General features: G+C 45.0%; 1 long non-coding RNA gene across 1 annotated transcript; it reads right to left on the bottom strand.

Moving 5' to 3' along the window:
* Positions 1–44966: 44966 nt before the first annotated feature.
* LOC117310135 (uncharacterized) lies at positions 44967–71438 on the bottom strand. The gene is made up of 3 exons (XR_004524380.2): positions 67928–71438; positions 57377–57569; positions 44967–54382 (listed from the first exon to the last, which is right to left on the bottom strand). It is a non-coding gene; the product is annotated as an uncharacterized lncRNA (long non-coding RNA).
* Between the last annotated feature and the right edge of the window lie 651 nt (positions 71439–72089).

Raw genomic sequence — 72089 nt, 5'->3', positions numbered from 1 at the left:
CTCCACCTCCACCCAAACCTCAAACCACATAGCTGGAACCAGCCTCTAACACTGTTGAATGCTTTGCAGCTTACACCCTGAACCACTTTCATTGACCCGGCATGTTCACTGCTTCACAACCTGTTGTTCATTTTCTTCGCATCAAACTTGTGATTTGTTTCCCACCCTCCTCCCATCTCCCATGTTATCTTATGGCCTAGTCCAATCCCCAGATAAAATATTACATTCAACTCCACCTCTCTAGACTATACTTTTACGTCTTTGACCACAACTAGAACTTTCTGTGGCTACGGTGCCATTGACTGGTCTGGAAAGCAGTAATCCTGGGGTTCCATCCTGGCTCAGGCTTTCAGGAGCAGTGATCTAGGCAGGTTTGCAGAAGCCTCACAAGTAGGAAGGACCCCAGACCACCAGATAAAGTAGCATATCTTGGTCATCCTAGCAGTGCTAGGAGTGTTCCACCAAGTCATAACCAGCATCCTGCATGTACTTTGAAACTATGATGTTGAGATATATTTGGGCAGCATGCTTATTTACACCTTAGCCCAGATAGTTTGGGTGATCTGCAGAGCAACCATCTTTGGCCACCCCAGAGTAAATTTCCCTGGGACCATCTTCTTTCCTCAGAGCATTTGGATAATGCTGACAAAGATGACTGTGGTCTTGGAGCAGGAGCTCGTTTAGAGCCTTGTAATTAAAAGATTTCTTAGCTACATAAGCTACTATTACCTTCTATCTACAGTAGTTTGACTTGTCTCCATCTCCAGTGCTACCGCTGATCCAAACTGTCACCATCTGTCTCTTGGACCACTGTGGTAGCTTAACCAATCTCTTCACTGCCACCCTTGAACACCTACAATCTGTTCTCCATAAGTAGCCAGAGTGATCTTTTAAATAGTAATCATACCATACCACTCCATTGTATAAATCCCACCAATGTTTGTGGTTATATTAAAAAAATAGAGTCCTCATCTTTTAAGTTATATATAAAGTATTTATGGAATGAACAGGTATGCTGTCTGGATTATGCTTATTAATTCAATGTGTATGGGAGGAGTAGAGGGTACAGGTGAAATGAGATTGGTCATATGTTAATTCTTGAAGCTGCGTGGTAGGTACGTGAAGGTTCATCATGTGATTCTTTTTAATTTGTTATATGCTTGAACAATTCCATGATTAGAAGCAAAATAAAACAAAACAACAAAAACAGCAAGCAGCAACAGCAACAAAACCCTCTGAAGACTTCCTACTATACTTAGAACAAAATCAACCCATAACCATGGCCTACAAGGCCCTACTTAATCTTGCTGATAACCACCTCTCTGACTTTATCTCCCATCACTTCCCGTGTCTGTCTACTTTCCTTTAGCCATATGGGCCTTCTTGCTTTACCTCAAACACCTCAAGATCCACCTCAAGACATGTTCTTTCTACCTGGAATGCCTACCCCCATAGCTACATGGTTTGTTCCTTTTCATTATTCAGCTTCTCTGATCCAATATCCCTTCCTTAGAGAAGCCTTCTCTGAATACCTTTTATTATAGTGAGACACATAGACAGTGAGACACATAGGTATACTATCTATAGCCCCCTGTAGATATAGACAGATCTCTTCATATAGATAGTCTTACCTGACTATCCTATCTAAAGTAGCTCCCACCCACTTGTCACTCTAAAGTAGTCTATTCTATTTTCTTATAGAACTTACCACTACCTGAAAACTTAATATTTTTTCTTATTTATTATCTGCCTTCCTGACTAAAATGTAAGCTCCAAGAGGGCAGAAACTAATACATATACACTGAGATGCACAATGAATTTTGGTTAACTGAAAAAATGAATGACTCCCCATATGGAGACTGGTGGATCACCTAGCATGCTTGGGAAGATGAGTGCTCACTTTTGCTGCTATGTCCATGTAGAAGAGAGAGATGCCTCCAATACTGGCCAGGGAGTAGTCTTGCCCAGTGTAACTCACAGATACATTGTGCTTACTCTCTGTTCAAATTGATGGCAATGAGGTGTATAAAATGGGAAGTTCTTTGAATAGTGCCTGGCACATAGTAAGTAAGCTCTCAATAAAGGTTAGCTATTATTATCTGAATTAGAAAGAGCCCAGATTTTGAGTTTGCTTATTTATACCCTGCCTCATTCCAGAAAGGGCCTGAGACAGTTGGCTTTGAAGTAAATTAGAACTGGGCTTTAATCTTGGCAAAGTCAGTTAAAGTCACCAAGTCACTAATGTCGTACTTAAGTGTGTGACCTTGAACTAAACACTTCACCTCTCTGAGCCTTCTTCCTTCTTTTCAAATGTTTAGGTTCAAATTGGTAGAGAAAATAATGGGAAAAGAAAATGTTTTCTTCAGTTCAGAAAAAAACAAAGCGAATCAATATAAACAGAAAACACAAAATAAGGCAGATTTAAGTCCAAACACATCAGTAGTAAAAATATATGTGAAGAGGTTAAATTCACCTGTTAAATCACAAAGGTTCTAGCTAGAGTATAAAAGAAAAATAATAGCTAAAATAAAATGACACAGGAAGGTTGAAAATATAAAGGGATAGAAAATGATATGCCAGACAAATAACTAATAGAAAGTAAGCATTATTATTAGCAGATGAAATAGCATTAAAAGGGACAAAGAGGGAAACTTCATATTGATTAAAAGAACCATTCTCCAGGAAGATATAATAGAGGCAGAAAATAATAATATGCACCTAAAAAGTAGTTCTAAAATATATGACAAAAATTACAAAGAAAAGTTGACAATTCCATAATCAAAGCAGGAGACTTTAACACACAACTTTCAAAAATGGAAAGATAACTAGATTAAAAAAATTAAGGATAGAGAGGTGTTGACTAACAATATTAACAAGCTCAATGATGTAAATAGTGGGTATAGACATAAAACTTTGCACCTAGCAGTTAAAAGATACACATTCTTTTCAGAAGCATGTGGAATGTTTATACAAATTGACTGTCTTGATAATTTTCTTAATTTTTTGTTATACTGACCATATATACTGATTTCAGTGCAATAAAATAAAAAGATCAATAATAAAAAAGATAAATATTCATATATTATGATATTAAAATATTCTAAATAATTAATCAGTTAAGGAGAAAGTGAAAATTGCAAATTATTTGGAAGTCAATGGTAATGAAAACATCAAAATCTGTGGGAAGCAGCCAAAGCTGTACTCAGAAAAAAGTTATAGCCATAAAGACATTTATCAGTAAACAGGAAGGTTTAAAAATGGGTAGACTAAGCATACAAGTCAAGTAACTAGAAAAACTTGAGTTTTCAGCTTGAAGTGAAATATCATGGGTAAATCATTACTCTTCCAAATCTGGATATCAGTTCTTTAATTTATGTTCTTAGCAGTGCTAAATTGAATGTTATTGGGTGGCTGCCTTAGCAGTATTCATTATCAATTGGATAAGTAACAGAGATGTAGGGACTCTTTCCTATAAAGCCCACAAGCAATTGATAAAAAAAGGAGGGGGGGCTCTCTTTCTCTCTCTGAACAAGAAGGGCATGACTTCAAGCCTAAGTTACTCTTGTAACCTGTGTCAAGAACAGTTATGAATTCTGTTGATTTAAGTGAATTTCACTTTCTTTGATGGAGAAGGGACACATTTTAGTGGTATGATTTGGAGCTTCAGGCTGTAAAGGAAGTGTAAGAATAAGCCCCTCTGGTGCGGAATGTGAAGGCTGCCTCCCAAAGCATGAGTGTTAGGAAAGGCACAGAGTGTCCCTAATGAGTAGAATATTGCATAAGATGCTACAATGCCCCTGAACATGCCATAGAGGTGGGTGGAATGACCTCAGAAATATGACCCTATGGTACGTGGGCAATGTGTAACACTGAACAATTTGGGGAAGGAATGGATATAGAGCTAATTAAGTTTCTTTGGTCCAAAATAACTGAGGAAGTTCAGGCAAAATGTGACAACTGAATCTCAAGTATTCCGTAAAATCATTGCCCATGCAAGTAACCTATAAGAAAATAAATTAGCTACCAAATCCCTAGAATGAATTGATATTTTCCCTTAGAATAAGATAGACATAGCCTGGGCAACATATTGATGTCTTGCCCTGGTGAGCCTTACCTGGAATCAGAGAGCATCCATGATGGCACAGTGTGCTGGGAGGCATATTTGCTTGGATGCCTTCTGCCCATGAGAGAGTTTGAGAGTTGGTTGTTATGGAAACTATTTCAATTGGCAGGAATCAAAAAGTGAGAGGTACTCCCGTCATTATCTAAAGAATACCTTAATTGAAATTTAAAGAACTTTAATAAACATAGAGGGGTCCCTCTGGCTAAAACAGAAGCAGGTAGAATGAGTATGTGGGCCTTTGAGTCCATACATAAAATGCTATGAGGGGGTTGCCCCCAGTTTCCCACTTACCTTCCTAATATTTGGAAGGGAGCCCTATCTGACCATTGGCATCTGTTTGGGATTAGTGGCAAGAGCCCAGATGGGTAGATAAGGGCCTTGTTCCCAGATAAGCTAAGAAGCTCGTCCGCATCTGCCGATGGGCAGGTGATGGTGGCAACACATTACCCCAGACATAAAGGAAAAACACTGTGACACTTGTGTAAGGCACCCAAATGACTGTTCAGAGATCAGGTTTTGCTACAACATGTGAAAGCTAGTGTATTGCTGGACAGCAATTCTGTATTGAGTAGTGAACTGGTTAGAATGCTTACCACTTTACAAAGTGCAGCTGGAAGGGGGAACGGAAGCTGTACTCATTATGCAATGATTTTCAAAACTCAAGTGGCATCAGCATTGCTTGGAGGAATTGTAAACACAGATGGCTAAGGCCCACTCCAGAATTTCTGATTGAGTAGGACTGGGGTGAGGCCAATAATTTGAATTTCCAGCAAGTTTCCAGGTGAATGCTGATGCTGCTGGCCTAGGGACACACTTTGAGAATCACTGACATAATGCATCATAACAAGCTTTACCCATCAAAGAAGTAGTTAGGATAGGGGATACTCCCAACTCAGAGCAATAATGGTGATGATCAGATTAGCTGTTTATTCTCAAAGCCGCTCAAAAAAACAGAACATGGGGATAGATAGTGGGGGTGTGTGTGACAAATTTTGAGGAAGATCTTCAGGCTTTGATAAGAGTGGGCAACTCTTTCCAAAGCACCAGGGATTAGCAAGCCTCCTCCCACAAAACATTGTCCAGTCACCTCAGAGTATGAGCCTTTGGAACTGGAAGATGTTTCTATGGCAAGAATGTAGCTAGCATTCTTCAGAAGAGGATGGTGTTTGTGTCTAACTGGAGAATCCAGGGATAGTTCTCCTCGGAGCAATGTTGGGGAATCCAACATGATGACTAACCTGAAGTTAGCTGAGAATGCCCAAGATCCATCTCATGTGACTAGCTGCTGCCTGGTGTGCAGAGACTCCTGATGCCCACCCCTGCCCCAGACTCTCCTAACTCACTGAAGCAGGTGGCAGTACTCTTCTTTGCAAGGGTGCAAAGTGTTCCACTAAGATGCTTGTTCCTCATCATCCTTACTCCTGGTGAGAAAAGAGGGGGTCTTTTCACATCATATGTCACCAACTATTCCTCCCCATCTTCATCTCAGATGAGGAGGAGGCCATTTATCACAATAATGTATTGACATTTTTACAGGAGAGAGAATGGACAGCAATAGAGAGACTTGTTGGTCTGGAGGTACTTCATATGAAGAATGAGAAGTTCCCCTCTTCTCCCAGAGCCAAGAGGCTTTCCTGCTGAACTTGGCCACAAGGAGGCAATAGATCTTGCCATCTTTGACCACAACAATTGGTAGCAGAATAGGGCCAGGCCATGGGGGTGGAAGTGGGGGAAAAGGAGTAACAGAGGAAAGAAAGAGAGGCACCAAGGGACGAAAGCCTTCCAGGCACCCACCTGAGGCAAACTCTATGGACTAAATGAGCATTAATTGGCAACAGTGGAGAAATGGTTTACATCATTTTCTAGATTTCAAATGTGTTTGGGTTGGCCATAAGTAAAAGATTTCTTTTTTAATCCTTTAATTAATTCTGCTCTTGCAAGCCATGATGGATCATAATTGCAGTGTTACATAGATAAAGTGCCAAGTACAGGACCTGGCACAAAACAAGTAACAGAAACTACCACTTATTAGACACTGACTTTGTGCCAGGCTCAGTACTAAGCACCTTGTTTGCATTATCTCATTTCATCCTTCCAACAATCCTCTGTGGTAGGCTCTAGCATTTTACAAATGAGGAACTAAGGCTCTGAGAGATAAAATGACTTGCCCAGGATGACACAGCAAGAAAATTGGCAGTGTTTGGATGGGAAAAAGAAGAGCAAACTAAACCTAAAACAAGGAGAAGGAAGGGAATAATAAAGATTAGAATGGAAATAAATAAAACAGAAAGTAGAAAAACTATAGTGGAAAGCAATGAAACCAAAAGTTGGTTCTTTGAAAAGATAAATAAAATTGACAAACTTTTGGCTAGGTTGATTAAAAAATAAGCAGAGAGGACTCAAATTACTAAAATCATGAAAGAAAGAGGGGAAATCACTGACCTTTTAGATATACAAGAATTATAAGGAAATACTACAGATAACTGTATGCCAACAAATAAGACAACTTAGATGAAATGGACAAATTCCTAGAAAGATACAAACTACCAAAATAGACCTAGGAAGAAGTTGATAATCTGAACAGAGCTATAACAAGTGAAGAGAATGAATTAATAACAATAACAACAACAACTACCCACAAAGAAAAGCCTAGGCCCAGATGGCTTCACTGCTGAATTCTACCACATGTCTAAAGAAGAAATAACATCAATCCTTTGCAAACTTTTCCAAAAAATAGAATACAGAACACTTCCCAACTCATTCTATGACAACAGTATTGCCTTGATAACAAAGCCAGACAAAGGCATTAGAACAAAAGAATACTACAGACCAATATCTTTCAATGAATATAATTATAAAAATTTTCAACAAAATAATAACGAATCTAATTTGGCAGCATTTAAAATGGACTATCCACAATGACCCAGTGGGACTTATGTCAAGAGTTCAAGGTTGGTTCAACACATGAAAACTGATCAATGTAATATACCATATAAATATAATAAAGAAGAAGAATTCACATGATTATTACATAGATGCAGGAATAGCATTTGACAAAAATCCAACACCCTTTCATGATAAAACCATGAAACAAACTAGGAATAGGAGGGAACTTCCTCAACCTGATAAAGGGTATATATGAAAAACCCACATCAAAAGATCTTCTCCTAAGATCAGGAACAAAACAAGGATGTCTACTTTCACCACTTCTGTTCAACATTGTACTGGAAGTTGAAGCCAGGGAAATAATCCAATAAAATAAAATAAAAGGCATCCAAATTAGAAAAATGAAGTAAAACAATCTTTATTTACAGATGACATGACCTTGTTTATAAGAAATCTTATGAAATACACACACAGACAGACAGACAGACAGACACACAAGCCTATCAGAGTTAACAAACAAGTTCGGCAATGTTGCAGGATACAAGGTCAATATACAAAAATTAATTGTATTTCTATACAATTGTAATCTGAAGTGAAATTAAGAAAATTCTGATAACAACAGTATAAATACTTAGGTATAAATTTAACAAAAGAAGTATAAGACTTGTACGCTGAAAACTGTAAAACATTGTGGAAACGAATGGAAGAAGACCTAAATAAATGGAATGACATCCCATGTTCAAGAATTGGAAATCTTAATATTATGATAACAATACTTCCAAATTAATCCCAATCCCTACCAAAATCTCAACTATATATATATTTTTTGCAGAATGAAACAAGCTCATCCTTACAATCATATGGAAATGCAAGGGACCCAGAACAGTGAAAACAATCTTAAATGAGAAGAAAAAAGTTGGAGGACTCACACTTCCTGATTTCAAAACTTACAACAAAGCTACAATAATCATGGCAGTGTTATACAAACATAAGAATAGACATTGAGATCAATGGGATAGAATGAGAGTCCAGAAATAAACCCTTGCATTTATGGTCAATCAATTTTCAACAAGAGTGCCAAGGCTATTCAATGGGGGAAAGAAAGTTTCTAACAAATAACGCTGGAACAACTGGAAATCCACATGCAAAAGAATGAAGTTGAATCCCTACCTCACAACATATGCACAAATTAACTCCAAATGCATCATAGACCTGAATGTAAAAGCAAAAAGTATAAAACTGGTAGAAGAAAACCTAAGAGTTAATCTCCATAGCCTTAGATATGATACCAAAAGCACAAGTGACAAAATAACATAGATAGGTTGGACTTCATAAAAATTAAAAACTGTTTTGATTCAAAGTGTAACAGCAAGAAAGTGAAAGGATAGCACACAGAATGGGAGAAAATATTTGCAAATCTGATAAGGGATTTGTATCTAGAATATATAATGAACTCTTACAACATAATAATAAAAAATTAAATAACCCAATTAAAAATTTGGCAAAGGAATTGAATAAACATTTCTCCAAAGAAGAGTCACAAATGGTCAATAAGCACATGAAAAGATGTTCAACATGTTAGCCATTATGGAAATGAAAATCAAAAGCACAATGAGAGGGCTCCCCTGGTGGCGCAGTGGTTGAGAGTCCACCTGCCAATGCAGGGGATGCGGGTTCGTGCCCCGGCCCGGGAAGATCCCACATGCCGCGGAGCGACTGGGCCCGTGAGCCATGGCCACTGGGCCTGCGTGTCTGGAGCCTGTGCTCCTCAACGGGAGAGGCCAGAGCAGTAAGAGGCCAGAGCAGTGAGAGGCCCGCGTACTGCAAAAAAAAAAAAAAAAAAAAAAAAAAAGCACAATGAGATACCACTTCATACCCACTAGGATTGCTATAATCAAAAAGACAAATAATAACAAGTGTCGGTGAAGATGTGGAGAAATTGGAATCCTCATCCACTGCTGGTTGGAATGTAAAATGGTGCCACCACTGTGGGAAACAGTCTGGTGGTCTCTCAAATAGTTTAAATTACCATATAACTCAGGAATTCCATACTATATAACCCAGCAATTCCATTCCTAGCAAATGAAAACATGTCCACAGAAAAATTGTACACAAATGTTCATACAGCAGTATTTGTAATAGACAAAAGTGGAAACAATCAAAATGCCCAATAACTGTTGGATAGATACATAAAATATAGAATATCCATATAATAGAATATTATTTTGCGATCAAAAGAAATAAAATACTGATAGATGCTACAACATGGATGAACCTGGTAAACATTAAGCTAAGTGAAAGAAGCCAGACACAAAAGGCCACATATTGTATGATTCCATCTATATGAAATTTCCGGAATAGGCAAATCTATAGAGACAGAACACAGATAGGTGGTTGCCAGGAGCTGGAGGGGTGACAAGGACTTTCTCCTTGACCACACTTTAGTCAGGCTCCTTTAAGCCCTTTTCTTGACTAGATCTTATCCTTGGGCCTTGCTCTCAGGCCTGCATAGCTCAGTTTTAGCAAGAATCCCCCACTCTCAAAATCTGATCACCCTCGATATCAAATTCCTCAGCTCCCATTATCCCCCAGGTGATATCTGATTACCCTTGCCTGCCTTCAACAAGAATCCTGTTAGATCAGTTTAGCAAGAATCCTCTTATCCCTGACATCTCCTTTTAGTAATTTTCCATTCATCAGCCCCCCTCTGCAACTTGTTCCTTGGCTATAAACCCCCACTTGTCCTTGCTATATTTGGAATTGAGCCCAGTTCTATACTGAGATCTGGTTTCCCTTATTGCAATAATTCCTGAATAAAATCTGTTTTTACCACTTTAACTACTGTCTGGTCTGGTGTTCTTTCACAGGGGTTGGGGAATGAGGACTGGTTGCTTATAGGTATGGAGTTTCTTTTTGAAGTGATAAAAATGTTCTAAAATTGTTTGTTGCACAATTCTACATACAGACTAAAAAACATTTCATTGTATATTTTAACAGATGAATTGCATGGTATGTGAATTATATCTCAATAAAGATGTTAAAAAGATTGTCAGTATCTGGATTGGAATCCAGGTCTAGCTAACTCTAAAGCTCACCCTCTTCACAAGGCTGTTCTGCCTCCCCAGGATGTGCTCCATAAATGCACTGCTGTCATTAGGGCTACTGTTCTGATGACTCAGCAGAGGGAAGAGTTCATGACTGAGAAGGCCACCTTGGCACGGCTTTGGAAGTCTGTGGACTTGAGCAGTAACTAGCACAGCCCAGAGCAGTTGTGGACTGCCCAAGAGCAGTCCTGCATTCCCAGGGATTCTACCATCAGATTCTAACGATGAGGGGAAGCCAGAACTGCTGACTGACAACCATCAGCCTGGGAGCACAGAGCCCTCCAGTGACTTCCCATTTCAGGACCTGAGAAACGTCACTGGGCTGGGGCCTGCCTGTAGTTTACAAGCCTCCCAGCCCCAGATGCAGGCCAGCCCCTATTCTCACTGGGCACTGACAGAGTTCCAGGACCAGCCACCACAGTCCTAGAAGTGACTGAAGGCAGAAGGGGTCTTAGGCATCACCTGAACACCACTGCATGGCCCCTGGCAAGACTGTAGCCAGCACCTCCACCCATGCCACCACACCAGCTTGGTGGATGCCTGAGGTCTGTTCATCCTGGCTTGTCAGGACATCAGGCAAGATGCCTATAGCATGGCACTCTCTTATCACAGGCATGAGGCCAAGGGAAAGAACAAAGCTGTGCCTGGGCAGCCAGAGGGACCACTACAGATAGCCCCAAGCCCCAAATTCCTGCAGGGACAGAGGCCACACAAAGAACCCTGACCCATTCCCCTCAGGCCATTATGCCACACTTGCCAGACAATCTCTCTGAAAAAATGGTCCTTCCGTTCCCCACTACAGGCTCCCTTGTAACAGCAGCTACTACTGATTGGGTGCTTACTATGTACCAGCCACCGTACTAAGTTCTTATGCCTATTATCTCATCTAATCCTCCACAACGTCACCCTAAATAGGTGGCCCCATTTTGCAGACAAGGAATCTGAGACACAGAGAGGTTAAGCACCTCACCCAAGTTTGCAGAGCTAAGGAAGCCATAGAACTAGGTTCTAATTCTGGCGGTCTGGACTCAAAGCCCTTTTGCTCTCAGCCACTTCTCTAACATCTACATCTCTGATAGGGTACCACTTACATGGTGGCCCCATTTGGGAAGAAGCTTCAAAAAAGGTGCAAATGCCCTTTTGTACTGCTCACTAAGTCCAAGTGTGAAGACAGCCAGAGGGTGTAACAGGACACCGGAGGCAACCTCAGGGATTCCACTACCCACAAGGAGGACCAGCGACCCACCCACCTTCCCACAGATTATTGACTCAGAGCAGCCCATTCCACAGCCCATATCTGCTATAATTATGACCGTCTGCCTCTGCCACTGGCCCATCCCACCTGGCTCCGCTGTGAAGCCAGCTGCAGTGGGTCAGAGCTCAGAGGGAACTCAGAGGGATATCACATGCCAGTCCTCTAGCCCAGAGCATCACCTAGCAACAAGCACACCGGTCTGCAGATTTTAGTTTTCCTCACCCCTGGGGGCCCGGCAGCCCACCAGAGGGCACCCAATTATTTAATTGAGTGATGTACTAGCGGTAGGGGGTGTCTCCAGAGGTTTTAGCCCACCTCAAGCTAACTTCACTAGGCAAACCCAGAGAAATTCTGTCTTTTGTCCCCTGCCCCTCCCCCACACCCACAGGTGAGCACCTGAGGACTCCAGGCCCAGGATAACTCTTTTTAGTAGCTGCCTTATTCTGTTATATTGGCAAGCACAGGTGTGCAAGATATAGCCAATTCTTTATTTTCATTAAATCAACCCAAATCTGACTTTTATTCTCACCTCCTGGACTCTTGGGAAATTTAATCTCAGTTATTACCAGATATTTTCCCCCACCACAGAGTTAGGCAAATCTTGGGGTCAAAAGTGGAGCAAAAGCTTTGGTGAGACTCCTCCTCTCACCAGTCATTGGTTCAGTTTACAGCCAGCCCCTGTTCTGATTGGTCATTGCCTCATTCTGACTGGTTGGACAGTGTGCCCTTTGTTCAATATTTGACCACTGCCCTGGGGCTATAGGAAGCAGGTGAAATTCCAGCTTCCTTAGTTTGGTCCCAAGATTTTCCTGATCCTGCTTCCTGTCAGTATTCCCAGCCTCATCTCTTGCCATACCCCCCTCCCCGGCACTTTATGTTCCAGAACACTACACTACGCAGAGCTGCTTGGCTGTGGCACGCTGCTCTCACCCCGCCTCACCCCCATTTTTGCCCTAGCTGTTACCTCTGCCCGGATGGCCTCAGCTCAGGGACACCCCTCTTCTGGGAAGTTTTCTGTCTGCCAGTCTGCTCAAGGGGATCCTTCTCCATGTCCCCACTCCTCTTTGCTTCCTTCTATCATTACACCAATTGAGGAATATTGTACTTGTCCGTTTCCATTGTATGTCTCTCCCACAGGTCTGAGAGCTCTGTTCTATTTGCCTCTGTAACCTCAGCACCTGGCTTAGGACCTGGCACGATGAGTTTTGAGAACTAAATGAATGAATGATTGAATGGAATAAATCAGGGTGATGGGACAGAGTTGAAGTCTGAAGAAGTTGAGGAGAAACCCATAGTAATATGCCATGAATGAAGTTGTTCAATGCGGCCAGGAGGAATTTTTCTCCCTGCACGCTTCCTGGGCCCTGAACACACCAGGCTGGGATAACCAGAGGGGACATTTTGTGATGCAACCCAAGGGGGAGAAGATCAATACAAGATTCTTTTAGCAGCATTACACACAGAGGGCAAGCTAAGAGGCGGTCACTCTTATCAGTGTGAAAGGCCCGATTGTCTTGTAATTTCTTGACCCTGAAGCTGGACCAGTGAGGAATGCTTTCCTTCATTTCCCTTCCTACCTGCAAGGGCCCAAAGCCCTTTCTAGCTCCACTCAGGGGCAAGCTAGATACAACAGTATGGGTGACACCCCAAGCCTAAGGCAAAGGAGGAGAAGAGATGGGGTCTTGAGAGGACAGGGAGTTAAAAAGGCCAAGGAGCCTGGGTTGGGGGGTGGGAAGAGCGGGGGTCCCAGAAGAGAGGTTCCTTGAGACACCAAGAGAGGGCAACTCTGTGGGTGGCCCTGAAAGGGGAGAACAAAGGCCTGCTGAGGCCATTGATTCAAATGGAGGAGCTAATCCCAGAGCAGGGAGGAGGGGGGACTCTCCAGATTGCAATAGGCAACAGAGCTGTGAGTAAAGACCTATTTTTCACATTGTTCTGGATTCTGTGAATGTGATGGAGCAGGTAATAGTAAGACTCCACCCCCATTAAAGGGCTATACTAGCCCACCCTTCTGATGTTAAAGAGTATAATAATGGGGTTACATGGTGTGTGTCACGGAGTCAGGGGATGGGCCCCATCCAGGATTGTTGAAGTGTGACACAGAGTCTAGCTGCCCCCCAGAACAAAGCATACTGAAGAACTGAATCCAGGAGTGGCCCCTAAATTGTTAGTAGAATGGTCTGGGGGCTGAGGAGACAAAGTGGACCCAGACCAGGTAGGAATGGTGCTGGGGAGCCCCTTCCAGTAGGAGAGGGATGTGGTGGAGACAGCTGTGACCTTGCACTAAAATCTTTGAAGGAGGGTCACATTTGGGAATGGTTGCTTCACTAAGGATCTGGGAGTCTATTTGTGTTGGGAATTTTTCTAGGCTGGTTCAAGCCTAAGATTTCCCTCAGGACGTCGGACATAGACACAATTTTTAGAGGCAATCGGTTTACTCCTGGAGAGATGAGTCCCTCCATATTCCTCGAGTAATATGGTACAATTGGTTGGAAGAGCCAAGCAGACATTGGAGCCAGTAGGATACAGGGGCCTGAGATAGATGATAGAGCAAGGGATGCAGCCTGTGGTGGATACTACCAGGTACCAAAAGCTCTGAAGTTGGTTGGCCTTTTGTGGGGTGGGTGTGCTGTAGGGGGCAGGGGGCAGCAGACCACCTCACGAGGAAAGAGTTTTGAGGAGTGGCTTAGACATGCTAGAGAATTCATATTTTTAAAAAGAAATGTCTTGGGGCTTCCCTGGTGGCGCAGTGGTTGAGAGTCCGCCTGCCGATGCAGGGGACGCAGGTTCATGCCCCGGTTCGGGGGGATCCCATGTGCCGTGGAGTGGCTGGGCCCGTGAGCCATGGCCGCTGAGCCTGCGCGTCCGGAGCCCGTGCTCCGCAACGCGAGAGGCCACAACCGTGAGAGGCCCACATACCGCAAAAAATAAAATAAAATAAAATAAAAAAAAGAAATGTCTTGTACAGAGAAAGACAAATATCATATGATATCATTTATATGTGGAATCTTAAAAAATGATACAAATGAACTTATTTGTAAAACAGAAACAGACTCACAGACATAGAAAACAAACTTATGGTTACCAAAGGGGAAAGGGGGGGGTGGGATGAATTAGGAATTCGGGATTAACTGATACACACTACTATATATAAAATAGATATACAACAAAGACCTACTATATAGCACAGGGAACTATATTCAATATCTTGTAATAACATATAATGGAAAAGAATATGAAAACGAATATATATATACACACACGTATAACTGAATCACTTTGCTATACACCTGAAACATTGTATTTACTTATTGTGGTTGCACTGCAGCTTGTGGGATCTTGGTTCCCTGACCAGGGATCAAACCTGGGCCCATGGCAGTGAAAATGCCAAGTATACACCTGAAACATTGTAAATCAACTATACTTCAATAAAAAAAATTTAATTTAATTTAATTTAAAAAGAGATATCTTGAAGACTATGCCAAGGAGGCACATTAGAAAGCTTACAGGGTCTCATCCTTATGAGAGTACATGGATTGAAAGTACGAAATCCTTCAGCCATGGTTCGTGGTTGATTTTAGTGTAAGTCCTTTGGAAAAGAGAAAGTGCTGGGGAAGCACATGTCAAGTTCTTGGCCAAAGAGGATCCAAAGTTCTATTTTTTGGACAAGATTAAACTCCTATTTATATAAGGCAGTAGGAAAGGGAGCCTAAAAGCCCTGCAAAGAATCAAGCATGGATCAAAACTGCCGACCAGAGCCTCTCAAAGCCAGTCTTCAGGAGATAATCTTGGGGTTGCACAACTGGCTTAAGGTATTTGACCACTGCAACACCAACTCTGAAATCTCAGAGGCTTAACATAATGGAAGTGTACTGCTAGCTCACATCAGTCCAATGCGGTCTGCAGAGGTAGGGGTGCTCTTCTCCCTGTTGTCATTCAGAGATCCATGTAGTCCCTGGCTGGGCAGTTGGTTCCCAGCAAAAACTTTATACTGTGGAAGGGAAGCGCAAATCTTTGATGGACAGCTGGCTGTCTCACAAGCCACTGGAATTATTCCTGTCGATACAGTTACTTGACCTTGTGAGACTGAAGTAGAGGTTATTATGAGTGATTAGATGTAGGCCGGAGCAACTGAGCCTACTTTTTTGGCCCAAACTCAAGTTTTGGTGGTTGATGCAGAAGTAGCTATAGGGAGGAGTATGGAATTGTTGGCAGCTACACGAAGAACAGTGAGGGTTAGAAACCCCCCAAGCCTTACCTTAGATAGGGAGAAAGCTCCCAGCCAATCTGAAGAGGCCCCAGGCTGGGTAGCACAGGACTCGCTCCTGTGTGAATTATCCAAGACACTCTGGAATAGGTTTCCAGCAAATTCAGGCCCTATTCCCCAAGGCAGTGAGGCTGCAGATAAAGGTGAAAATAAAGACAGAGCCATGACAATCATTTCATGGGCAATATCTGACCCAAGTAGAGTGGCCACTGTTGGCCATCTACCCAACATCCCTTCCTCCACCACATGTCCTTCCTAACAGGTCTGGTGCTCTGGTAGTGGAAGTGGGAATATACTCTGGGGGAGAGGCTGGTTCATGTCAGGGATGGAGCCGTGCTACTGGAGTTGGAGGCTCCCTTGATCTGGTGTGTGTGACATGGGATGTTACCAAAGGCAGCCTGCAACAATGTTGCTGGGATAGAGTCAGGATTGTTGAGAGGTCACAGGTTGGAAAATAAGAAGAAGTATTAGAGCCAAAAGATGAGGTGAAGTTGGAAACAGGAGGGTAAACAATGAAGACTTTAGCTTGGAGAGTTGAAGGTAGGACAAGGTAGGGGATGAGGCCTGGGTGAAGGTAGGTCATTACAAACTGAGGCTGAGCAGGGATGATACGTTCCAGTGCCCCACTTAGGGGTTTCTCTGAGATGCCTCACTGTGAAGCAAGTTTGAGGGGCTCACCACAGCAGTGTGGCATGTAACAGTAGTGTAGACAGACTAGAGGCTGAGAGGACTCTGAAAAATCTCTGTAAACACCTAAACTGACTCCAGCCCACAACTATTGAATAACTGCTGTGGCACTAGGCGGGAGTTGGCTGTGGTGACTGACCAGTTTCTAAACATCCTGCCTGTTTGGCAGGGGTGGGGCGGGGGTGGGGGGAGTACTGTCGAGATAGTTGGGAAGCAGTCCAGAAGCCAAAGAGCGTTCCCTTTCCAGCTCCCTCACAGATATAGGCACAGTCACGTGACCTAAACACGGCCAGTCAGATAATTCTACCAACGGCAAGAGATTATTTGTGTTGACTACAGCAGAACTGAGAATCTGCTGGCACAGGGATGAGTGTCCAGAGGTGGAGTGTTAGCGATAGCACATAGCAGTCTGCTCCCAGGGAGAGATCTTGGCTGGACCTCATCTTTCTTGTTCAATGATTAGATCTCAGTCGTCTAGATGATTCTCTGAGCTGTATCCTTCCCATATGAGGAAGCTAGCTGGGACGATTTGTGGTATGTGTAATCCGTAACTCTGATCCGATGCCTAGTCTTCTCAGGATGCGTGAGATCCAGTTCTGGCCCTCATGGAGCTTGCAGTATAGCTTCTGCTTTTAATGCTTTTGGAAACAAAATGTGTGACGAAGAACTAAATATGGTGTGGATGAGGAGAGAGACAAGGACCATGAAAGCCTTTAGGAACAGTTCAAGGTGATGTTAGAGAAACAGCAGGTGACTAAATATCTAGTGAATTCTACAAATGTCACCGTCTGTGCCAGCTCAGAACAGAGAGGTCAGGAGGCTGGTAAGGTCAGGGAAGTGATGAGGTGGGATCTCATTTGGGTCATAGGAGCTGGGAAGATTCGGCAGAAGCTGAAGGGATGCACTGGGAGGCTGCCTGCTCTCCCAGCAGCACAGGCCACGCTGGAGGTCGGAAAGCAGTGACACCCAAAATCATCCCTTAAATGTTCTCTAGTCCTTCCCATAGGACTCTTGCACACAGCATCTCTTTCAGGCTTTACGATACCATTGTGAGGGAGCTCGACAGGGCTTTCCATTATTCCTTCCTCCCAGATGAGGAACTCAAGATTCAGAGCAGTCAAGTGATTTGTCTAAGGCCACAGAGCTGTAGAACCACAGGGTGGCAAGTGAGCATTCAACGTGTTGTTTCAACAACGTGCCAATGGATGAACTAAGCCCATGTTCTATTTGCACACCGCTAGTATAAGAGTTCAATTTCCCCCTTGGTCAGTTCAGACTTCCAGAAAGTTCTTCCTCATGTTGAGCTGAAATGAGTGTCCTGTTAAACCACCAGCACCAAAGAACTGATTCACAGCAGAGCCAGGACTGGAACTCATGTCTGTTGACTCCCAGTCCACACCCTTTCAATTGTCTTCACCGCAAACTGCCTATGGCCTTGTCCCCTCCCTTGTTGCCCCTCCTTCTGCCTAGAATGTGGGTAATAGCTGGCCCTTGCCAGGAGGAAGTAAATGGGAAAGACCAGAAGTTGATAGGGCAGGAGGAGGCTGGGGAGTGAGGCGGCCAGCAGGGCGGCCTGGCCTCTGGTTGGCTCCATCACCCTGAAAACAATTTGCTTGTCTGGCATGCTAATTTGCTTTATGTCTTCTCTTATTAATCACATTGTTTTGCACAGGCCTGTGAGCTTCAAATGTGTTTGTTATGACTGCAATTATGTGTGACTGACCACGGAACCAGCAATCTGGAAGCGGGATTTCCTCCCTCTCTTGGACTCCCAGATCCCAGGGGCCCCTCTCTTGCAGGCCCAGCTTGTTCCTCTTTGCCAGACTGTGGAGGGGAGTGAGGTTCCCACTTTCTTCCTCTGTGGGCCTGAGGCTTTGTCCGAGGGCTTCTTTAGGTAAGGCTCAAAAGGAGGGAAGGAGGGCTTCCCTGGTGGCGCAGTGGTTGAGAGTCCGCCTGCCGATGCAGGGGACACGGGTTCGTGTCCCGGTCCGGGAAGATCCCACATGCCGCGGAGCGGCTAGGCCCGTGAGCCATGGCCGCTGAGCCTGCGTGTCCGGAGCCTGTGCTCCGCAACGGGAGAGGCCACAACAGTGAGAGGCCCACATACCGCAAAAAAATAAAATAAAATAAAATAAAATGAAAGGAGGGAAGGAAAGAAACTCCGTCTCGCATCCAGTGTACACCTGCCCCTTCCAGGAACGCAGGAAGAGAGCAGTGGTGGACACAGAGGAGATGGAATGACCAAGCTTGAAAACCGTGACAGAGCGGCCCCCAACACACTTCCACTTGTCAGCAAAATGATGAGGGTTTGAATGGGAAATGGAGTGCCTTCCAACTGCAAAGAGCTTAATAGCAACCAGCTCAAAATCCTGTGAGCCTACTGAGGTCCCCGCTCTTTGGAAAACGCCGGACGGGGTCTATTAGTTTTAAATGTCAACTAGACGGAGGCTATAACAGGGAGAAGGATGCAGCTCCTCTTCCTGCAAGCCCAGATGAGGTTCCACACACTCAGGGGCAGGGGCCCACAGGCCCAGCACTCTTGGCTCCTTCCTGCCTTTCCCAAGGTGCCCACCAGGACCATACTGGTGCCAGGAGCCAGGTCAGTCTCCTGCCTGGGTCACCTCACCGAGGCAGGTCAGCAACACATCTGGTTTCCATTAGCCCTTCTCCCCCTTCCCCCTGTCCACTTCCCACTGTCTCATTGTGTCTCATTGGTGACAGGCTGCTGGAGGTGTCTTGACAAAAGTTCGTGGAGGGATTCTCAGTATGTGTTGTCCCTCTGCTTGGTGTGCCGGTTTCCTTGGACCCTCTGGGGTCTTTTGATAGTTAGTCAGTTCATCTGTCTGTCAGTCAGCCTGTCAATCAACTGTCCGTCTCTATTAGCCAGCAAGACAGTCTGTCAGTCAATTAGACAACCAGACAGCCCATCTGTCTGTCAACCGGCCCTGGCCAGCTAGGCAATCAACCAGTCAATCTGTCCATCTGTCTGTCAGTCAGTCAGTTGTTTTAAGAGGGGACACAGACCATAGGAAGGGCACATGCCACACCATGTGGCAGAGGGAGAGCAGGGCTACCTTCATCAGCCTAGTGTGTTGTGAAGGCATCCATGATGAAGAGGTGGCAGTAGGGAGGTGGTCAGAATGGGGCAGGGCTAATTTGGGAAGACCTCCTAGAAGAACAGCATTTGAAGGGGCCCAGAAAGCCTTGGCTGGATTGGGATTTTCAGCCCCATTCCTAACTCCAATGGAAGCAGCTCAGGCTTTGATCCTGAACTAAGGGGTTGGGGGCTGGGAACTGAGGATTTGCTGGTGCCATGAAGAGAGCACTACTCCCAGCTTGGTCTCTGATTAGCTGTGGGACCTTGAACACATTCAAGTAGCAGCTCTTCATCTGTACCACTAGGGGACAAGTGGGTGGCAGCGGACCAGATGAGCTCTAAAGGCCCTCCCAGATCTGCGGTGCCCTGGTTCTTTCTCTGCTCATGTCTGGGAGAAGGACGGACTGGGATCCTGAGGCTTAGGCTCTCAACTTGGGCTTCTGGCCTGGATCAGTTTTCTGGACACAGGCCCTCCAAATGGAGGACACCAATCCTCACAGAAATATGGACAGACATCCAGACACATAGATGCGCAGACAAAGATCCCAGGCTAGGGGACCCTTCAGCTAAACAAACCACCGTGGTTGAACTGCCCGAGGGTAGGTTTATTGGAGGCAGTCATTCCCAGGTTGGGGTGTTGTGGAAGGGTGAGCAGTTTCTGGAACTGGTCAGGAAAGACTGTTTGGAGGAAGTAGATTTTCTCGAGGGTTGTGAAGGAGAAGGTCAGAGGCTTGGCAGGGAGAAAGCGAGAAGTGGTGTCAGGACTCCAGATCTCGTCCCTCCTTCCCAAGCCATCGCTTCTCTTTGCCTCCATATAGCCTCTCCAAGCTGTTGGCTGGCACCATATCCAGTCTAGAGCTTACTCAAGCACTGATCTTCAAGGTTGTTGGAAGGCAAGTCTGGAAGACGCTAGCCACCAGGGATATCGAAGCCCAGAAAGGAGACAAGACTTTCCCCTTAGAATACAGTGCAAAAGCATGGTAATAGATACATGGACAAAATGCTATGGGTGCGCGTAGGAGGAATCAGTTGTCTGGAAAGGCTTTTCAGGGGTGCTGACAGTTGGCCTTCACGTTGAAGAATGAGTAGAAGAACAGCAGGTGTACAGAGAAAGGGATTTCATGCACAGAGAACTGCAAAGTACACAGGCATAGAGCAGTGAGTGTAAAAGAGAGGAAATGGTAAATGTGGTCTAAAAGAGCTAGAGGAAAGGGGCCAGAGTAAAGGTAAAATATTGGACTGGGACTAGATTCTGAAGGACCTTAAAGGCCAGGTTGGGAATTTGAGCTTTATTTAGTAAGTATTGGGGACCTATTGGTTTTTAAGCAGGGAGATAATCAGATGATGATTTTTAATAATAATACAGGTTACATTAGGTTCTGTTAATGGAATCATTCTTGTCTATAGGCTCAGGTGTGAGCCAGCCTGGTTCAAATCCTGCCTCCAGCACTTACTAGCTGTGTGACCTTGGGCCTGTTATGCAACTTTGCAACGGCTCAGTTTCATCTGTAAAAACAGAGGCAATAACGGCACCTTTTTCTGAGGTAAGACATGTAACTTGCTTAAAACAGAGCCTGGCCCATAGTAAGCACTCAATAAATGTCAGCTGAAAGGAATGATGGTAGTATCTTCACTTCACACAGGAGGATTTTTGCGGCTCAGAGAGGTGAAGTCACTTACCCAGGACCACACGGCCAGTTTGTGGCAGAGGTGGATTTCAAAGCCAAAGTCTGGGCTGAGATTTGTGCCTTAAAAATATCTCCAGAGGCTCTGTGAGGGATTGCCTAAAGTGAGAGAGACTGGAGCCAATGCCACCACTTGGGAGGCTGTTGCAACTGCCGGGGCATGAAGATGCCGGCTGGAACCCGGGGGAGCCACTTTGCCCAGTCAGGCTGTCATTTGGGAGCCCCTGAGGAGCTGGCCTGGCCCAGGGAAGAGCTGTTCTTTCCATCAGTGGGGCTGGGGAGGTTAATGGCATTCCCAGGAAGGGCCAGGGATTAGGGGAGCCTGCACTGCAAAACCAAATTCTTTCACCTCTAGTGAGTTTTCCAGAGTTTCCCCCCTCTGCCCCCCAGTGCCTGGCCCCAGGAAAAAAGAGGGGGGATGGGCTGAGACCTCCGGCTCCCCAGTCCCCCCCACCAGGCTGGAGGAGAGTGCGGCCCCCCACCAGGCTGGCCCTGGTCCCGGCTGTGGCTGTTCCGGTGCAAGCTGTGGGAAAGGAGGAAGGCCTCAGCACGCTAGCTGGGGTGCAGCAGGGGCGGACAAAGAGGAGGGGGCAGGGACCCTTCAGAGGGTGGACAATTAGAGAGAAGGCACATTCCAGGGGAATCCACATCTGGGATGAGCCTGAGCCGGGGCCAGCCCTGTAATCCATTGCAGATGTGACGGCCAGCAGCAGATGTGGGCAGGACCTCCCTCATGGGCGGCTGGGAGGGGGTGAGAGGCTTGCAGGGGTGGGGAGATGAAGAACAGCTCTCAGACACCAGTAGGCAGCTCCTCTTGAGAGGCTGCTACCTGGCTGTAATTCCACACACGGCGCATTGCTCACGGCAATGCAGCCAATCTGAGTAGCCACAGCTGGCCCAGGGCCCCTTGCCTCAGCTAAGTGTTTCTGGGAGCAGAGCTTGGGCCAGTAGGCCACCAGCTCCCAGGCTGGGCTTCTCTGCACCCCAAGAGGGCTTTGTTTTCAGGTATCATTTGCTGGGCAGCAGCAGTTTTGATGGCCTCAGACCTGAGGAGGCAGGAATTTGGACTCTGAGGTTGGACTCAGATCAGTTCCAGCGCATTCATTCATCCTCCGGGGACTCCGGGGCTGGCATCGCCAGGAGGAAGCCTAAAGGGCTTGTTGGTGCCAGGAAGTGCTGCTCTTCTTGGACGCAAGTGGGCAGGGCTAGATAATGTCTAGTCCTCTGTGCCAGCAGCCACGTGACCTGACAGTGCCCTGTGGGAAGGAAGGGGGAACTCAATAAGGGCTCCCTTGTTGGTTGGTTTTGTGAAGACCAGCTAGAGGTCTAGGGGGTGGATAGAAGGAGTTCACGGGGTATGAGGCAGAATATCCCTGGTGTCTGAGAAGGAACCTGTAACTGCTCCAGCACCTGGCATGTTTGGCACGATACTTGCAGTCAGAGAATCATCCTTTCAGAATGGGGAACTTCCCCTGGTCTATCCCAACCCCTTCGTATCACAGAAAGAGAATGAAGGCTCCAACAGAGGCACAGGCTTGCCTCAGGTTAGGGAGCCAGTGGCAGAGCTGAGCCAAAAAGGCAAGGCTCCTGATTCCCAGTGAAGTGCTGTTTTCCACAGCCCTGGGCTGCTCGGTGGAATGAATGGGTGAGTAAGTGCGTGGATGAATGAATGGAAAGGCATGGCTGCTAAGATGGAGCTGTGGCCTGGCCAAAGGTTTGTAGGCACAGGGGGTATATCCATTTCCAGCTTCTCAGCCATGTACTGCTTGCCTGAAATAAACAGGAATCCACCTTGCCCCTTACCTCTCAACCGTGTCTCCCCACAGGCTCCAAAGAAGAAGAAGGATTCACCCCAGGTCACCCACCAAGCCAAGGGCAGGGGCAGGATGCAAAGCCAGGTGTCCCTTGAGCCCCCACTTCTCACCTCTCTGCCAGAGCTGAAGACAACTTCCATCCATTTCACAGGCAAGGAAACCGGAGACAGGCCCAGAGGGGGCGCAAGACGGATTACAGGATGAGCTTTAAATCAGGCCTGGCAGGACACTACACGTAATGGATTCCTGTTGGCAGGAGCAGCATTCGTGGCCCCTGTGGGTCCAGACAGCCCCCAGAGCGATGTCTCTCCAGACTAACGACAGGTGGCAGTAGAGGACCATGGTAGGCAGCCTAGGCCTTGCCTCTTGGCTTGCCCAGCCCCCTTCCTCAGGCCCAAAGTTGGCTTGATTGGTACCCTAAGTGTGTGGGGGGGCCCCCTGTGGCAGAGTGGCCAGGCTGAGGGGCCTGGGACACCCAGAGCTGGGATAAATGGCTGCTTGCTGAAAAGCAGCATCCTCAGCAATGGTAAAAGGCAGGACAGAACATCTGACAGGGAGGAAGTTGGGGGTGGGGACTGGACAGAGCCAGAGAGGGAGAGGGAACTGCAGAGAAAGTGGAGGGGGAGGGAGAGGGACAGAGAGACAGAGAAATATGTTGACGGTTCAGAGAAAACAAGGATGTGCAGAGACTCCATGGGATATATCCACACACATATGCTAAAATCAAGGAACTTTCCAGCTGGAAGTACCTTTAGAGGCCGCTTAGTCCCAACCTGCCATCTGACACACGGGAATACTGAGCCTCAGAGACGATGTGATTTACTTGAGATCACACAAGCAAAGTTTTGATAAGCAGAGACTAGTCCCAGCCCGGCTCTTCCCCCGATTCCCAGACTTCAGCTCTTTTGTCTGAAGGCCTCCTTGGACAGTATACATGATAACTTCTCTGGGGATCTACCCAATATTTGCCACAAAATGGGGAGAGACCTAGAAAAGAAGACAGATACACAGTCAGAGGCAGAGGGAGGCGCTTCCCCACTGGCCTGCCCTCCAGTGAGGCTAGGCCGCCAGCTGACTGTGAGGGGCACTCAATCCTCTGTATTGGACCGTCCTGCCTTCCTCAGCCCAAGCCTAATCCACCCTAGAGCAGGGACCAGGTACATGAAAAAGGGGCCCACATTGGATCCCAGCGCTGGAGAAAAGAGGCCTGAATTTTCTTCTACCGCTGCTCCTTCTCACGATAAGATCACTGCCCAATTCCACCACACAGTGTGGACACTTCATTTCCTGACCAGGACACAAGCCCTGCCATTTCAGGCCTGCTGGTCCAAGATAAGACATCCATGCTATGTCATCATCAACTCTAGTGACCATATTTTTCAAACTAAAAAATCAGGCCAGATTGTCTAATGTATCATCTGATCACAGAACAGAATATTTACAATGAAGCTTGTCCCCGGAAATCTGGGCCATCTGGTTACTGTCCTGTTACTCCACCCATTGGCTTCCCCTTCACACAGGGGCTTGGAGATGCCCCCAGCTGTTAGCCAGACCCCGGGGCTGAGAAGTGAGGAAGGGGAAAGAGCTAACGTACACTGAGCTCTTGCCATGTGTCAGGCATTTTCTCTCCATTATCTCATTTACTTCCTATGACAACCTTAGGAGGTGGGTACTCTTAGAATCCTCATTACAATTTCAGACAGCTGGACTTGCTCACCCAAGGACACACAAGTATACCCAGTCAGGCACAGAGCAGGCACCATGACCTCACTGTGATGAGCTGATCTCCTCAGTAGAGGAAGCCCTTCCAAGGAGTAAAAGGAAGCGTGGAGCAGAAACTCCACCCTGAAAACTCCTGTGAACTTGGGATGCATCAACAGAAGAGACCAAATGAAGTAGGGAATGGCCTTTCTCTTCTCTGCCCTCCGGAATCCGTGTCCAGTTCTGGTCCCCATACGTTGGGGGCTCGCTGCTGCGTGTCTGCATCGCAGTGAGGAGGTTGGGGAGGGGCTTGAAGCTCACTTCTGTGAGGAGCAGCTGGAGGAACTAGGGCTATTAAGCCTGGAGGTGTGACCTCAGGGACTTTAGACCACACAAGAAGTAGGCATGTTCTGCCTGGCGCCAGGGGACTGAGATAAGAGGTGGTAGTTATAGGGAGGCAGATGTGGACTCAGTACCAAGAAGAAATTTCTCAGAGTCCAAGCTATTCTTTCAGAAAATTGGTTGCCTTGAGAGAGAGAGTGAGCTCTCCACTACTGGTGGTGCACCAACACGGTTGAGCTGAGCACTTAGTAGAAAGGCTGCAGAGAAGATGTGAATTTGGGATGAGAGGTTAGATTCAATGCCCCCTAAGTTTGCTGCAGCCCTGAAACTCCATGAATCTGTGATTCTGCAATGGTTGGATCTCTCTAAGGGCTCCACCCCCGTGGATATCCCATAACTTCCCTCCAATTTTTTCCAGTGCTTTATATCTTTTTAAACCAGAACGTCATTCCTTCGGTCTCACCTAAATTCCTCTTACTGGAATCACTCTGAATTCCATACAGGACTGGCTGCCAAGAAGGGAGGGGTGGAGAAAGCTGCAATGCAAGGCCACCAGAGACCTAGAGGAGAATCATTCTCAAATAGCAAACATTAAGCAGACAGATGGCCAAAGATGAATTGGGGGGGGCGGGGATTCAGAAAACATTACAGCTGAGATGTCAAGGTACTTTTTCTTTAATGATGTTATCTTTCCTGATTGATTTTGTGATTCAAGTTGCTAACACTTGAAAAGTGGTGGGAGTGGTGAGTTGCTCATGTCTTCATTATTTGGAATATGACATTTACCAACCACTCGAGGTAATGCTGAACATTTTCCTGCTAATGTCAGGAAATCCTTTGTTAGGGCTAATCTAGATGTCAGCTATAGGACCACCAGACCACTGTTAAACATGAAATTTGCATAATGTTCTATCGAGTGAGAAGTACAGATTATCAGGTGGCTGGAAGGGGCAAGAGACTGATGATGGTCCTGGTTTGTCCTGATAAGACCACAGGGATGTCCTGGACTAAGGTTTGGACTGAAATGGATGGATGGCCCATCTCTGCCAAATCAAATCTTGTTTCTCTCCATCCTCTCAGATCTTCACTATTTAGGTCAACATCAATTTCCAGAGATGAGGGCAGCACCCAGAGGATGCTGGCCTGAGAAGCCACCAGCTCTGCCCTGGAGACTCTGACCAGTTCTTAACATTTCTCCCCTCCATCATCTTAGAAATCTGCTTTCTCCATGTCCACGATCAGCTGTCCTCAGGAGAGTGCCCTGGCGCTGGCACCTTTGGCTGGAATAGTTTATCCCACTGTGAGAAGCCCAGAGCCTGGGGAGTAGCGTGAAGAAAGGCTGCCCTTCTTTCTGTGGGTTGCATGCTTGTCTGGCTTACTGTGTGATTAAAGGCAGGTTCTATTTTCGATCTGGACCTATGGATTTCCCTACGAGATACTCTTTTTGGAGGAAGAAAAGAGGGCTTGCTCTAGTAAGTGTTTATACAAATTCTAGCTGTGAGGGAATGTCTTAGGTCAGGTTCCTGAGACGTGGAGCCTGAAGCAGGGATCAAGGCATGTGATCCATTGCCGTCATGCCCTTCTGGAAAAGCCCAAAAGTGAGGCAGGAGAGCTGGATAGGGAAGAGGTGGCCAAGAAAGGATTTGGTCTGTGGTGAAGTCTAGCCTTGATCTGATCTAGAGTAGATGTGGGGGCTCTGGAGCATACATCACACCACAGTGTTATACCATCTCGAGAGGAGGGACTGGACTTCTGTACTCCTGTATCAATCACTTATTGACCCCCCAACCCCATTCCCCATGGGGAACAGGTATAACCTCCCATGCGACTCTGGATTAGTTGGCCTCCATCAGCCAAGGGCAGGTCTCTGAGGTCTTGCTGTTAGGCACAGCACTCAGTGGCAGAGGATGCATGCACCAGCTGGAAAAGGGGATCTGGCCCCGGCACAAACATCATCTACTACAGCAGGGCTGCTACCCTAGGTTTCTAAAGACCTCTTCCTTCTATGAGGCACAAGGACATCAATCACCACAGCTCTGCCAGTCAGCAGTGAGCTAGCTGTGTCTCGATGACCAGAGCTACTGGGGTGGGGATGGGGTTGTAAATGGAAGGGTTAGGAGGTTGTCACTTGTGCAAGAATGAGACAAGAGTCCAAGCTTCTGGATGGGGGAAGCCACATGGCTGAAGCAGGCAGGGAGCGAGGGCGGTAAGACAGGTCATCAGGACTCTGGGGTTGTGTCAAGTCATCAGGAGTGTAATGTTATCACTTCAAGAGATAGGGTTTGGAGATCCACCAAGCTCATCAGCTTTCACACCAGGATTAAACTGGAATTAATCCAGACAGATTGTGTTTATGCTGTATGTAGTTTTGTAAATGACAGTATTTCCTTTTTCTTCTTGTTGTTCATTTTCCTTGTGAAAATGTCACCCAGTACCAATATGTTCAAGGGAACCAACAGAATATCTTGGTGCCCATCCTGGGGCTGGTATGTTGACTGAGAATGATAGCAGCTACCTCCTATTGGGCACTTAATATGTACCGAGCACCTACTGAGCATTTACTTTGAGGCATTATTATTTCATTGAGTTTTCCTAATAGGACTTGGGGAGGACTTGTATATGAGGGAGGATGGTGAGGAAAGGGGGTATCAAAGATAATTTCTGATTTCTGAATGGATGGGGGGCGCCATCATCTGAGATGAATACTGGAGAAAGAATTCTTCTCTGGCCTCAGTGCTTTCTTTTTTAGGCTGAAAAATTTCAGTTCCTGTAAATGTTTCCTTGTGAGACCTGTTTTGAAAACTCTGGAACTTCTTAGAGATGCACTAGATCCTGACAGGGAAGGTTCTAGACTGTAGCTGATGTGCATTTCTTTATTTCTTTAGTCTCTCTTTACTGACATAGCTGGTGTGTCAAAACAACCAAGTTACACTTAACCAATCTGACCTCAGATGGACATCAACCCTTGATTGTTCTAGGACAGAACCAAGGCTCTCACCTTTTATCCCAACCCCAGAAAAAACCCTAACCATGAGTATGTGTAGGAAGATGTACATTTGCTACTCTGTCCCTTCCCTAAAAAAAGGCACAAAAAAAACCCATTTTTAGCTGTAAATAAGTAAGCAAGTACTTTTTAATTTCCAAGTACTTAAAATAACATGTATTGAGTGCTAAACTAAGCCCTTTACATGGATTATCTTATTTAATTCTAAAATCTGTGTGAAACAGTTACTTGTGTCCATTAGAATGTTTTATTTTTATAATTTTTATTTATATTGAAGAATCATTGATTGACAACGTTGCATTAGTTTCAGGTGTACAGCAAAGTGATTCAGTTATACATATACATGTATCTATTTTTTTCAAATTCTTTTCCCATTTAGGTTGTTACATAATATTGAGCACAGTTCCATGTGCTATACAGTAGATCCTTGTTGGTTATCTGTTTTAAATATAGCAGTGTGTACATGTCAATCCCAAAGTCCCAATCTATCCCTTCCCCCACCCATGCCCCCTGGTAAACATAAGTTTGTTCACTAAGTCTGTGAGTCTGTTTCTGTTTTGTAAATAAGTTCATTTGTATCACTTTTTTTTAGATTCCACATATAAATGATATCATATGATATTTGTCTTTCTCTGTCTGACTTACTTCACTTAGTATGATAATCTCCATGTCCATCCATGTTGCTGCAAATACCATTATTTCACTCTGTTTAATGGCTGAGTAATATTCCATTGTATATATGTACCACATCTTCTTTAACCATTCATCTCTCAATGGACATTTAGGTTGCTTCCATGCCTTGGTTACTGTAAACAGCGCTGCAATGAACATTGGGTGCATGTATCCTTTAGAACCATGTTTTTCTCTGGATATATGCCCAGGAGTGGGATTGCTGAATCATATGGTAGCTCTATTTTTAGTTTTTTAAGGAACCTCCATACTGGTTTCCATAGTGGCTGTACCAATTTACATTCCCACCAACAGTGTAGGAGGGTTCTCTTTTCTCCACACCCTCTCCAGCATTTATTGTTTGTAGATTTTTTGATGATGGCCATTCTGACTGGTGTGAGGTGATACCTCATTGTAGTTTTGATTTGCATTTCTCTAATAATTAACGATGTTGAGCATCTTTTCATGTGCCTCTTGGCCATCTGTATGTCTTCTTTGGAGAAATGTCTGTTTAGATCTTCTGCCCATTTTTTGATTGAGTTGATGGTTCTTTTGATATTAAGCTGCATGAGCTGTTTGTAAATTTTGGAGACTAATCCCTTGTCAGTCGCATTGTTTGCTAATACTTTCTCCCATTCTGTGGGTTGTCTTTTCATTTTGTCTATGGTTTCCTTGGCTGTGCAAAAGCTTTTGAGTTTAATTAGGTTCCATTTGCTTATTTTTGTTTTTATTTCCATTACTCTAGGAGATGGCTTGAAAAAGATATTGCTGCAATTTATATCAAAGAGTGTTCTGCCTATGATTTTCTCTAGGAGTTTTACAGTATCTGGTCTTACATTTAGGTCTTTAATCCATTATGAGTTTATTTTTGTGTGTTAAATAATATTCTAATTTCATTTTTTTTTTTACATATAGCTGTCCAGTTTTCCCAGCACCATTTATTGAAGAGACTCTCTTTTCCCCATTGTATATTCTTGCCTCCTTTATCAAAGATAAGGTGACCATATGTGCGTGGGTTTATCTCTGGGCTTTCTATCCTGTTCCATTGATGTATATTTCTGTTTTTGTGCCAGTACCATACTGTCTTGATTACTGTAGCTTTGTAGTATAGTCTGAAGTCAGTGTCCGATTCCTCCAGCACCGTTTTTCTTTCTCAGGATTACTTTGGCTATTCGGGGTCTTTTGTGTTTCCATACTAATTGTGACATTTTTTGTTCTAGTTCTGTGAAAAATGCCATTGGTAGTTTGATAGGGATTGCATTGAATCTGTAGATGCTTTGGGTAGTATAGTCATTTTGACAATATTGATTCTTCCACTCCAAGAATGTGGTATATCTTTCCATCTGTTTGTGTCATCTTCAATTTCTTTCATCAGCATCTTATAGTTTTCAGAGTACAGGTCTTTTGTCTCCTTAGGTAGGTTTATTCCTAAGTATTTTATTCTTTTTGGTGCAATGGTAACTGTGATTGTTTCTTTAATTTCTCTTTCTGATCTTTTGTTGTTAGTGTATAGAAGTGCAACAGATTTCTGTGTGTTAATTTTGTATCCTGCAACTTTATCAAATTCATTGATGACCTCTGGTGGTTTTCTGGTGGTGTCTTTAGGATTTTCTATGTATAGTATCATGTCATCAGCAAATAATGACAATTTTATTTCTGCTTTTCCAATTTGGATTCCTTTAAGTGGTGAGTAAAATAAACCATTATCAAACTGGCTTAGACAATTAGGAAGTATATTATCTCAAATAACAGGATGTCCACAGGTAGAGCTGGTTTCAGGCATGGCAAAATCAATGGCTCAACAATGTCCGCAGGGAACTAGGATATTTTCATCTCTTTGTTCTGCCATCCTCAGAAAAACTGCTGTGTAAGGCAGTTTGAAACATCACTTCCAGGCATACCATCACCTGGAGGAAAAGAAAAACTCTCTCTTTTTCTCCTTAGGAGGAAGGAAATCTTTCCCAGATGTCCCTGGGTAGACTTCTCCTCATGTCTCCTCAGCCAGGATTGGGCCATGTGTTCATTCCTGAACCAATCACTAGCAAAGGGAAAGGAAAAGCTGTGATTGGATTAGCTTACTTATTTGAGGTGGAAGGAAGGGCACTAAAATACTACCACATTTCCATCATACGGAAGAGGAGACTAAGGCTTACTGAGATGAAATAACAGAGTAACTTGCCTAAAGTAACACATCTAGGAAGTGACAGAGCTGAGATATAAATCCAGTGCTTCCCTATTTGCTGTGCTTACTGATTACTAATTACTTGTTCATTGTTAAGAGCTTACTGAGGTAGTACAAGGGGTCTTTATTATCCAAGTATTCATTTTCCAAGTCCCTGCAGTCAGAAGGTTTGGTAGCAAAGCAGAAGACCATGAAGATATTCACTAATGAACTGGCCAATTATAAAATTACTCTGGCCTCCTTCCCAGGTTGACACCAACATGTAAGATCAGTCTTTTCTGATTGTTATCAACATCAGAGGGTAAAGAGCAGATACAATGCCAATAATTTTACAAAGTGAAACTGCAAATATGAGAAAGGATTTAGGAGCTCATGAAGTCAACAAAAGTGATATTGGAAGACTGCCGGAATCTCAGAAAAGCCATGGACATGTGAAAAACGGGCAGAATTCAATCAGTTAATAGTTGAAGAAGAGCAAGTCCACAAGGATGAGAACAAGATACAGGCTTCAAAGAATAATGATTTGACTCAAATTATTAAGAGTTGTCCTTGGGGAAACCAAAGTCCTCAGATTACTATTTTTTTTTTATAAAATGATCTTCTTTATGATCATTCTATAAAAAGCAAAGTAAAAATGTCATGCCGTGCTGTCATTCCATTTTGTCAGAAAAATCACTCCATAAAGCAACTAGTGCTTGAGTCATTCTTTGCTAGTCCTAAGAGCTAGAACAGAACTGCAATTTCAGCCTCAATTTGTGAAACATAAACTGCTTTTCATAATTGTTTGTTCCGTTTTTGGTGATAAATTCAAATAATTTTTTGAAGATTTGCTTGAAATGAAATAGATTCACTTTAAGTGGAATTTCCCCCCACCCCCGGTATCGATTATCGGCAGATAAGGAGGATCTCCTATAGAATGTGAAGAGCACTCTGGGAATGAATCAGTTTGGCTCAGCCACTCACTAGGTTTTTGGCTTTGGGGAAGTTTCTCAGGTTTTCTAGGCCCCAGTTTTCTCATCTGTAAGATGAGGAAGATTCATGCGGTTATTGTAAAGATGAAATCACACTACTCATATAAAGCACTTACTGTAGCCCTTCACACAAAGTACTCATTCAATAAATGTTAGCTACAGTGGTTGTTGTTCTGTTTCTAAAGCCAGGCTGTGTGGAACAATGGCAAGAGCCTGGGCTCACAGTCTGTCACACTATGAGTTCTAATCTTGCCTTGGCTGTTTCCTTACTATGTGACCTGGGACAAGCCACTTCCTATCTCTGAGCCTCTGTGATCTCATCCAGAAATTGGACCACACAGGGTTACTCTGACAGTTAAGTAAGATTAACTGGCACCCAGTAGTCAGTGTCACTGAACAAGTCACAGTTTGTTTTATCTGTGCTGAATATTGTGTCCAGTGTTGTGTGCAAGTATATCTGTGTGTGTGTTGGGGGGCAGATGGAGACACGTATAAGAAATGTAAGGGGAAGTATGGTTTCTGTCCTCAATGAGCTTATATCTCATGAAGAAAACCACTAATATGCTGTGTACTGGGTACATGCCCTCTCTGGGCCTCAGTTTTCCTTTCTGTAGTATTAAGTCCTTAAACGAATTGATCTCTAAGGTTCTCAAATTCTGAGAATCTATATAGTCATATGGATTCCTGAAACAAGTATAGAGCAAGACAAGGCAACTTGGTTCTGAGCGTGAGATACTGGAGTTCATAAAAGATGTTGTTCAGGAGCTTGGAGGAGGAGAGAGAGTGTAGTCCAGTGGAACGAATATTGATTGGCTTTGGGGCCAGTCAGACCTGGATTTAAATCCCAGCTTTTCTATTTGCTAGTTGGATCACCTTGAACCACTATCTTCTCCTCTCAGAGCCTCAGTCTCCTCCTCTGTAAAATGGGACCAAAAAATGCCTGCCTTTATATGGACATGGTGAGAAATAATCATGCCCATGCATTTGAAAATGTCTCATATGCCGTAGGTGCTTTGCTTCTTGCTTAATGAGGCTTCCTGGAGACTTGGGAACTTGAGCCAGGAGTTTTCGTGGGAAGAAAGCTGCTGGAGAACTGGGTAAATTTGGGTAGAATAGCAAAGAATGGCCTTTTGGCAGATGCCTTTATCAGGAGGGCAAAGTGCCAGGCTCTGACAGGGCAAGTCCATTGCCCTGAGGTCCGTGAAGAAGCCACCCCCTTGCCAGCCTCTGCCTGAGATTCTCATCAAGGCCTAGAGGGAAAAAAAATGAAACCAAAATGAAATATATATTTATAACAATAATAATAATTATTCTTTCACCAATTTTCTCTTCCTCTGATGGAGTCTGGCAAAGACTACAGAGCAGGAAAACTGCTAAAGTTGAGAGTAATGGTGCCCCCAGGACAAATAAAGAGGGAACTTCAAACCAGCAGATGCTGCCGAAAACCCCAACACAGGAAATATCTGCAGAATGAATTGAGAATTTATGGGGGTTTGGGTTTTCAGGATTTATAAGTAAGTTCCATGAGCAAAGAAAGGAGATGTAAGAGAAAGAGCAGGACAGGGCAAGAGGAGTGGACTGAGGGTAAAGGCCAGCTTCCTGCCAAGCACAGAGGCAGATTTGGCATCAGTGGGGTCCTGCAGGGGCAGTGGTGACCTGGGCAGGCTGGACTGGGCTGGGGTAGATCCCAGTGTGCCCCTTGGTGCCGGTGTCACCCTTGTGGTGCGCACATAGGGCTATGGGCAAATGTGCATGGGCAGGAAAGCCAGCTGCTAATAATGGTGATAGTCACTAGGCCCACCATCAGCAGTGCCTTCCTGGGGTCCAGGCTTTGAACCTTCTCTATAGGCCTTTCCCAGCCTTGGGCATGTCAGAGTCAGGTGAGACAAGGTCTGCCCAGAGTGTGCAAGTAGGTCCGGCCAAGCACTCAGGTGCGGGTGAGTGAGGACAGCATTCCCACAGGTTCCTGGGAGGCTCCAAGTGCTGAACCCACAATCTGCAGCAGCCCAACCTCACTGAGAGTCTCAATTTTCTCACCTGTAAAATGGAGAAGAAGTTGAGACTACCATAGACAATGGGTCTTGTTATTGAAGTGTCGGTGGGGGTGGGGTGGGGTGGGCAGGAAAAGTGGGACATCAGGCTGCCAGAGCTGGGGCAGGGGGAGAGTTAGAGAGGAGCTCTTCCCCAAGCAAAGGTAGGCCCTGGAGGTGCTGACAATTTCCAGAGCCCCAGGGGCTTTGGATCACCTTTTCCTACAAGCTCAGGTGTGGGTGTGTGGGTTCAGACTGACAGCATTCAGGCCACCCTGGATGAAGGCCCTTCAAATACCACAAAGGTCCCTGAAAATTTCCCACTTCTGCTCTCTGCACAAAGAGGGATTTGGGAGGAAAGCCGTTCGGCTGCATTTAGAGGTTAGTGATGCTCAGAAAGTATATGTTGAGCCAGCTCCTGGAAACGGAGACGCTTTGCTTCTTTGCTGGAACAAAATCCCAGGCACGGGCAAAATGGGGAGGTGCTCAGATGAGAGAGAGAGGGGAGTAAGGTGAGATCTGGTGGGAGCCAAGACTTCCCCAGGTCTCTCTGGAGGCTTAACATGAGATGGGCCTTACCATGGTCATTCAGGGCTCACTGAACAGGAGGGAACTTTCTCAATCAGCCCACTTGTCCTCAGGAGGCCAGAAACACAGGTCAGCCTTGGGAGGTAGTGACCCCCCTTGTTTTTGCAGGTGTTTAAACCACAGCCTGACAATCACCTGCCATTGGGAATGCTATTGAGAGCATGTCTTCATTAAATTGGGGGTTGCTAGGAAAGCTAGGGTACACTTAAGAAGTCTTCCAACCCAGTAGTCCTACTATTCACTGAATTCAACCATTGTGTGACTCCCTTCCCATTTCCAGACTTCAGTCTCCCTATCTGTAAAATGGAGTTGAGTGCACTTTGGTCTCTAAGGGCCCTTCTGGTTGTGGCATTCCCCTATTCCATGACCATAGCCTTTGGAGTGCGGGGGAGGGGGGGAAGTCTCACAGAGCAGAGACTCCTGCCCTTCGTCATCACCTTGCCAAGCCCTGACTCCAACCTGCTTCTCTGAATTTCTCTGTGGCCATTTCATTCTTTCCTCATAAAAATGTGGAACAGTAAATGTCCCCAGTTGGAAGTAAGGCTGCTGCCAGCATCAGCATAGAAAGAGTGAGAAATATTGAGGTGTTGACAGTCCCCTCTGAAAGAGAGAGTCACCCTGGTCCTTGCCCAGTCTGAGATGCTGCCTCCCCAGCCTGACTGTTAGTGTAGCTTTGGAGTAAGTTTCAAAATTGGGAAATGTGAGTTCTCTAACTTTGTTCTTCTTTTTCAATACTGTTTGGCTAAATGGGGTCCCTCACAATTCCATATGAATTTTTTGAGGATTGGCTTTTTGAGTTTTGCCCCCAAATCATTGGAATTTGATAGAAAATGCATTGAAGCTGTAGATTGCTTTGGGTAGTATTTGTTTACTATGTCTAGTCGATTTTTTGGTGGATTCTTTGGAATTTTCTATGTATAAGATCATGTTACCTATGACTAAAGATAGTTTTACTTCTTTCATTCAAATTTGGATACCTTTTACTTCTTTTTCTTGTCTAGTTGCTCTGGCTAGAACTTCCAGTACAGTGTAGATTAACAGTGGTAAAAGCAAGCATCCTGTCTTGTTCCTGATCTTAGGGGGAAATCTTTCAGTCTTTCACCATTGAGTATGATGTTAGCTGTGGGTTTTTCATATGTGGCTTTATCATGCTGAGAAAATTCCCTTCTTATTCTAATTTTCTGAACATTCTCGTCATGAAAGGGGTTTGACTTTCATCAAATGATTTTTCTGCATCAGTTGAGATTCTTTCTCTCTTTTTTTACTTCATTCTATTATTATGGTGTATTACATTGATTGATTTTCTTATGTTGAATCATTTTTGCATTTCTCAGATAAATCTCTCTTGGTCATGGTGTAGAATCCTTATATGTTGCAGGATTTAGTTTGCTAGTAGTTTACCGAGGATTTTTTGTGTATATATATGGTATTGGTGATTTTCTTGTGATGTAATGATGTAATGTAATTAATGATTTCTTGTGAAGTAATGTAACGATGTAAAGTGATGTAATTTTCTTGTGATCTGGCTTTGGTATCAGAGTAATGCTGGCCTCATAGAATGAGTCGGTAAGTGTTCCTTTCTCTTCAACTTTGGGAAGAATTTTAGAAGTGTTGGTGTTAAATCTTTTTAAAATGTTTGGTAGAATTCACCAGTGAAACTAAGTGGTCCTGTATTTTTCTTTGTTGGAAGGGTTTTGTTTTTTAAACAAATGACTGATTCTATCTCTTTACTTGTTATAGGGCTGTTGAGATTTTAAAATTTTTTCTTCAGTGAATTTTTATAATTTGTGTGTTTCTAAGAATTTGCCCATTTCCTTTAGAGTATCTAATTTGTTGGTGTACAGTTGTTCATAGTATTCTTTTTTAAGTATTTCACCTCACTGACTTCTGGTCTCTATGGTTTCTGATAAGAAATTGATTGATAATCTTATTGAAGATGTCTTATATGTGTGATTCACTTCTCTCTTGCTGCCTTTAAGATCTTTTTCTTAGGCCTTCACCAGTTTGGGGTTCATTGGGCTTCTTGGATGTGTAGACTTGAATCTTTCATCAAGTTTGGCATGTTTTCAGCCATTATTTCCTTAAACGTTCTTTCTGTCCCTTTTTCTCTCTCTTCTCCTTCTGGGGCTCCCATAGCATTTATGCTGCTCTGCTTGATGGTGTCCCACAAATCTCTTAGGCTCTGTTCACTTGTCTTCATTGTTTTTCTTTCTGCTACTCAGACCGGATAATTGCAATTGTCCTGTCTTCAAACTCACTATTCTTTTTTTGCCTGCTTAAATCTGTTGCTGAACCCACACCCCCACCTAGTGAATTTGAAATGTCAGTTATTATACTTTTCTAGTGCTGAATTTCTGTTGGTTTCTTTTTATAATTTCTATTTCTTTATTGATATTCTCATTTTATTCATACATCATTTTCCTGGCTTCCTCTAGTTCTTTGCTCATGGTTTCCATTAGTGCTTTGGGCATATTGAAGACAGTTGAATTTAAGTCTTTGTCTAGTAAGTCCAATGTCAGAGCATCCTCATATTTTTCCTTTGGATGGACCATACTTTTCTTTTTATGCATTTTGTGACTTTTGGTGAAAAGTGGACATTTGAACATGATAATCTTGTAACCCTGGAAATCAGATTCTCCATCTTCCTCAGTGGTTGCTGTTCTTAATTGTTGGTTTACAGTCATCCATTTGTTTAGTGACTTTTCCAACTATTTTTGCAAAGATCATATTTCTTATAATGGGTAGTCACTGAAGTCTCTGTTCCTTGACTTTATGTTCAGCTAGTGTTTTGACAGAGAGTTCCTTGAAAATCAGAAGTATTTTAAAGTGGACCTTTTCTTGATTCAGTGTTTGCTTTGTTGCTATATACTGACAGTTTCTGTGTGCCTTTTGATTTTTCTGTGGAGGGATGGGTGTGTGGAACTGCCTATTCTTCCATTTTACCAATGTCACTTGGATCTTTACTTCTTGCCCATAGGTACCTGACAGTGGGGACAGTGTCTCCAGACTGGATCTTCCTGACCATAGGGAAAGCTAGTGCCCTTTTGCTTTGTGCAGGACAAAACTTCCATGTACTGGAGCTAGTCTGAAGCTGGAGTGGTTTCCTGGCAGATGGGTGGGATGGTGTAAAAGTTTTCAGCCAGACCTCTAGAAAATTGTTGGAATGCAGAGCTGCCTAGAGATTTGGGATGGATGAGATCCTGATAATACTTGTAATAATAGCTATCATTTAGGGAGTGCTGACCACATGCCAGGTACTGGCCTAAGTATGTGCTAAGTAGGGTTTTGCATGTACTATCTCATTTCTTCCTCCTGGAAGACTACTAGAATCATCATTGCTAATGCCAGGGAGGGTAAGCCACTGCCCAAAGTTATGCACTAAACCTGGAATTGGACCCAGGTCTGTCCGACTCCAAAGCCTCTTAATGGCAATGAAATGCCTCCACCTGGAAACTCATGGGATTTACAACTCTAACTCAGAGACCCTGTCCACCTGTCCTATGGCCCCTCAGTAGAGAAAAGGGGACATCTGTGGCTTACATTCACTTCATTTATTGTAGTTTTCAGCTCCAGAATTTCTACTTTTATAATTTCTGTCTCTTTATTGATATTCTCATTCATGTATCATTTTCTTGGTATCTTTTAATCCTCCAACCATGATTTTCTTTAGCTCTTCTAGCATATTTAAGAGTTGATGTAAAGTGTCTGAGGCTCACTCCTGCCCTGGGTGGATTCTGAGAAGCAAGCAGCTTATTGCCATGTTCCTTTACCACTGCTTTCACTCATCCCTTGCCTCCTGTACCACCACATCACACAAATGAAGTGGATTAGGGTTATTCAACCTAGATGGGGTGAGTAGCTGTTTTCTGCTTCCACTGAGGACAGAACCATAAAAATCAGGTAGAAACTGTATTGGCTATTTTAATAATCACTACTTTCTAGTGCCATGCACTGTGGTCATTATATCTACCTCATTTACTCTTCACAACAGCTCACAAGGTAGATGTAATTCTTCCCATTTTAAAGATGAGAAAACTACAACTCAGAAGAGTTAAGTAATTTGTCCAAAGTCACACAGCTTATAAGCAACAGGATTTCATTCATCCATTCAACCACCACTGAGTACCTATCAAGTGCTAAGCACTGTTCTAGGCACTGGGCACACAGTGATGAAGACAGCCAATCATTAAATAAATAGAAAATATAATGCCAAGCAGTGATAAATGCTTTGATGAAAAATACAGGAGGGCTGTGGACTAGAGAGTGCTGTTGGGGGTAGAGCTGAGGCAGGTGCTGTTTTAGCTAGGATGGTTAGAGCAGACCTCTTGGAGGAGGTGACCTCTGAGTAGAGATTGCAATGAAGCAGGGGAGGGCACCACGTGGAGGTCTGGGGGAAGAACAGTCTAAACAGAGGGGATTGCAGGGGCAAAGTTCCTGAGGAGGGAATGAGCTCGGTATGTTCAGTGCAAAGCAAGGGAGCACCATGGCTAGAGCAGAGTGGGTAAGGAGGTAGGGAACTGCAGTTAATTGACAGAGGTTTTCACTGGCCACAGGGAATACTTGGGGTTTGGTGTGATGAGAAGCGAAAGGAGGGTTTTGAGCAGAGGAATGACCTGATCTGAATGACATGACCCAGCTTCTCTGGAGAATGGAGCATATGGGAGAAGAGTGGAGGCAGGGAACCCAGAGAGGATGGGTGCACTGTCCAGATAGACATGATGGGGACTTTGGGCCCATGGCGGTAAGTGTGGTGGTTGTGCAAGGAGTCAGCTGGGAGTCAGAGCTTTCAGGATTGTTGATTCCTTGGATGAGGGAAAGAGAAAGAAAAGAGGATGCCAAAGCCTGGGCATATGGGTGAATAGTGGTGCTGGGTGGTGAGATGTGGAAGACTGAGGGGGAAATTTGGGGTGAAGGTGCCTATTTGGGCCCCAGTATGAGTGACTCCAGGAGTCTGGGCTCTTCCACAAACTTCTTCACAGTGCAGGGATTCATTCCCAGAACAAGATACTGGGTGACAAAGCTGAAGAATCTCTGGCTTGTATTCTTCTTGAAAAGATGGAAAGACAGACGTCGTCTTGGCTGGCTGGGGCCTGACCTGTTCTGAGGTGCGGCCAAGCCAGATGGCCCCTTGAAGTCCTCATGGCTTGAGGATTCTCTTCTGTGATCTATGACCTGGAGGTGGGAGTAGGAATTTTCTCTTTTAACTAACATTTTTCATTTTCCACAGCCTGATCTCTTTTAGATCCAGTCTAATTTCTTACAGGCCTTGGGCTAATTTGCACAGCTGGGTCTTACATCTGGGCTGTTGCCATCTACACCAATTGCCTTCCTGGCTACAGGCAGGATGAGACCGCAGCCCCAGGGGAAGCCACAAGCTCCTGGAACTGCCTTTGCGAGAATGCCCTGGGCCTGAGGACTGGGCCCCCTGAGCCAGATGCCTGCTTCCATCTGTTCTGTCCTCCCAGCTCCCAGTCAGGGGAGCTGTGGGCCTCAGCCTCAGGTGGGCCTCACAGATACCAGCATCTTGGGAGGTCAGGAAACAGGTCTGGAGACACACGTGCATGCATGCGTGCTCACACACACAAAAAGAGGAAGGGGGCAAACGAATATAGATACAGACAGAGGAAGGGAAAAATACAGAGAAGGCAAGAATGGGAGTGGAGGAGAGAAATAGTAAGACAGACATATAAGAAAGATAGCTAGATACAGACACAGAGATAGAGAATCAGACAGGTAGAGACAGAGAGAAAATTTTCAGAGGGAGATAGAGAGTAGGGGAAGCAGTAAGAGGCAGCAACAGAGTGAAACCAGGGTACAGAGGGAAACACCAAAGCAGACAGAGTAAGAAAGAAAAAGGCCCAAAGAGGCAGGCAGACAATGGTGGGGGTGGGGGGGAAGAGAGTGGAAAACTTGTGGGAATGATGTGTTTGGAGGCATGTGTCTAGCTTTAACCCAGTGTCGGGGCTTAATAAAATATGGCTATTAGTATTACCAATAGAAGAATGTGCCTTTTTTTTTTTTTTTTTGCGGTACACGGGCCTCTCACTGTTGTGGCCTCTCCCGTTGCAGAGCACAGGCTCCAGACGCGCAGGCTCAGTGGCCGTGGCTCACGGGCCCAGCCACTCTGCGGCATGTGGGATCTTCCCGGACCGGGGCACGAACCCGTGTCCCCTGCATCGGCAGGCGGACTCTAAACCACTGCGCCACCAGGGAAGCCCAAGAATGTGCAATTTTTATAGGTCAAGAACAGTTGACTATCAGCAGGTTTATATGTTTCGATCTTAAAGTTATTGTTTTGTCCCACGGGACCCTAATGGGTGGTGGAGGCATGGAGGCATGCCATGATCAGAGCTGAGTTTGTAAATGATAGCTTTTGAAGCCAGTGTGGATTTGAACAGGTAAGACTGGAGGTCAGGAGGCCAGGGAGGAAGAGGCTGGGCCAAGGGTCCAGGCCAGAGATGGGGAAGGTCTGTGGTCTCACAGGTACCGGAGGGTTGGAATGGGAGAGGGGGGTGGATCAAAGGCATCCATTGGAAACATCCAGAGACCTCGATGACAGATGGGATAGACAGGGTGAAGGGGAATTGGCTCAGTCCTCTTTAGTTTTCAAGGCCAAGCTCAAGCCTCGTGATCCTATGAAGAAACCTCCTTTGGGCCCTGCCCCCACCCGGGGCTCTCCCTCATCAGTCTCTGAGCCCTCAGACTTGGCATTGTTGGGGCAGAATTTGCTCCTGACTCTTCAGGACTCCCTCACTACGGGAGTGCCTGACTGGCCCAGCACTCACAGCCCCACACAGACTCTGGAGCCTGAGCTCTTCCATTGGAATCCCAGCACTGTCTTCTCTGTGAACTTGGGCAAGCTACTCACTATTTCTGAAGTTCACATCTCCTTCCTACCTCAGAAGCTAGTGTGAGCAGTAAATGGGGTAACACATGCAATGTGGTCAGGTGCTGTCTATTCTTATTATCAATGACCATTAGTCGCTGTAGATTGTTACTGTTTTCTATCCACTTGGGCTGGAGCACATTAGCTACATCTAATTTGCATGTCCATCCTGACCTCTCCAGGACTTAGCTCACAAGCAAGTACTGACCAATTGTCCAGAGCCCTGATTCAATTCCCTTCTGTTCGGCAAACACCAAGGAAACAACTCATAGCTTCCCTGTTGGCCCCTTGGTACACTCATAGATGTCAAATACCTGGTCCCAGCCTGTGAAACTCCCAGTCTAATAATACTAATCAAATAACATTTATTGAGCACTGTATCTGTTCAGGTTTGATCAGGGGAGCAGAACCACTTGAAGTGATCTGAAATAAGGCATTTATTATGAGGATTCGAGTTTCCACCATCTTGGGTGAGGATGAAGAAACCTGTGGAAGGTTGTGGCCTCTGCATCTGGTGGCCACAGATGGGATGTGAAGTGAGAGAGAGTGAGGACAAATCAGGACCTACAACTGCCTCTCACCACCTCCAGCCTCATCTGTGTGAGTGACCTGCAGAAGAAGCTGGCTGCACATGATCCTGGCCCAGGACTCACTGAAGAAAATCTGGGGACCTGGAAGGGCTCTAGGACCGACTGCTACCCCATGCCAGTGAGCTGAGCTAACAGAGTGGGAAGGAAATGGGTCAGCTTCAGCAGCGTCTCGACATCAACCTGCAGAGCTCAATGCTGCTGTCGCATTTCTGCCTTCCAGATCTTATGCGACTTCCTCTCATAGCCAACCCTAATCTGGAACTGGGTAGAGAAAGGAACTCCGTGGAGGGGGATTGCTAAGCTAAATGAAACTGGTTTCTGGGTCTCCCTTACCTTCTCCTCACCCACTGAAAGAAGAGAGCTCTGCCCCCTTGATGGAACCTAGGAGAGTGACCTTGTCACAGTACCTGGTGTTCAATGGGGATGGAGGCATTGGCGTGGGGAAGAGAAGCTGAGGAATTAATCTCTGTAGATGGTGGATTGGTGACGGTGGTGCCCAGCCCAGCTGAGATGGAGGTGGTTTGGGGGTTCATAATCTAGAAAATCACCTCAATTCTCCATGTCACCTGTGTGCCCAGTCCCATAATTCCTGGTTCTCTGGGGACTTTCTGGGCACCCCTCCCCTGGTTCTTCTCAGTTAAGGATGATATGGTTTTGATTAATTTTTCAGTTAAAATCAGGTTCAAATTCATTTTGTTTAGAGAGTTAGAGGAGAGTTTCGTGGCACGCCTTAAGATTCTCCCAGGAGTATCACTGGGCCACCACCAATCCAAGACCAGGGTGGTGGAAAGGAAGGCAGAGAGGCAGCAAAGAGGAGGATGCGGGTGGCAAGGCAGTCGGTTTTGAATTAGCCCTTGTTTGCTTTTATTTAGACCTCATTGAGACCACACTATAACCATGCCCTCCTCAGGGCCAGGAAAAAGAAAGAGGAAAAGAATATCCCTCGGGTGAGCTCATTTACAGAAAGAGAAGCATCGCTGTTTACCTGGCCCCTCTGATTACCAATGATTTGCGATTCAACACAAACCTTCAGTAATTCAGAACAAATGCAGTCCCTCTCAGTTGGTCTGGGCCGGGGTGAGCTCTGGAGCTGACAAGGCTGCTGCTTAAGGTGGGGGGGCCTCAGCCCCGAGGAAGACCTGGGGGAAGAGCGGGAAAGGAAGGGAGCCCGAGGCAGACCACTGGGCTTTTCCAATGTGGCCTCACCACTTGCTAGCTGTGTGACCCTGAGCAGCTTCCTAAACCTCTAAGTCTGTGTCTCCATCTGTAAAATGGGCATAAAAATAATAGTGTCTGCCTCATAGGGTGGTTGTGCATACGCTAGAAAACGCTCTGAAACATTTTGCTATTATTGTTGTTATTAATAACAACATTATTTTTATTGAATGCACTTAGCAATAAGCTGTTTCATTTAACTCATTGTACAACCCTATGAGGTAGGGGGAATTTATAGTTGAAGGAACTGAGGTTCAGAGAGGCAAGTGAGCTATCAAGATCACAGTTAGTAAGTGATAGAAAGATTTGATCTCAAGTCTGTTTGATTTCTCCTGCTACATCACAAAAAGTGGCCAATGCCTTAAGAGAGGTCTCACCAGAGGGCATTTTCTCTCTCTCTCTTTCTCTGTCTCTCTAATTACCCTCACCCACCCCCATGTGAGGGCACAGCAAGAAGGCAGCTGTCTGCAAGCCAGGAAAAGAGCTCTCACCAGAAACCAACCGTGCTGGCATCTTGATTTGGACTTGCAGCCTCTAGAATTGTGAGAATATAAATTTCTGTTGTTTAAGCCAAGAGAGAGACAGAAAGACAGAGGAAAAGAGATCTCAATAACAGAGAGTCGAAGGAGAGGTCGCTGTCAGCTGTGATGTATAAGGGACTTCATTGAGGAAATGGCATTTTGATCTGGGTCTTTAAAATGCTCAAATTTGAAAACCTGAGTACTAGAAGAGGGGCATCACAAGGAATTGTTCCATTGGGTTGAAATGCATATGAGTCAGGCCTGGAATGCATGTTAAAGCCAGATTGTGGAGAACCTCAAATTCATTCATTCAGTCATTCATTCAGCTGCTACTTGGTAAGTACCTGCTGGGTCCTTTTCTGGGTGCTGTGAACACAGCCGTGAACAGAACAGACCAAAACCCCTGCCTTGGGGAGCTGGTGCACTGGCAGAAAGGAAGAATTCTTCCCCAGGTGCCTGGGCACCTTTCCCAGCCTGTTGGCACTGAAGGCTTCAGCATAGCAAGGCCTGGGGGAAGGACCGAGGCAGGCCCAGGAGGGCCAGGGGCCAGAAGGAGAGAGTCTACGTGAAGGTGTCCTGAGAAAACAGACCAAGGCGGGGCTTGAAAGTCTCTGGAGGCTGAGCTGTTTGGAGTGAAGCTATCAGCAATAGGGAAACATGGAAGGTTCTCAAAGCGGAGGATTGGTAGCACCAGAGCCGTGCTTTAGGGCCACTACTCAGGAACCATGTACAGGATGGACTTTGGGTGTAAAGTTTAGACATCAGGAGGTAAGGAGGAGGGCCATCACTCTAAGATTTAGGATTCCCAGAAGAACTGGCCCAGCACCAAATTAAAATGAGGGGCTCCTGTTCAAAAATTATTAAGAATTTCAGGATGGTGAGGCCAGAGCATTAAACCTAGTGGGAGGCTTTTCTGAGCCTAGGGCCCTGTGTGAGTGCCCAGATCACACATCCACGAAGCTGGCCCTGCTTTACCTGGTGCTTTACGTGGCGCTCACCACTCTGGACAGCCCTGCAGTGCCTGAGGGAAATGGAGTCCAACCTCATCCACCCCTAGACACATCTGATTTCTTCCATTCCTTCTAATCTGAATGATGCTGGCCATCACTTGAGACCAACCTGTCCCCAGGGTAGATGTTTCCCTCCAGGCCCTCCAAGAGTTGGCTGTCTTTGTCCTTTCTTTCCTTCTTTCTTTCCTTCCTTCCTTCCTTCCTTCCTTCCTTCCCTTCTCTTCCCTTTCCTCCCTCCCTCCCTCTCTTCCCTTCCCTTTCCTTTCCTTTCCCTTCCTTCCTTCCCTTCTCTTCCCTTTCCTCCCTCCCTCCCTCTCTTCCCTTCCCTTTCCTTTCCTTTCCCTTCCTTCCTTCCCTTCTCTTCCCTTTCCTCCCTCCCTCCCTCTCTTCTCTTCCCTTTCCTTTCCTTTCCCTTCCTTCCTTCCTTCCTTCCTTTCTTCTTTCTTTCTGTCTGTTCTTTCTTTCTTTCTTTCTTCTTTTTTTCTTCTTTCTTTCTTTCTTTCTTTCTTTCTTTCTTTCTATTTTCTTTCTCTTTCTATCAAACATTTATTGGGGAATATACTATAAAAAAGTATGGACTTGGAATGTGACAGACATTGGCTTAAAACTAAGCCTCACCTGTCACTACCTGGTCAAGTCCCTTAACCAGTTCTGAGACTCAGTTTTCTAAGTTCTAAAATAGGCACGACACCCACCTACCTCATAGGGCTGTCATGATGCTCAAATTAGACAATGTGTACAAGGCGCATACTCCACTTTGCACACTACAGCATGTGCTCAACACGTATTGATAGAAAGAGCCATGGACCAGGTGTCAGAAGTCATTTTCTGGGTCTGCCATTTCGTACCTGTGACCCCGGGCAAGCCATTTCAAGTCTGAGTTTTAATTTGCTCATGTGTAAAATGGGAATTATTATGCATATTTCATAGATTTGCTGTGATAAAAAGGCAGGTAAAGTGTCTAATAGAGTGGTTGGCACTCTTTCAATGGAAGTTCTCTCTCTGGTTCTTAATACACATCCATCCACTCAGTTCCCCTCTCTGCCCACAGTGTGAGCTGCAGTGAACCCATTCACTCAAGGCAGCCTGCTCTCTCTGTATGGGGCCCTAATTTTGTTGCCAGGTTACCTTCTGGGTGCCTCGGGCCCAGTAACTGCCCCAGGAACAGAGTTCCTGAACCCCAAACTCTTGGCCATCTGGCTGTCTCTCATCCTCACTGACAAGCCCTGTGTCTGCTTCCCCTGCAGGCTTTCTCTGCACCTCTAGAGCCAGATCTTTGTCCTGTCCCTTCTCCAGTGTCTTCTCCAACTCTGCATAACACCAGACATGCCCGTGGAGGTAGGAGCTGCTTCCTTCTAGAGCTCAGTGTTCTAGGCTTGCCTCTACACGGGGAGGCTCAGACAGCATAAACTCCAAATCCTCCCCCAACCCTCTTTTCTCCACTCCTTGTGGGGCTTGCTGGGCGAGTCGTCAGGTGCCTTTGTTTGATATGGTGTGGGTGGTGGCAGCATGCAGAGTAGGCCTGCCTGCCAAGTTCCAGGCCTGAGAGCCCAATGGGCCAGGAGGTACCTGGCCACAGTCCTGGGTCTCACAGGTGATGATACCAGGCCAGAGGACCAGGCAGGCAGAAAGCAGACATCAGGAGGATGGGAGGGTGAGGCTAGGGTGTCAGCTAAGGCTAAGTTGTCAGCTTCCACAGGCATAGTCACGTTGAGCCCAGTGCCCAGCAAGTCATTAGAGAATAGGAAGCACAGAGGGGACCTCAGTGTTGGGGTGGGCTTACAGGGGTGTGTTCTAACCACTCAGTCATTCAATATTTATTGAGCACCTACTACATGCCAGGCACTGTTCTAGGTACTGGGGATATAGCAGAGAACAGAAGACCCTGCCATATAGTCTGGTGGTCAGATAAAGGCAATAGATGAATAAGGATACAAATGGTGAGATATGATATGGAGAAAGGAAAGGCATTTAAGAGGGGTAAGGTGCTGGGTAGGATAGGTTGACAGAGTTACTATTTTATTTCACGTGGTTAGGGAGAAGGCATTTCCATTAAGGTGACACTGGAGCAGAGATTGAAGGGTATGAGTGTATTATATCAAGTTCTATGGAAACTGTATCTCCAGTAGAGGGAAGAGCAAAGGCATAGAGTTGGGTGTGTACTTTGTGGGTATGGAGAATGGAAAGTAGAGTGGGATGAACAATAAAGACAGCAGTGGGAGAGGAGCCAGGGAGGTGGCCTGGGGGACAGATCTTGGGGGTCCTTGTAAGTCATTTGGCTTTTGTTCTGAGGAGAATGGAGCCATTGGAGGGTTTTGAGCAGGTGAGTGACAGGATCTGACTTATGTCTTAACAGAAATACAAGGGCAACTGTGAGTTGAACATGGAGGGCAGGCGTGAACACTGAGAAAGAAGTAAGGAGGCTCTGGGGATTGTCCCATGAGAGGTGATGGTGGCTTGAACCAAGGTAGACGTCGTGAGGGGGTAAAAAACACTGTTTGGATTCTGGACTTTTTAGAAGGCAGAGCAAACAGGATCTCTAGCTAAGGAGTAGGGACAATCCAGGAGGGCGATTTGGCCTGTGTTAAGAGAGGGATGGAAGCCCCAGGCATCCGGAGAGACATGCTTTCTGTCCAGGCCTCAAACCATTCCCACCCCAGCATACTGCTTTGTGCCTTGGAGCGTCATTCAGCAGTCAGAGAAGCAGTGCTCTACGTGGGCACAGCATCTCAAGTCAGCCTATCAGGCACAATTGCAGATAGTCAAAATCATCCTTGAGAACCCCTTCAATTGACCATGAAGTTGGAACCAATCACGGCCTTATGAGTTGAGCTACATATGAAGCTGTTAGGAGCCATGTGGAATGAAAAAAGGGATCATTAAACATGTCCACTATACTCAACGTGGGGAGATGTTGATGGCATAAGAGGCTGGAGGCCAGTGGGGCAGATAATGAGAGACTAGCAGAGCCACGTAATAAATGGCCACATGATACTACTGCACCAAGCTAAGTTTCTGGGAGGTACAAACTCAAGTCACAGCCCCTCAGAGAACTCTAAGAGTGAGTACTAGTTCCTTGGACTCCATCTCACAGAGTTAACCCATCTAGGTCATGGAGCCAGAGATTGTCATGACAGGGTGGCCGGAGGATGCCAAGGGACCACCCCATCTACTCTTTGAATCTCCACACAGTGGTCATCCAGCCCTGGCTTACACACCTCCAGTGATGGGACACTCACTACCTCCCTCCGCCCCAGTTTTGAGCGTGGATTGCTGTTCAGAAAATTCTTTCTTGGATTGAGGGGAAGTGCTCTGGCTCCCTGCCACTTTCTCCCAGGAGTCTCTGCCCCCTGAGTCCACACCGACACTATCTGCTCCCTCTGCTCTCTCTGGCCATGACAGCCCTTCAGAGCTTTTACAACAGAGATCACATTCCCCTGCCCTCTCTGCTTGATGCCAGGAAGCTCCAGCTCCTTATGGGATCTGGCCTTCAGCCCTTTCCCAGTCCTCCTGCACTGAGTCGTGGACTCCGCCTTTCCTGCTCTGTCCTGAAGACCTCCTCAAAGGATCATCCATAAGGACCCAGTCTTCCAACATTGGATCCTGTGGGGCTCCCACCCGGAGGCCTTGCCAGATACCTGGCTTACCAACCTCATGCTATAAGCAAGGACCAGAACCCATCTAAAACCCAACTCGCCACCTGCTGCTGCCCCGGCCTTTCCAAGCAAGAGCTACACTTGGAACCTGTGAAGTGGGGGACAGGGAGCTCCTCCCCAGCACCTGATTCCCAGATTGGTCCTCCCAAAGCTCTGACTCCAAGTCAACAGAGGATGGCTGCTTTCCTGAAGCTGCCCCTTTAGCTTCTCCCATCTCTTCTGACTCATCCATCTTCATACTTCTCACTCACCCCACTAAATGCTCCATGATCATCGTCACACAGATCCTCTCCCTCCCCCACTGGTGAGGACGAAGCCCAAAGCCCTCCCTTCTGGGGTTCCCCCTTCTCCCCATGAGGTCATAACAAGCTTGATTGCATCCATACGGTCTACCACTGCTGCCTCCTAGCCCACAGCCCCTGAAGAAGCCCCGACATCCTCCTGGCTTGGCTTCTGCACTGGTCCAGGCCCCAATTTCCTGCCATGCCCATCAGGAGGAGGTGGCACCCCCCCAACCTGAAGAGTGTGTCTCATTTCTCCACTTCCTGCCACCCCAGAGTCGTGATAGATTTTTTTTCCAACAACCATGATCCCCTCAGCAGTAGATCTCCTTTTCCTGAAACCTCCTGACAAGGTACAAGGGTGAGGTTAGGGGTAGGATTTGGGGAGGGGGTCAGCACAGGGGGCAGACATGCATTGGAATTTCCTCAGGATTCTGTGGGTCCAGGGGCAAGGGAAGCTAGGGATGGTCAACACTAGGCCTGAATGCAGGACTGGCCTCTACATTTAGCTCATGGGGGCAAGGGGTCGAGGGTGAGGTCCAGTGAGCTCCTCTGGCCTCCCTGCCCTCCTGTGGCATCAGAAGCTCCCTCTACCCTGAAACCCAGGCGGCACGTGGCAAGCAGCTGGCTGGAGGTTTCTGTGCAAAGCTATGGTCATGGTTCACCAGAGCTAGGCCTGAAAATGGGTGAGCCTTGGTGTGCAGTTGAGGGAAGCTGGGCTGCCTTCCCTTCTGGAGGCTGTCTCTGGTCCAAAGCTAAAGGACTGCTGGAACTGCTGAGCTTGGGGCCTAATGACCATGCTTTGATTCTTACTCAGTACATCTTTGCTGCCTCTTCCTACCACTGTTAGACTCCTTTGAGCCTTCCCTGGAAATCCAAGAAGAGACTACAGGCCCTCCCTGGGTGGTTGCTTCCCTAGCCCAGGCAAGGTCCCCAGAGAGCTGCCTGGCCTTCTCCCAACACCAGATCCATCTTGAAATAAGAATAAGAATGATAGTCATAATAAGAAGATATTCTGCCTAATGAAGAGTACCAGTGAGGTAGGTATTATTATTATTATTAAACTCATTTTGTAGATGAGCAAATTGAGGCTCAGAGAAGAAAATTACTTGCCACAGAGGTAGGAAGTAGTGAAGCCAAGATTTAAATGCAAATCTGTGACTCCAGAAAGTGTTTACAGTTATGGCATTCCCACTTCCCCATCCTCTTTCCTCATTACCCTCCCCTTCCCGCTTCCTCACACCCATCTTAGTCTCTGCTTTGTGTCTTCCTCTCCATCTCCCACCACTGCCCCCACTCCGGGCTTCAGGCAAGCCAGCCAGCGGCCAGCTCACCCCCATGGCTGAAACGTGGAGCTCAGCTGCTCCAGACACACATTTTTACCAGACCAGATAAGGTTTCACCATTGGGGCAGTGAGCAATTTATTTCTGAGTCTGAAGTGGGAAAGGGGTGGTGTGAAGCCCTAGAATTCAGTCTGCTGAAGCAAAAAGAAGCAAGGAAGTGTGTGTGTGTGTATGTGTGTGTGTGTGTGTGTGTGTGTGTGTGTGTGTAGAAGAATGGGGGAGGGAGCAGGAGACCTGAGTATCGTGGAAAGCAATGGAAGCTTGCTGGGTCCTCTTCAATCCTAAACAGAGAAGTGGAATGTGGCAGAATTTGGGGCAGACACACTCAGCTGTCCCCACCTTTCAACTACTGCAGTCCAATCACCATGCCCATCGCTGCTGAAAAATTCTCTTACGGAAGTCACCAAAGAACTTCTAATCACAAATCTGCTGGACACTTTCTTTTCCTTATATTTGACTTCACATTTGACACAGTTGGTCAGCCTCTCCTTTTGGGGACACTCTCTTCCCTTGGCTTCTCTGCCCCTGCATTCTCTAAATGTCCTCTTGCCTCTCTGATCCAACGCTGCTCAGTCTTCTTGACAGATTTTCTCTTGCTCTACTCATTCCAGAAGTCTCCCCAGACCCTAACCTTAGCCCTCTCCTCTTATGCTCTGTCCTTGCTCAGGGCCAGCTCACCCACTCCCGTGGCTTTACTGCCTGTCTCTTTGCTTGTATCCCTCACATCTCTAGCCCCTTCCAGACTTACCTTCTGAGCTACAGGATCTGCCACTGCCTGACCACTCTCTCAATCTGGATGGTCCGCGAGCACTTCAAATTCCACATGGCCAATCTAGAACTCAACTAATCTGCACACTGTTCCTTCTCTTGTGATTTCTGCGCCGATGACAGGAATCACTAGCCACCCAATTGTGCAAGCCAGAATTTGCTTTCACACCTCCCTCTCTACCATGCCTCCAGCCGATCAACCCCCAAGCCCTATTGCTGCTATATTCTAGATATACCAGAAAAAGTCCGCTTCGCTCCATACTCACTGCCGCCACCCTGGTCCAAGCCTCCATTGCCTCTTACTTAGACTACACAACATCCTTTTCAACAGTCTCCCTGCTTCCACTCTTGCTCCTCTATAATCCAGAGTCCTTCCAGTGGCCAGAGTGATCTTGTAAATTACAGATAGATCTCCTTTCTCCTGCTTAAGAACTTTCAATATCTCCCAGCAGCCTCAAGATACAGTCCAAACTCCTTACCTGGCCTGGCCCCAGGCTACCTCTCCAGTCTCATCCCTTGACATCTCCTCCTATCCCCCACCCAAGTAGCCATCCCCGACTGTAGACTCCAGCAACACTGAGCTTCTCTCTGCTCCTTCAGGAGCAGACTTCAAGCTGTTCTGGAATGAGGGGGAGGCTGGAACTGAAGTGAGTTTCAAAAGGGAGGAGTGGCTTCCAAACATGGACAAAGAGTGTCTACGGTGGAGCTGGACACAAAGACAGGGCTTCTTAAGTGTCAATGACTCATTCCTGAATCCTTCAGGCTCTGAGACAACCAGAAGCTCGCTCCAGCTGGGGCCTGAAGGAAGCTAAGATATCACTTCTTCCTTTTTGGAGAGAAGTTGCAGGGCCCAAGGTTTCCTGTAGCTTCCCAGGCTCCAAGATGATCTTGCTCACGTCCAGCTCCCCAGTGTCAGCTGCCACAGACGTCACAGCTTGAGACTGGAGAAACACAGAAGACATAGGTGGTTCTTTGGAAGAGAGCTGAGGAAGGCAGGCTGTGGCAAATAGAGCAGGCCCTCAGTCAGGGGAGGCTCTGAAGGGAAGGGTTGGGGCAGGGGAGGCAAAGTCAGAGAAATGGAAAAATATGAGAGAGACAGAGAGAGAGAGGAGAATACAGTGGGACCTAGAGTAAAAGTGAAAGAGATGGAAGACTGAGCTAGAGAGACAGTGAAAGAGAGAGATAAGTATGAGAGAGGGAGGGCAGGAGAGGGAGAGGAGAGACAGAGAGAGACTGGGATTAAGAGAAGGAAGACAAACAGAAAAGCAGAAGCAGAAACGGAGAGGTGCAGAGAAGGAGGGAGAGGTAAAAATGCACAGAGAAAGATAAAGAGAGAATAAGAGAAAAGAACAAATAGAAAAGGGCAAAAAAAGAGAGACCGAGGTTGGGAGAGAGAGAAAGAATGGGAAACAAGAGGGTGAGTGTAAAACCTGGACACAGTCATAGAAGGGCTCACAGAAAAATGCATGCCTAACTCAAGAGAAATCACTGGAAGGATTCCCAGCTCGGACAGACCCCAACCCAATGCCTGGGCCCTGAGCAACCAGCCCCACCTGTCCATCCTTGGACAGCTCTGTTAAAAAGTTCTTCCTTATTGTCAAATCAAGAGGGCGAGAGTGGACAGGATGGGAGCACAAGGCAAACTACCTGGGCTGGGTTCGGTTCTGAGAGGTCTAAAGTGAGGAAAGTCTGAGGGCAAGTCCACTGGGGAGAATGAGTATTGCCCCCAGGCAAAGAGAAATGCCAGGGGCAGATGCGAAGCTGGGGTACAGGTCTAGAGCAGGGTCGGGGTGGAAGAGAGATGGGATCCAACAGGGAGTGGGTTCCAGGCAGTTGCTGAAATCGGTGCATGGGTGGCGTTGGGGCTGCTGGCTGGGGTGGCTCCAAAGGGCCGCCTACGCAGAACTCAATGCTGCCTACTTGTTGCCTCTGTCCATTGGTCAGGATGTGGAGAATGCTAGATTTGATGTCAGATGACCTGGCTTTGAAAGGCAGCCCCGCCCCTTCCTAGCTGTGTGGACCTGGGTCTTAGTTTCCTCATCTGTAGACTGGGGACAATACTCCTTACCTCATATTGTTGTTTGGATGATTCCAGATGATAATAGGGTAAAAATACCAACAGGGGCATGGTTTAGCCCTACTGCTGGAACCACACAGAACACATCGGCTTCCTCTGTCCCATGACAGCCCGTCAAAGGGCTAACACAAAGCCTCTGGCCCCTTCAGTCTTCTCTTTTCCAGGTCCTTCAATCATTCCTCGGAGGACAGGATGCCTCTTGAATTAGAAACTTAATGGAAGATCTCCCAGGGAGGATGCTGGGATGCAGGCAGTGAGAGAGCTTCGGTAGGCAAAAGCACCACATTTCAGAGGGCTTTTTAAAGACTCTAGCCCTGAAAGAGACCATTTGGCCCAAACCACTTTCCTTTTGCTAAATTAAAACCTCCTAGAAAGCCACAAGGAAAACCTCCTAGGGCAGGTCCTCCCCAAGCAGGCAGTTTATGGGGTGGAGTGGGGGGGGCCTCAACTATAGTTGCTCCTCCACCCCCAAGAAAGAGCCACAGGGCAGGGCACTCTCAAGAAAGCTCCCCTAGAGCTGGAGCAACACTGCCTTGGGGTTCAACCCAAACTCAGGCCCCACAAGGTGCCGAGCAGGAAGGCTCTCTAGACAGATGGGCAGGGCTGGGGATGGGGGGGGATGGGGGGAGTGGCTTAGCTGTGTGCTAAGGCCCAGAATCTTGGGTCTGCCAACAGAGGGAGCCAAGAGCAGAGGAAGATTGACCCAGAAATGGCAAAACCAGGGCTCTTCAACGGGGGTGACGGTGGGAGAATGGGAGTGGGCTATTTTGCAGCATTAATTTTGCAGTCCCACTAGCACCTTTGATGCGCCCTCTCAGTGCCCCTCTATCTGCCAAAGCCCTCTTCATGTCTCGGTGTGAGGAACTCAAATGTCCCTGGGAGCTGGGGGCTTGTGGGGAGGGGGAGGAAAGGAGCTGAGTGGGGGAGCTGTTCTGAAGGGGAGGAGGGAGGCAGTGGGGAGCAAGGCAGGCTGGTGAAGCCCTCCCCCCAGCAGGCACCTCAATAATCTGATTTCCATAAAGAGAACTTTCCAGGCCATAAAGATTTTATTGAAACTCCCAGCAGCCTGATAAAAGCATAATTCCACTGACCACAATCTACCTAGGAATAGCTCCAGGATATTAGGCTGAAACTCAGCAAAGCTATCCCTTCTGGAAGGCTGCTCTGCTCCCCTTCCCCCTTTCCACTTTTCTCCCATGGGAGGGAGGGGCCTCCATTTGGCCCAACTGTGGACTATCCACACTCCATTGGGGAAAATCCACTCATCCAGCCCTGAAAATAAGCCCAGCTCTACAGGCCTGGGACAGAAAGAAAGGATGCCCTGGGTCAGGCAGTACAGGAGTCTGCTGACATTCCTGCTGGAGTTCCATGCCTACCATGGCCTGGTCCAGACCTGCTGCTCCCGCAGGGTATGTACATAAGGGTCTGAAAGAGGGGCTTTCAGCTCTAAGCCCCTGACTGGGACCCAGTCTAGAATTGGAGTCTCCTGAGAGATGGTTGGAGACAACATAAAAGAAAGACTCCAGACTCTAGTGGCCAACAGTCCTGGATCTGAATCCTTGCTCTGCTGCTTACTGGCTATGTGACCTTAGGCGAGTCACTTGTCTTCTCTGAGTTCCAGCTTCCTATCTGCAAAATGAGGAAAAGAATACTTACTTATTCAAAGTGTTAAGGATACGTGAGAGAATATGAGATGCCTAGTGTGATGCCTAGGATGAAGTAGGCTGTCAATACCCGCTACTCATCACCACCCTATTCCCCTCACCCCACATGACCACTCCCTTCTCCTCATTTCCACAGTTGGTCATAGTTCCCCTCAACCATAGGTGGTCCTCCACCTCCAAGAAAGAGCCACAGGGCAGGGTACTCCTAAGGGAGCCCCCATGGAGCTGAAGCAACACTGCCTCAGGGTCAGACCCCAACCCCAACCCCACGAGATGCAGAGTGGGAAGTTGAGGTAGACAGATGGGCAGGGCAGGGGATGATGGGGGTGAGGGGAGAGGCTCAGCTGTGTGCTTCCTTGTAGGAGACAATAGGTACCAAGAAAACAGCCCATGGACGGTTCCCTGGTTCTATGGGTTAAAGTACTGATTTCTGACTAAACTAACCCCCTCTGTGACTTTGGGCAAGTCCTTTTCCCTCTCTGAGCCTCAGTCTCCCACCTGTCAAATAAGAGTGGGCAGTTAGATGAAGTGGTCTAAGTAACTTCCTGGTTCTGATTTTTTATGACTAGAACACTGCCTAAAATTCTGATTAGTCAGGACTATCCATTCATTTATTTTTTATTTATTTATTTATTTTTTTTAATTTTATTTATTTCTTTATTTACTTATTTATTTATGGCTGTGTTGGGTCATCGTTTCTGTGCGTGGGCTTTCTCTAGTTGCGGCGAGCGGGGGCCACTCTTCATCGCGGTGCGTGGGCCTCTCACTGTCGCGGCCTCTCGTTGCGGAGCACAAGCTCCAGACGCGCAGGCTCAGTAGTTGTGGCTCACGGGCCTAGTTGCTCCGCGGCATGTGGGATCTTCCCAGATCAGGGCTCGAACCTGTGTCCCCCGCATTGGCAGGCAGATTCTCAACCACTGCGCCACCAGGGAAGCCCTCCATTCATTTATTTATTCAACAAATATTTAATAAGCTCCTTATATGTACCAGGCATTGGTTTAAATGCTGGGAATAAAGCATTTGGAAAAACAGAAAAAAAATGCTGCTTCATAGAGCTCAATGAAATCAATCAATAAAAGAAAGGGCCAGAGCTGCCCTGCCCTGCTGCAGAGCATGCATAGATGACCTCACTGATGGATGGGCCTGGAGAGATCCAGGTCCTGAGGAGGACAGAGACAGTTTACTCAGGTAACACCCAGGGTGATTCTGTGGCCTCTTCTTTACATCTCTTCTCATTGGTTAGGTCAGGAGTGGGAAGAGTGACAGCTCTGCCCATCAGGGAGTTCCCCTGAGAGTGGGGATCAGAGGGATTTCCATGCTCCCCAGAGTGGGGTGTGACCAACACCCCTTGATTCATACTATACCTGAGAGTTGCCTCTGGGCTGCCCACAGAGGGTCCCATGTAAAAGTGGCTACTTGCAAATGAGCCTTAATGGTTAGCAAGAGAAGGTGGAATGTGATACCCAATAGTGTAGAGACAGGAGGCAGACATATTGGGTCTGGACAGAAGACAAGACAGCAGGGGAAAGAATTCAACATTGAGCCTAAATAAAGGGTTAATTAGAGTCAATCCAGGAGCAGTTAGTATTCTGTTGGAGGTACCAGCAGGGGTAGGGAGACTCTGGGAAGGCTCCCAGAGGTGGCTTGGAAAGACAAGTTGAAGAATGAAGGTGGTCCATGTCTGTAGTACAAAGAGGCCAACCTGGTCTTTGGTTCAGCTCTGTCAATGATTTGCTGAGTACCAATAATTAAAGATTTGGACAAAATGATGTCTTAGGAAAGTCTCAGCAGGAGACTTGCTGTAGGTTGAGAGTGTCTAAAATTATACTGGAACCTCCATGAGGGTTGGTATCCCAGTACATAGCACAGAACCTGGCACAAAGCACATCCTCAACTAATGTTTGTTGAGTGGTTTGTCAGGGCTGTGGGGGGATGCCGGAGATGGCAAGCTCTCTCTAGAGTCTCCTAGTTTCAGCTTCTACCACTCCTCCTAAGGAGTATGTTTACTGTTTTTTCTTGATTAGCCCTTATTATCCAACTTCTTTTTAAAACTTTTAAATTATTTTTTATTGAAATAAAGTTGATTTACAATGTTTCAGATATACAGGAAAGTGATTCAGTTATATATATATGTATTTTTTTCTTTTTCAGATTCTTTTCCATTATAGTTATTATAAGATATTGAAGGGCTTCCCTGGTGGCGCAGTGGTTGAGAGTCCGCCTGCCGATGCAGGGGACACGGGTTCATGCCCCGGTCCGGGAAGATCCCACATGCCACGGAGCGGCTGGGCCCGTGAGCCATGGCCGCTGATCCTGCGCGTCCGGAGCCTGTGCTCCACAACGGGAGAAGCCACAACAGTGAGAGGCCCATGTACCGCAAAAAAAAAAAAAAAAAAAAAAAGATATTGAATATAGTTCCCTGTTCCTTGTGCTATACAGTAAATTATCCAGCTTCTGGTAAGATAATCTATATATTCCTTAAGGAACTACCTCAATCCCATTCTCAGTCTCTGTGGTTCAGTTAGAGGCTGACTCCACTCTTGGCTCAAGGGAAGAGCACATGATTCAGACCTCTCTCCATGTCCCTTGGCATAGAAATTAGTTTACAGGTGGGCACAATTAATTTAGAAACTTAGTTCTGGGACTTTTGAAAGAATTGTTGGGAAGAGATCATTTCTCTTTACATTGAATTTGGAGTTTGAGGGTGTTAACTTGAACCTGTTGGCCACCATCTAGTAACCACAAGAGAGCAGAACTGAGAGAACAAGAGCACAAGACTGAGTCTTAATGATTGCATGAGTCTCCAGATCCAGCTGTGCCTGAAGCTAGACCTACCCATGACCTTATCAACTTTGTGAGCTGATTAATATCCTTCTTTTAAAAACCTGATGCCTATGTCAGTTGGATTTGAGTTACATGCAACATGAAGAATGCTGTGAGTAATATACTTCCTCCTCACCTTCCATATGGTCCAGTCACTCAGGGTCACTTGCTAGTCTTTAATAAGTCATGAACTTTCATATCTCCATCTTTTGCGCATGCTGTTGCTTCGTTCACAGATGTCTGTCTATCCAGAGTCATTCAGAGCAGGACATCAGGAATGGTGGGGTAAGGGCCTCCAAAAATCTGCTACTCCTTAAAAGCAGTAAGAACTCCAGAACAAATGGTTAAAATCAACTTTTCCAGAACCTTGGAAAGTAACCAAAAGTTTGCAATGATATGAGGAGCATTATTTGAAAAAAAAAAAAAAACTGCTGATTCTTGGTAAGAACAGTGAGATTTGTGAGGTTTGGACTTGTCCTATTCCCATCTCTTTCTCCCAAGTTCCATAGTAGCCTGGAAAACCAGTAGTCTAGCAACACCCAGAGGGAGCATACCAGGTTTGAAGATCCTCAAAAAGCCCAATTCCTAGAGAATTGTCACTACTTGACCTGTCTAGCAGCTCCTTGGAAAAGTATCACTCACAGAGTTTTTATTTGACCTGGCTCAGAGTCCACTCAGTGGGAAAGATCCTACCCCTAGAGCATTTATTGAAAACAACCAGTAACAATTGTTTAATACCACAGCAGCAGTACCAATTGGGGGAAAGAAGAGACTATCTGGTCAAAAAACTTAAAAGGAAGATCTGGGGAATGAGAAGTTAATAGGGGGCTTTGAAATGCTCTGACATGTCATATTCCTGAAGATCTAGGAGGCCACTTGCATTTGCAGGGCTGTGTGCATGCACCAAATACACCTGAAAAGGCCCTACTTTTTCACGTCTGGCTGACACTGGGGCTTGGTGGAGGTAGAAAGTGATGGCAAAGGCAGAATTGCAAACTGTTAGAGCATTGAAGGAGTAACCCGACACACACACGCACATGCACACACGCACAAACACACACACACAGCCTCTCATCAAAGGGTTGATGATCACTCATTCAAAGTATTTAAGGAAATTTCTGTTCAGTCATTAGTGACCACTAAGCTAACCAAGCATTCACTTCAGGAGCCACATATGACAGAAAATGTACTTTATAGAATTAGTTAGGAAAAGTCACTAAATAGGCAAACAACAACAACTAAAACAAGCAGTAACGAAATCAAACCCTGAGGAGAGGGGAGAAACTGATTTCCAGAGTTGCTACATTATAGTATTGAAATGTCAAGTTTTCTACAAAAAATTATGATACATACAAAGAAAAAATGTATTGCCCATACACAGGAAAAGTAGCCAAAAGAAACTGTCCCTGAAGAAGAGGTTGGACTTACCAGGCAAAGACTTTAAATCAGCTATTACAAAATATGCTCCTCAAAAATCAGTTAATGTAAAGACTTCCCTGGGGGTCCAGTGGTTAAGAATCTGCCTTCCAATGGAGGGGACACAGGTTCAATCCCTGGTCGGGGAGCTAAGATCCCACATGCCGCAGGGCAACTAAGCATGTGTGCTCTAGAGCCTGTGTGCCACAACTAGAGAGCCCACATGCCACAACGAAAGATCCCACATGCCACAACTAAGATCTCGTGTCACAACTAAGACCTGACACAGCCAAATAAATAAACAAATATTTTTTTAAAAAATCAGTTAATGTAATCTATCACAGCAACAGGCTAAAGAAGAAAAATTATATGATCATATCAACAGATGCAGAAAAAGCACTTGATCAATTAATGATAAAAACTCTCTTGATAAAGAACATCTACAAAAAACTTACAGCTAACATCATAATTAATGATGAGAAACTAGATGCTTTCCCCCTAACATCAGGAACAGGCAAGGATGTCTGCTCTCACCACTCCCATTCGACATTGTACTGGAAGACTTAGCTAATGCTATAAGACCAAAAAAAGTATACATATTGGCAAGGAAGAAATAAAAAGTCTTTGTTCACAGGTGATATAATTGTCCACATAGAAAATCCTAAAGAATCAACAAAGACTCCTGGAACTAATAAGCAATTATAACAAGGTTGCAGAATATAAGGTTAATATAGGAGTATGTTTCTTAAAAACTGGAGGAAATCATGCCTAAAGAATTAAAGGGCATCCAAATTGAAAAGGAAGAAGTCAAATTATTTCTGTTTGCAGATGACATGATCTTATATGTAGAAAACCCTAAAGATTCCACAAAAAGTTGTTAGAACTAATAAATAAATTCAGCGAAATTGCAGGATACAAAATCAACAACAACAAAAAATCAATTGTGTGTCTATACATTAACAATGAACAATCCAAAAAGGAAATTTAGGGAACAATTCCATTAACAATAGCATCAAAAAGGATAAAATACTTGGGAATAAACTTAAGCAAGGAGGCAAAATTCTCATACACCGAAAACTACAAAATGTTGCTGAAATAAATGAAAGAAGACATGTAAAGTGAAAGATATCCCATGTTCATGGATTGAAAGACTTAATATTCTTAAGATGACAGTATTTACCCTAAGAGATCTACAGATTCAATGCAATCTCTGTCAACATCCCAACAGTGTTTTTCTGTTTGTTTGTTTTGTTTTGTTTTTTTCAGAAATAGGAAAAGCATCTTAAAGTTCATTGCAAGTTCAGGGAGCTCAAATAGCCAAAATACTCTTGAAAAAGAAGAACAAATTCAGAGTACTTACACTTCCTGATTTCATACCTTACTACAAAGCTATAGTAACCAAAACAGTGGAATACTGGCATAAGGACAGACATATAGACTAATGGAATAGAATAGACAGCCCAGAAATAAACCCTAGTGTATATGGCCAAATGATTTTTGACAAAGATGCTAAAACCATTCAGTAGGGAAAAGACAGTCTTTTCAAGAAATGGTGCCAGGAAAACTGGATATCCATGTGTGAAAGAATGAAATTGGACCCTTACCTAACACCATATAAAAAATTAACTCAAAATTGATCAAAGACCAAAACATAAGAGCTAAAACTCTAAAACTCTTAGAAGAAAACATGGGAGGAAATCTTAATGGCATTGGATTGACATCAAAAGCACAGGCAACAAAGGAAAAATAGACAAACTGGACTTCAAAATTAAAGACTTTTGTACATCAAAGGATACTATCAACAGAATGAAAAGACAACCTATAGAATAGGAAAAATATTTGCAAATCACATAGCTGATAAGAGATTAATATCCAGAGTATATAAAGAACTCCTAAAACCCAACAACAACAACAAAAAAACAAACAACCCAATTCAAAAATGGACAAAGGAATTGACATTTCTGCAAAGAAGGTATACAAATGGTCAATAAGCACATGAAAAGATGTTCAATATCATTAATCATTAGGGAAATGCAAATCAAAACCACAAAGAGACATTACTTCAGACATTACAACCATTAGGATGGTTATTTTTTTTTTAAACCAAAACCAAAAAATCACAAAACAGAAAATAATAAGTATTGGCCAAGATGAGGGAAATCAGAACTCTTGTGCACTGCTGGTGGGAATGTAAAATGGTGCAGCTGCTGTGGAAAGCAGTAAGAGAAAAAAAAATAGAATTACTATATGATCCAGCAATTCCATTTATGGGTATATACCAAAAATAATTGAAAGCTGGGACTTGAACAGATACTCGTACACCTATGTTCATAGCAGTATTATTCACAATAGTCAAATGATGGAAACAACCCAAATGTCCATCAATGGATGAAGGGATGAACAAAATGTATGTACAATGGAATATTATTCAGCCTTAGAAAGGAAGGAAATTCTGACAAATACTGTAGCATGGATAAACCCTGAAGACATTATGCTAAATGAAATAAGCCAGACAGAAAAAGATAAATGTTGTATGATTCAACTTATGTGAGACACCTAGAGTAATCAAATTCATAGAGACAGAAAGTAGAATGGTGGTTACCAGGATCTGAAGAGAGGGAGGAATGGAGAGTTATTGTTTTCTGGAGATAAATGGTAGTGATGGCTGCACAACAATGTGAATGTACTTCATGCCAATAATATGTACACTTAAAATGGTTATAATGGTAAGTTTTATGTTATGTATATTTTACCACAATAAAACCAAATTTTAATAGATATGTATAATAAATTTATACTTGCTACCAAAAAAGATGGGTAAAATTGTGATTTTTATGTTATGCATATTTTAACACATACACACGCGTGCACACGCGTGCGCGCACACACACACACACACACACACACACACACACACACAAGAGCCAAATAGAAATTCTCAACTTGAAAAGTACAGTAACTGAAATGAAAAATTCACTAGAGGGGGTCAACAGCTGATTTGAGCTGACAGAGGAAAGAATCAGCAAACTTGAACTTAAACTGAGATTTTCCAGTCTGAAGACTAAAAAAATTTTTTTAAAAATGAAGCAAAATGAACAGAGCCTCAAAGACACATGTGACATCATCAAGTGTATCAACACATGCATAATGGTAGTCCCTGAAGGAGAAGAGAGAAAGAAAGCAGAAGAGAAATAATAATCCAAAGTCCCAAATTTGGTTAAAAAAATACAACACCCATCTACATATTCAAGAAGCTCAATGAACTTCAGATAGGATAAATGCAATGAGATCCACACCTAGACATGTCATAGTCAATTGATAAAAGTCAAAGACAAAGAGAGAAACTTGAAAGCAGTAAGAGAAAAATCACATACAAGTGATCAGTAATAAGACTGATGAGATTATGAGAAACTAACTTCTCATCAGAAACCACAGAGGCTGAAAGACAGTGGAATGACTAATCAAACTGCTGAAAGAAAAAGATTGCCAAGCAAGAATTCTCTGTCCAGCAAAACTATCCTTGAAAATTAAGGAGAAACTAAGGCATTCCGAGTTTTAAAAAACAAACAAACTGATATTCCATTACTAGACCTACCCACTGATATTTCAGCACCAGACCTTCCCTACAAGAAATATTAAAGGGAGTTCTTCAGGCTGAAATGAAAGGACTCTACATGGTAACTTGAATCCACAGAAAGAAATCAAGAGTACTATTAAAGGTAACTACATAGGTATATAAATGACAATACGATTGCATTTTCATTTGTAATGCTTTTCTTCTGACTTAAAAGACAATGGTACAACAAAAACCCCACACACATACAAACATAAAAATACATTAAATTAGAATATACTCCTGAGGGATGGGGATGTGGAATGGAGTTATAAGTGTGAACAGAAAAATAAATTATGTAAAATATTTTAAAAAGACAATGGCATAAGGTAACAATAAAATTGTGTTAATGGGCTTATAATGTATAAAATTGAAATTTATATTACAATAACAGCACAAAGGAGGGAGGAGGGAATGACTATGTGGGAGCAAAGTTTGTATACTATTGATATTAAGTTAGCATTAATCCAGACTAGAATGCTTTAAATTAAGATCTTAATTGTAATCTCCAGGACAACTACTAAAAAAAAAAAATCTCAAAAATACATGGTAAAATACATGACAAGAGAATAAAAATCGTACACTAAAATATCTAACTAACACAAAAGAAGGCAGTAATGGAGGAATAGAGGAACAAAAAAGACACAAAACGTATAGAGAACTAATAGCAAATGGCAGGTATGATTCCAATCATATCAGTAATTGCATTAAATGTAAATGAATTAAATGCCTCAATCAAAAGGTAGAGATTGGCAAAACGGATTTTGCAAATCCATGATCAACTATATAGTGTCTAAAAGAGGCATATATTAGATTTAAAGTCACAAATTCATTGAAAATAAAAGGATGAAAAAAGACATATCATGCAAACAGCAACCAAAAGATAGCTGAAGTAGCTATACTAATATCAACAAAATACACTTTAAGACAAGTTGTTACTAAAAAAATTATGTTTTATAATGATAAAAGGGTCAATTCATCAGGAAGGTATAAAAAATATAAATGTATATGCACCTAATAAAACAGCTCCAAATTACATGAAGCAAACACCAACAGAATTGAGGGAAGAAATAAACAATTCAACAATAATTTTTGAAGACTTCAATACCCCACTTTCAATATTAGATAGAACAACTAGGCAGATCAATAAAAATGTACATGACTTGAACAACACTATTAACCAGCCTAATAGACAGTTATAGAACACTCCACTCAACAACAGCTATATGCATACTCTTCTCAAGTGCACATGGAACATTCTCCATGGTAGATCATATATTAGATTATAAAACAAGCCTCAATAAGTTTAAAATAATTGAAATAATACAAAGTATGTTCTCCACTCAAAATGAAAATAAATTAAAAATCAATAAAATGAGGAAATTTGGGAAATTCACAAATGTGTAGAAATTAACACACTCCTACATAATCAATGGGTCAAAGAAAGACTACAAGAGAAACAAGAAAATGCTTTGAGATGAATGAAAACAGAAACACAACATACCAAAATGTATGGGATGCACCTAAAGCAATACCTAGAGGAATATTTATAGTTGTAAGTGCCCATATTAGAAAAGAAGAAAGATTTCAAATACAATAATAACCTAATCTTTCACCTTAAAAAACTAGACAAAGAAGAGCTAACTATACCTCAAGCAGGAGAAGGTGGGAAATAATAAAGATTAGAGCAGAAATGAATCAAATAAAGAATAGAAAAACAATAGAGAGAATCAACAAAATTTAAAGTTGTTTTTTTGAAAATATCAACAGAATTGACAAACTATTAACTAGGCTGAGGAAGAAAAAGAGAGAGAAGACTCAAATTACTAAAATGAGAAATGAAAGCAGGACATGACTACCATCCTTACAAAAATAAGAAGGACTATATGAAGGAATATTATGAAAAACCACATGCCAAAAAATTAAATAAACTAGATGAAAGGGACACATTTCTAGAGGGAAACTGCTGAAACTTATGTGAGAGAAATTAAAATTTTTTGAATAGACTATAACAAGAGACTGAACTAGTAATTTTTTAAAATCCCATAGAGAAAAGCTCAGACTCAGATGACTTTGCTAGTGAATTCTATCAAACATAAAGAAAACATAATACTAATTCTTCACAATCTCTTCCCCAAAAAAGATTAATAGGGAACACTTCCCAACTCATTCTATGACGTCAGTATTACCTTGATTCCAAAACCAAAACCATCACAAGAAAACTACAGTCCAATGCATATAGACTCCAAAATACTCAACAAAATACTAGCAACAAAATCCAACAACTTATAAAAAGATTTATATACCAAGACAAAGTGGGATTTATCCCAGGAATTCAAGATTGCCTTAACATCCAAAAATGAGTCAATGTACACTATGTTAATAGAATAAAGGACAAATGAAATGCAATCATCTCATTGGACACAGAAATAGCTTTTTGACAAAATCCAACAAGCTTTCATGATAAAACACTAAACAAACTAGGAATAGAAGGAGACTTCCTCAATCTGATCAAGGACATCTACCAAAAACCCACAGCCAACATCATACTTCATGGTAAAAGACTAGATGCTTTGCCCTAAGATCAGAAACAAGACAAGGATATCTGTTTTTACCACTTCTGTTAAACATTGTATTGGAGGTTCTAACCAGGGCAATTAGGCAAGAAATAAATATTCATAAAGGCATCCAGACTGGAAAGAGGTAAAATTATCTCTATTCACAGATGGTATGACTTTTATAGAGAAAATCCCAAGGAATACACACACACACACACACACACACACACACACACACAACACTATTAGAACTAATAACCAAGTTCAGCAAGGTTGCAAGATACAAAATCAATATATAAAAATTAATTGTATTTCTACACACTAGCAATGCACTATCTGAAAAAGAAATTAAGAAAATAGTTCCATTTACAGTAGCATCAAAAAGAATAAAAAACAACTAGGAATATATTTAATGAGTGAAGTACAAGTCCTATACATTGAAAACTATAAAAGATTGCTCAAATAAATGGAAGAAGACCTAGATAAATGGAAAGACATGACATGTTCATGTATTGGAAGGCTTAATATTAAGATGGCATTGAGCTCCAAATTGATCTATAGATTCAGTGCAATCCTTATAAAATAACCAGCTTTTGTTTTTAGAAATGGATAAGCAGATCCTAAAATTCATGTGAAATTACAACGAATCCAGAATAGTCAAAACAAACTTGAAAGGGAAGAACAAAATTGGAACACTCTTCCTCGATTTCGAAACTCACTACAAAGCTACAGTAATCAAGACAGTGTGATACTGACAGAAGGATAGACATTGAGACAAATGGAATAGAATTGTGAGTCCAGAAATAAACTCTTGCGTGTACAATCAATTGATTTTCAACAAGAGTGCCAAGACAGTTCAGTGGGGACAAGAATAGTCTTTTCAACAAATAGTAGTGGGAAAACTGGCAAAATAATAAAGTTGGACCCTTACCTCATACCATATTAAAAAATTAATTCAAAACGTATTAGATGTAAGAGCTAAAAGTATAAAACTCTTAGAAGAAAACAGTGACTTTGGATTAGGTTCTTATGGTTTCTTAGACATGAGACCAAAAATACAGGTGAAAAAGAAAGAATAGACAAGTTGGACCTTATCAAAATTAAAAACTTTTGTGCTTCAAAGGACACCATCAAGAAAACAAAAAAGACAAATACACATCACCAGATGGGAGAAAATATTTGCCAACCATATATCTGATAAAGGATTTATACTTGGAATAAAGAACTCTTATAACTCAAAAATAAAAAGACATACAATCCAATTAAAAACTTGGGAAATGATCTGAATAGATCATTTCTCAGGGCAGATATACCACTGGCCAAGAACACACGAAAAGATGCTCAACATCATTAGACATCAGAGAAATCAAAACCACAATGAGATACCAGTACACACTGCAATTGCTATAACCAAAAAGACAATTAACAACAAGGGTTGGCAAGGATGTGGAGAAATTGGAACCATCATACACTGCTAGTAGAAATATAAAATGGGGCAACTGCTTTAGAAAACTATTTGGAAGTGCCTCAAAAAATTAAACATAGAATTACTATATGATCCAACAACGTCACTCATATATATATGTGTGTGTGTGTGTGTGTGTGTGTGTGTGTGTATGTATATATATACCCAAGAAAAATGAAAACATATGTCCACACAGAAACTTGTACATGAAGCTTCATAACAACATTATTCATAATAGCCAAAAAGTGGAAAAAACCCACATGTCATCAACTGATGAATGGATAAACAAAATGTGGTTTATCCATATGATGGAACATTACTCAGCTGTGAAAAGGAACAAAGTACAGTTTCATGCTACAGCATGGATGAAGTTTGAAAACATTATGCTAAGTGGAAGAGACCAGACACAAATGCCACGTATTCTATGATTCCATTTGTATGAAATTTCCAGAAGAGGTAAATCCATAGAGATAGGGAGTAAATCAGTGGTTGTCAGAGGCATGGGGTGGGGAAGATGGGAATTGGGTATAGGATTTCTTTTGGGGTTGATGAACATGCTCTAAAATTAGATAATGGTGATAGTCACACGACTCTGTGAATTTCCTAAAAACCACTGAATTGTGCAGTCTAAATTGGTGAATTTTATGGTTTGTGAATTATATCTCAATAAGAGTCTCATTAGAAAAAAACTAGTCACTCAGTTTCATTCTTCTGTGAAACAGTCCTGAGTTTCACAGCAAGGATAAGGCAACAGGAGGGAGAATGGCAAGGCCTGAGCTGCTAGTTATTGAGCATCTCTTCTTGGCAGGCACTGCACTGGGTACTTTGCATACCTCAACTTGTTTGAATCTAGGACTAATTCTGTGAGGAAGGAATTACCATCTCCAGTTTACAGCCGGCAAAACTGAGGCACTTGCAGGAAGTGGTGGAGGCTGGATTGAAATCCAGGTCTGTGCTCTAGCCCCTCTTCCAGGGGCCTGGCCACAGGGGCTCCTGCCATGGACAAGCCTGTTCCTTTGATCCCTTTGTCCCTGGCCATGGAGTGGAGGAGACGGTGGGCACCAGCTGGCGCTTGGTCTCTGATGCCCTGTCCAACTGAGCTCTCCCTCTGGGGGCTGCGGGCTGGGCAGGGGTGTGCAGATGAGCTCAGCTCTGGCTGGTGCAAACCAGTCAAGTTGGAGGCTTGCAGACTGGGTGTATTTTTATCACAGGTCACAGGGAATTTCCCAACCAGGGGATCGATATCAGTTCATTATTCATGGGGGTGGAGTCTGGGGCTGGTAGCTGGTGGCAGCTGTGCTTAAGGACTCCTGCAGGCGTTTCCTCCTCGTAACAGTGCTTCCTCCCTCTCTTCCCTCACCCTAGCTGGGTGCTTTACAAAACTTACCTCGTTTATACACGTTATCTCAAGGGTTAGTAAGTAGGGTTGATTTAAGGCCTGGTTTACTAAGGTACGGAAGGGTCGGGAGACTTACCCAAGACCACACAGCCAATAAGTGTCAGGGCGGGGTTTCAAATTGAGGTGGGAGAGAGACATCATAGTGGGTACCCCTCTTAAGGAAGTGATTTCACTTTTCCAGACTCAGCTTCTCTTCCCCCTTCCCCCTGTTCCCCCCTTCTAGCCTTCCCACTCACCTGAGCTCTCTGAGGACACTTTTCCAAGCAGTGTCAGCTGACTCTGTAAGGTGGGCAGTGATTCTTGCTTGACAGATGAGGAAAATGAGGCCCAGGGATGGAGAAACCACAAAGCAGCCCATCAGTGGCAGGGCCCCGACCAGAACTATGCTTCTCTCCCTTCTAGCTGAGCATTTTCCCCACAGCACACGGGCAGACAAACCAGTTTTCCAGACCAGCCTGGAAAGCGTGGGATGGAGGCTTTTAACCACATCCCACCTGCAAGAGCATAGGGCTGGGTCCCTCAGAAGTCCAGGCCTCGGCAGCTTCCTAAACCAAGATGCCCTAAGGGCTCATTGTCGCCCCCACCACCAGCTACACCCACCACCATCTTGGGCCCAGCTAGGGCCTTGCACAGGTTCAGAGGAGACCCTGGGGAGCATCAGTTCTCAGCTAGGCAGCAGGAGCAGCTCCAGACACTGGCCCTTGGCCCCAAGTGAACTGTATTGCTGCCATCTCGGGCTTCCCCAGCAGCCACAGGCACCTTGCTCCTCCTCCCCCGTCTCCCTCAGGACCCAGGCTGCTGCCTGGAGCCAGGCAGTCCACGGAAGCCCCATCCTCTGTTCCCCCAGAGGCAGATCAAATGACCATTAAGCTTTGAGCAGATGCAGACAGTTGAAGGTGAGGGCCCAGGGCAGGAAGCATTTTGTTCTCTGCTAATTGGCCTCCTATGGTCACCAGAGAGGGTCTGGGGCCTAGAAGGGAAAAAGCCACATCAGTTCTCCATGGCTGCTCCTCTGTGCGCCGAAACCTAAGTGCTTCAGGCCTGGTGGGCAAGCAGATGTCTGGACATACCACACTACACAGCAGGGAAGGCTAGAAGGGGGGTTTGCATATGGTCTCAGCCCCTGTAGTCCAGCCTGCAGGGCCTCCCTGGGAGATGGGGGAAGGCCAGGGAGCCTGAAGGACAGGACACCTTTCAGGAGTCTGCTCTGAAACCCCGGGCTCTATTCATCCCCTCTCATGACCGCTGAGCCCGCTTCACCATTTCAGACTCATATGCCCTTATAAAGCATTGATTCCCCCACCTTCTCTCAGGGTACAGACAAGGATGCTGAGGCTCAGAAAGGGGAAAGTCTGTATTATGCAAAGCAGTGTCAGAGCTGAGATAAATCTCTACCCCCATCTCCATGCCTCACCCTGCCTGTGCCCCATTACCTCAGCTTAGAGATGCAAAGTCTTGGAAAGCAAGGATTCACCTCTGCTTTCCCAGCCCCAGTGTCTGGTGCTTCATAAATGTTCTAGACCGATGACTCCCTGATCAGAGCAGCTCCTTAGAGACCAGTTGAGCTTTGGAGAACCCTGATGACTGGCTTGAGGTGGACTGGCCCCTGGCTTCCAGGCCTGGACCTCGGCCTTGCAGCTGCCTGTATGCTCCTGGAGCAACCCTCCCGTACACAAGGCCATCTAATGCCCAGGTCTGCCCTCGCTCTGCTGCTACAGCATCCAGGAGGCTGAAGCTCAGGCATATCTCACATCAAACCGACTCTGGTTCCCTGATTTCCCCACCTCCAGTCTCAGGCCCTGCCATGTCCCAAGCACCATCCAGGGAGGACCCACACAGGTCCATCCAGGGAGAGACCAGGGACCAGAAAATTCTTCAGGCAGGTCTTAGTCACAAAGAGGGATTGATTTTTGAAAGTCCTTTGGCCCTTGACCCCCAGACCACCACCTCACTTCTTTCTGGGTAGAGAGTGCTGTCAGTATCCTCAACCTCTGCCTCCCCACTGCCACCCAAAGGAATCTCTTCTCAGCCAGTGTCTCTCCTTCATATCCTCCTTGTAGGTTTGAGTCCTTCAGGAAACATATCTGGGTCCCACTGAGAATGACCAGATTCCTGCAAGACTTCATGTTGTGGCTTCTGCTGGGCCCAGAATCAAATCAGCACTCTTGTCAGTGCCCACTGCCTGTGTCATGCCTAAGCTTGCTGTGCCCTTCAGGCACTGTCTTGCTGAGTTTCGCTACCCTTGCTAGGGCCTCTTTGGCATCTGTGTTAGTTTTCCCAGCCATTCTCTTCCCCTTGTACCCACCCCACCCTTGGGCCCAAGCCAAACTAGCCTCATACTGAGCTCTATGGATGTGGCAAGATAAATCCTTAAATGTGACAAGCACTTCGATGGCCCCCATCTCATTTGATCCTCACATCAACCTGTTGAGGTGGGGATCCACAGTCCCAGTTTACAGATAAAGAAACTGAGGCTCAGAGAAATACTCACTGGCACAAAAAGTAAAACCAGGTCTGTCTGGTTCCAAAGACAGAATTTGAACAGTGGGAATGAGATGAAATGGGGCCCGGGGAAAAGCCTGGAGGTGGGGCAGCAGCAGCGTGGGCTTGGAGATAGCCTGTGTAAACCTCTGAGAAAGCTGGGGAATCACCACTGGCAGTTATTGGGCACTTACTGTGTGCTAGGCATTGTCCTAAGTGTTTTATATGCATTGTCTCCTTGAATCCACACAAGAACTCTGTGATGTCCATAATATTATTGTTCCCATTTTACAGAAACTGGGGCACAGAAAGCTGAAGCAACTAACCTAAGGCCTCCCAGCAAATAAGTGACGGAGAGGGGCCAGGACCTGAACAGTTGCTCTTTCTACTTGGTGGAGACAGGAATGGATGACTGATTGGCCCTGAGAAGTTCAGAGCCTAAGTGACTGACAGAAGGCTGGGTTGGTTGCAAACTGTGAAGTGCTGTGCAAATGTGCTCCAGTTGGTGTCAGAGGCCAAAGAGCCACGAACGTGAGTTTTGTTGGCAAAGGTGGAAGGGAATGGGAGCAGCTCAGGTCAAGGTTCCTCCCAGCGGTAAGGTAGCTGTGAGTGGAGGGTTAGACAGGCAGCCCTGCAAAATGGGGCCATTTGGCCAACCCAGGCACTCAAAGCTGGCTGATTCAGGGGTCCCGATCTGAATGACTGTAAGAAACCACGAGTCGGGGGTGTGAGCCAGCAGCCGGCAGCAGCCAAGGCAGTTTGAAAGAAGTGAGGGGCCAGGGCTCTTGCTGGGTAGGGAGTCAAGGACCCACTGGCCCATGGAGGTTGGAGAGGTGGCCCGGGTGAGTGTGCAGATGCCTGTCTGTGAATGCCATTTGAATTATCAGCTGGAGCTCACAGCCTTGTTCCGGGGAACAGCACACAGATGCCAGTGCCTCTGAATCCATGCTCACTGGGGGAGATCACGGGGGCAGATAGGAGAACTGGGGAGCTGGTCTTGAAGGGTGGCAGGACTTTGGCAGGCTGAGATGTGGGGAGGCATGAAGGCCTGGCGCGGCGGCCGCATCTGTGAACACCTATGGAGCGGCATCCACGCGCCCAGCCTGCCCCTCCCTTCTTTGTTATACCCAAACTCCTCCTTTATCACGGCATTGGATTTTAGTTGCTCACCCGTCTGCCTCCCTCACCCATTGGACTAGGAGCCGCACAAGGACAGGACCTGTCTTCATAGCCACAATTTATGAGGGCCGGCTCCGTGCTGGCCACTTTACATACCTCGCTTCTCTCCACGGTCTGGAAGTTCCCCGCTGTATCTCACTGAAGTCTGTAGGCTTGGAGGCCTAACTTGGTGTAGATCCCAGTGCGTTCAGCGTGGATGCCAGCGGTAGGAATGCATGAGAAATGAGCGTAGGCTTTGGTGACTCACTTGGTCACTGGGGTGAGGCCCTGTGGTGGTATTCAGGGGTGGGGTGTGGAGGAGTGTGTGTGCGTCTGCTGGTCCCAGTGGCAGCTGACTCAGATCCCTGGGTGCCTGTGCGGAGGGAACGACGGACGGGGCCTGGCACTGAGTCTTCCTGGTTTCCCAAGGACTGGGGGGCGACAGGGTGAGTTCTGCTCTGCTCCTCTCCCCTGGGATCCCCAGGGTGAAGCCCTGCACACCACCCCCACCCCACTTCATCCCAGCTACTCTTCCTTCCTTAGCCCCAAATGAAATCTTATCAGCATATTAATAGGACATTATGGTTTCTAATGAGAATCAAGAAAACATTTATGGAACAGATTAAAGACAGCTCCACCCCATTAAACAGCCCTGAGCCTTCCCTGGGGATCCTCGGGTGGGGGAGGGGTGGAGTGGCTGGGAAGAGGGGAGCTGTTTTCTCTGCTGGCCCCACAAGAGGGAAAGCGGGGAGAGAGAGT

The sequence above is a fragment of the Tursiops truncatus genome, chromosome X (assembly GCF_011762595.2).
Source record: "Tursiops truncatus isolate mTurTru1 chromosome X, mTurTru1.mat.Y, whole genome shotgun sequence".
Classification (NCBI taxonomy): Eukaryota; Metazoa; Chordata; class Mammalia; order Artiodactyla; family Delphinidae; genus Tursiops; species Tursiops truncatus.
This window is presented reverse-complemented; position numbering and strand designations above follow the sequence as displayed.